This window comes from Helianthus annuus, chromosome 2 (assembly GCF_002127325.2).
Source record: "Helianthus annuus cultivar XRQ/B chromosome 2, HanXRQr2.0-SUNRISE, whole genome shotgun sequence".
Classification (NCBI taxonomy): Eukaryota; Viridiplantae; Streptophyta; class Magnoliopsida; order Asterales; family Asteraceae; genus Helianthus; species Helianthus annuus.
In genome coordinates, this window is record NC_035434.2 from 14,478,040 (window position 1) to 14,550,128 (window position 72,089).

A 72,089-nucleotide genomic window follows, 5' to 3' on the forward strand; every position below is an offset into this window, starting at 1 on the left:
ACAGATGAACAGTTATCAAGGTTGTTTGAGTTGGATGACGTTGCTGAATGTTTGATTGATGCTACTCCACTGGTACAGGATCAGACTGATTTCTCCTCAATTGATGAAATCTTCATCAGTTCTGATCCTGAACATCCTGTCTATGTTCGAGAGGACGATGCTGAAATGAATACTCTGGATGATAACTTTGTTGCTGAGAAGACAGCAGAGTTTGAAAATCTGTCTTCTGATTCGCCAATTGCTCAAGAAAGCCGTGAGAGAACTATTAATGAATGGCGAGCGGATTTCCTGGCTAGGAATCCTCCTCCGCTTGCCCCATTGGAACAGGCTAACTACATGTTGTTGGAGAAAAATCAGGCAAGGGGTCGTATCATCAGCTGGATGTTTGTGAAAGACTTACACTGCATGGTTGTGAAGAGAGAATCTGGTCTTCAATACTTCAGAACTCTCCTTAGTATTCTCACACTTCCATATTATGATGTGGCAGTGTTGGCGCAGCTTGATGTAATCAATCGAGCTAAAGAATCGATGGTAGATCTCTTTGCGAAGAAAATCAGGCTAGAAAGGCGTTTGGGTTGGAAGGATCCTCTATACAAACCTCAATTTCCAAGATACGAGCAGATCAAGTTCACTCTTGATCCAGAGACTAACACCGCTCGTTATCGTCTGGTATATGATCCTCCTAGGGTGATGAAGAAGATTCCGTTGTTGAAAATGAAGACCGACTTTCTTGGTAATTTCCGCTGCTGGGTTTATGATGCAGACACTGGTGAAGCTGTGATCTTGTTCAGAGACAATGCAGAGAACTTCAGGATAATCGATCCGATGTGGATTACAAACATGTCCAGATCGGATATCATTGTGTTGAAGGATCATGAAATCAATTACCTAGTTCAAGATCGAGATCAAGCCATGAAGTTTCAAAGGATGGCTCGATACTGCTTCAACTTGTTGATCAATGCAGGAAGTGCATGGTCGTCGCATCATTTAGCCGTGGAAAGGGCGTTAGAGACTTAAGACATGAAGACGAAGACAAAGCTACAGCCAAGGGGGAGTTTGTTGGTGCACTTTGTGTCTGTACTTTGTCTATATTTTGTAATGTATAAAACGATGTCTTTTGTCGGTTGTGTTTACGTCTTTTATGTGTTGTTTATGTATTGTAATGTGTTGTGATATGTGTTTGACCAAGTCAACCATCCTCCTGGTTTGACTTGGCCAAACTTCAACACTTAGTAGTTGAAAGATGACCTGTCTCGAAGGATGTCATCGAAGGATGTTTAGTATCCTTCGATGACTTCGAAAGATGTCTTTCGAAGTATCTTTGTGGACCTCGAAGGATATACCATCCTTCGAGGTATGCTTAGATCCTTCGAGATCTTTCGATAGTCTTTCTGGTCGACAGATGATCCTTCGACCAGGATCTCTATCCTTCGTGCATGGGAATCTGATATGGGTATATATATCCATGAGGGTTTCACTTCACAAGTAGTTCTGTCCAAAGTTTGTATTCACAGTAGAGAGCTTTTGTGTGTGAAACCCAGGTCTGTAATAGAGAGCATTTCAGTTTGGTCAAGGTCTGTAACCGTGTCCACTGAAATACAAGAGAAAACTTTGATATCTTGCGTGTCTATCTTTCTCTTTGTAATCTTTGCTTTCATCTAAACTCCGGTTGCACTCTAGCTTGGATTCCGCACTTGCTAGAGTGTTGAACATAACAAGGAATAGGTTAAACCTCAACCTCCGAGGGACCTACAATAGAATTTATCCAACAGTTGAAGGTTTCGAGGCATTTAAAGATGAAGATAAAAACAAAAAGCCAAAGAAGAAAACGGATACTGGTAAGAAACAGGGTATCTGTTATAATAAGTGTCCGCCTCCGATTTGGGAAGGGTACTCACCTAGAAAACCTAACGAGGAAGAACTAAAACAGGCAGTCAATATTAAGTTAGAATCCGAGATAACTGATGTTTTACCAGACAATATTGACGTCACGTTCACAGCGTCCGACACAGATCATGAGTCCGATTTGATAAAACGAGTGGTCGATCAGGTATTGGAAAAGGATGAGGAGTCTGAGTCAAAGTCCGAGTCCGAAAGTTCGTGTCAGTCAGTCAGGAGTTCAAGTTCGTCCGAAAAGAGTTCAAAATCGTCGGGAAAACGGGTTTATAGTATAGAATTTTTGTTATCAAAATCTAATTTGAATGATGAAACATTTGAAGTTGTGTATACTTTGAATGATTCTGACAAATTATATTTTGATAAAGAGTTTCCAATAAGAAGTGTTCGCTTTGACATGATCAAAAAGGTTTTCAAAATGACAGAAATCAATATTTCTGAAATAAAAGATTTAAATCTTACTGAAAAACCTAAAAAGTACACTTCAAGAGTTCAACAACGGTTAAACAAGAAAAAAGGTTACAATTCTGGTTCTGGTTTTCAAAAGAAACCAAACCAAAATCGTAGCTACAAAAAGAAAGGACTTGGTTTTACTCCACCAGAAAACTATAAAAATGAAAAATTTTCTAAAACAAATACAAAATTTGTTTCAGGTACAAGCTCGGAAGAGGAAGCAAAAAGCCCATTCTGGAAATAATCTAACCAAGAATTTCTTGCCGAGAAAAGAAAGAATGGAGCTTATGTGAAGAAAGAAACCAGAACCTGTTTCCGATGCAATGAAGCCGGTCACATTGCATGGAACTGTCCGAAAGCGACAAACACAAAACAAGGAGTTTCTGGAAAACTGAAAGAAGTTGTTGTTGATAAAACCGAACCACTGACTGAAAAATTTAAAGTTTTCAAAAATTCAACATTTGAAGTTGGTGAGTGTTCGAAGAGATTTTACAGGCGTAGTGTGAAACTTGACAACCAAAAATGGGTTGTTAAGAAATCTGAGGTAAAATCTGGTGATGAATCTGATTCCACAAAATCAGAGGAGCCACAGTATGATGAAAATGATGAAAACTCAGTTCTTTCAATGGATGATGAGAACTTTCCACCATTGAGGACTGAGAATTTTAAAAGGAAAGCTGGAAAGTCTGAAATCTCAAATCAGGATTATTCTGAAAAGGATAGTTTTGATGTTGAGAAAGCATTTAATGGGAAGGTTAAGAAGATTTTCGAAAAAATGGTTGATGTGAAGGTGAAAGGGGTAAAGGATTTCTACGCTAAAAAGAAAGCAACTTACACCCCAACAAAATTTGAATTGAAATCACTCAAGGCTGGTCAGGCTTGGGTGGACATTTTCTTTGTTTGAAAAACCTGACTTGCCGGAGATCCCAAGTTTGTAATCGTGGATCAGGAATCGGCATCTTTCATGTTTTAATAAGGTTGTTTTGAAAATGCTTGAAAATTGTTAAAATTTTACAGGTTGAGTGACTACGCCGGAGCTTCCAGGTTGGTAAGTGCGAAGCATGAATCGGCATTTTGAATATACATACAAGTGGTATTGTATGGTTATTTTACAAGTGGTACAGGTTGCTTAATTGCAAAATAGTAAATCAGGGACATTAAGTTGTACTTGATTTACTAACTCATGATAACACAAAGAACAAGATGATGAACCATATCCCCGATTTTAACAAAGTGATAAACCTACAAGTGGTTTTTATCTTAACAAATTCATTTTCCGGAAAAATCATTTTGATTGAAACAAACTTAAGTGTTTTGAAATCTAAATGAGAAAATGGTTTGTGAAAGGGGGAGTAGAAAATTTCAGAAAATCCAAAAACATTAGAAAATTTGAAAAAGCCAAAAACATGATAAAATTCAAAAATGAGTTTCGTTGTGAAAAGAGGAAATGATAGTACATCAGTAGGCTGTCACAACATGCTAAAGATTTGAATTGTTGAATGGAAGTTCTGACCTAGTCCTCGGATAATACTTGCTGCATTTACTTGAAACATAGCAAAAAGTCCTCAGCTGATTAGACAATAAAATTGATAATCTGCTGTTGAATACTAAAAGATCCTCTAAAGGGGACACACTGAAAAGTCGAAGCTGATATCTCTCTGCGCATACGGAAGTATCGACCTGAGATCCCTCGGCCCTCGCATACCCCTTAAATTATATACAGATATCATTTGTAGTATACTCACCTGTAAGACTGAATATTGGGATCTGGATACGGGAGTATATTCAAGCAGTGAGACACACGAATAAGTGAGTATCTAAGACATTAACATCGTATCTCGGATCAACTGAACTTTGTGTGAGAATTTCTGTGGACCGATATACTGATAATCTAGGTGAATTGTTTTGAACTGAAAATGTAATCAAGCTTAACGGTGTTAGTGATATGTCTCATAAACTGATATGATCCTCTTACACGAACTCACAAAATATTGTTTGTAAATATTTCTTTACTGCATTACATTTGTCTTTATTTCAAAATCCAAAAGATTTTCAGTGTGTTTTAGCATAAAGTTTTAAAAAAAAATCAAAAAGAGTTTTGACAACTGATATTGGAAAGCTGATTTTCAAAATTCCGAGTGCTAAACATGATGAGCAATATTTGAGGGGGAGTGTATGTTTGGAATTAAATATTTTCATAATATAATCTTTCAAGTGGTTCATCAAAATCTATGTTTGTTTTCTAGAAGAGTCTGAATTAGTGCAAGTTTATGTTTGAAATATGTATGTGAGAGAAATTTACTTTGAGGTAGAGCTTTTGCAGGATAAGATGAGAAGCTGTTAGACGGAAAGCCAGACAACGATCCTGAAGATGTTACTGAAGAACAAAGGAATGCCAGTAAATCGAGATGGGGAGTCTGAAGACAGCGAGAGAGAAAAGCCCAGAGACTGATCAAGACTGAAGATGTGAAGACACAGCATAGTCGTGACTCAATGAACGACTCCATCAACATCTGAGGGGGAGTCTGTTGGTGCACTACATCTGTTGATTTCGTCTTGGATCATGTTATTCATTGTATTGTATAGATTAGGGCGCGTTTTTCGAGAAAACTGGAGAGTATATGTGTTTTAGAGAGTAGGTCCGCTTATACGGACATAGGAGGTCCGCTTATGTGTCAGGTCCACTTATACGGACATAGGAGGTCCGCTTATGTGTCAGGTCTGCTTATACGGACATAGGAGGTCCGCTTATTTGTCAGGTCCGCTTATACGGACATGTCCGTATGTGGGGACCTACCTGCACTATAAATACCACATAAGTGGATCTCATTTGTAACCTTCTGGATTCCATACCGAGGTGCTGCCGGTGTGAGAACTGAATGTAAACGCTGTTATATCAATCAACAAAGTGATTTAAGATAATATCTAGCTATTTCTACGTCAGGTACTTGTTTTCCGCACCTATATCTGATCAAAACTCATCTGATAGACTCGTTTAGGTCAAAACACGATCCTACACGTATGATGAAAGAATGTTTAGGCGTCGTTTTCGTGTGAGTAAATATTTATTTTTAAGAATATCAAAGGATTTAGTGGATAATTATGATTTTTTCCGACAAAGACCCGATGCGCGTGGTAATTCAGGATTTACCACGTCGCAAAAAGTCATGGCCGCTCTAAGACAACTGGCTTACGGCAATAATTCTGACATAATGGACGACGTTTCCGATTCGTGTTTTTAATGGCTTAGATCAAATGCATGGCATTTTCGTAATATCTGAGTTATATAATTAGAGACTTTTAATATACAAAGGGTATTTTAGTAATTGAAAGTGTTTTAAATCAATCAAGAAACTTCCATATCAATAACCAATCCCTAAAATCATGGGATTTCCCCTCTTTCTCTCTCTCTCTCTCTCCCTAACCGCAACCAAAGAAGAACCGCAATCTGCTTGAAGACGAAGACACTGTCAAACAGAAGGCGTGCCGACGGTTGTCGTTCAAACAGTAGTCGGAATCGTTGGTCGGCCGGTGATGTTTCCCTATCGGTTGTTGTTTTTCATACTTGTTTCAATTTTTTTTATCTATCATTGAATCGGGTTCTTATTTTTAGTCAATGGACCTCAATGCTTGACATATTAGAGTGGGCTCTAGATGTACTTGGGGTTACCTACAGACATCTTGATGGCTGTACCTACAGATGTAATTGTGTTTTAAAATGACATGTGAATATGTTGATGATGGCAGTGTGTTTTAAGGTTTATGTGTTTTACCATTTTAATGTTGATGATGACAGCGTGTTGAAGACGAAGACACTGGGTTGTGTTGAAGATAAAGATAAGGTTTATGTGTTTTACCATTTTAATGTTGATGATGACAGCGTGTTGAAGACGAAGACACTGGGTTGTGTTGAAGACAAAGACACTGACAGTATGTCCAGCAATCTGCTTGTTGTTAAAACATAATGTCAAGAAATATGCTTGTTGTTAAAACACAGTGTCAAAAATCCTCCAACAATCTGCTTGCTGTTAAAACACAGTGTCAAGAATCCTCCAGCAATCTGCTTGCTGTTAAAACACAACGTCAAGAAATCTGCTTGCTGTTAAAACACAGTGTCAAGGAAATCTGCTTGCTGTTAAAACACAATGTCAAGAAATCTGCTTGCTGTTAAAACACAGTGTCAAGATTCCTCCAACAATCTGCTTGCTGTTAAAACACAGTGTCAAGAATCCTCCAGCAATCTGCTTGCTGTTAAAACACAGCGTCAAGAAATTTGCTTGCTGTTAAAACACAGCGTCAAGAAATCTGCTTGTTGTTAAAACACATTGTCAAGAAACACAGCGTCTTGTATGATTTAAATTGAAGCTGTCAATTTGATTTAAATGGAATATTTAGTTTCCATAATTTTCTGGTTAGTTAGTTATCCTAATAAAATAATCCATAATTAAAATAATACTCAAATTACACAATTGCCCTTTTAGTTAAAATCCTTCAATGCCACATGTCGCGTTCTTATTGCTTCCTAGACTTTCTAGGAAAAACACACTTTCCGCAGGAACCTTACTCTATATGTATATATATATATATATATGTATATATATGTGTGTGTATATATATATTGAGTTTGATAGTGGTTTTTCAATTTTTGGATGGTAAAAATAGTAAGAAACGAAAGGTAAATAGGAAAAAAATGAAAGAATTATTATTTTTTTTAAATAGCCGTTGGTCAACGACTATGCCTAACGGCTAGCCAAACGGTCATCAACATCTAGTCATGCATTGCTAGTCACGTCACCTCAGACCAGCGCCCCACACCAAGCAATATTGCCACGCCAAGCAGGCAACGCTGACCAAAACGGCAACCTTGGGTGGAGCAGCCGACATTAAACCCACCAGTCTCAGAGCATTCACATCCATTCCATCATATTTTCACCCTAAATTACACTAAAAACACTACATTTTCTCTCATTTTTTTCAATTAGATAATATTCTTTTGTACCTTTATCATTACTTTTTCTCTCTCCTCCACTCATAACCACTTTCAAAATATATTATCCACTTTCAAAATATATTATAAAATTATAGAAAGTGAACAGTGTCCTCCTAAATATAGATATAAATAATAACATTTTCTCTCTACTCCGCTCATAACCACTTTTTATACTATAAAAATTTCCAAACATAATTTGATGGCTCACATCTCATATAAAAAGTGGTGCGACATGAACTCTTGAAGCGAGTAATAACACCCCCCCATAAGCCGGAAAGCCACCACCACCGTAAGATGCCACCGTCAAACACCGAAACGCCTGCAACTATCGATCTCATCGGCGAAGACCTTCTTCACAACATTGTCGCTAGACTTCCGGCAACCTCTTTCGCCTCCGCCGCTTGCGTCAGCCGCTCCTGGAACCTCGTTTGCGAACGCGTCCTTTCTCGTCCGAAGCTCGCCTCCGCATGTTCCTTCAATCGTTCTTACCAGGTTACTTTATTCAAACCCTAACTTTTACATTTATCATAAATTACACTCGAAATCGTGTTGTTATACATTTTTATGCCCTAACTATGATTAGGCTGCTGTAGAAGAAGTGTTGGATAAAGTACTATCGGAGCCGATTCGTCCTCATTTTGCGATTGTTTCTATTGGTGGTTCATACGAATCGAACAACATCGATTCTGATGACGACTTGGAAATTCTGGAAGAGGCTCTTGAACTCGTATGTTATGTTTTTCTCATTCTTTAGGGTGTCTAGTTGGCACATGCCCAACCAATCATATTCTTTCTTTCACTTGCCCCTCTCACAAACACATTTTTTCTCTCTCTCCTCTCTCCTCACTACACTCACATAACTCACACTCATCCATTTTTTCTCATTTTTCCTCACAAACATCTTCACATCCTCTCTCCTCCACCTCACACCCTCTCTCCTCCACATCACTTTCTCTCTCCCTAAAAACACTTAAATAGTGCCTTATTGGAGCTCTCTCCCTAAAAACACTTAAATAGTGCCTTATTGGAGATGCTCTTATGTAGTTCCAACCGAATACGGTCATGTTGTGTTACAGCATCCACAATAAAGGAATATATTGGTGTTTTTAGGGAGAGAGAAAGTGACGTGAAGGAGAGAGGGTAGCATTCACATCCAATCCACTAAAAATATACATACATTCCACTAAAAAACAACTCCTATATCAATATATTTCCACTAAAAACAAATACTTTTTCTCTCTCCTTTTCAATATATATTACATTTTCTCTCTCCTCCACTCACAACCACTTTCAATACATATTAAAAAAGTATAGGGGGTGAACAGTGTCCCCTCAAATATACAGATGAACAGTAACATTTTCTCTCTCCTCCACTCACAACCACTTTTTATACTTCTTGTATTTTAAAAACTCCCTACACAGATTTTGGTGGTTTGGATGAGAATGCTCTGAGGTGGAGGAGAGAGGGTGTGAAGATGTTGGTGAGGAAAAACGAGAAAAAATGGATGGGTGTGAGTGTAGAGAGGAGAGAGAGAAAAAATGTGTTTGTGAGAGGGGCAAGTGAGAGAAATGCTCTCATTGGTTGGGCAGGTGCCACATTAGCACCAAAAAATACCACATAAAAACACCTCTATTGGTGATGCTCTTACACTAATCCATATCAACAATCAATTTTCTTTGTAATGTATAAGGGGTAATCATGTAGATGTTTTCTTTAAGAAAAAAAAAAAACTATAGCAATACCATACTGAAATTAAAGAGAATAAAATGCTTGCTTTTATATGCAACATAAAAAAAAAATATTAAGGTATGAAAAAGTTATGGCCGTTTAAAAAACATAGGGGACATTGGTTAAAATGTCTACGATATGTTTTAAACGATTGTAGCATGGTAAGTTGGTAACTCTTAAAGTTATATAAAAGAGTTAACTTTCGTTTTGCTCCCTGTGGTTTTGTCATTTTAACGGTTTTGCTCCAATAGTTTAAAAATAGCCATTTTCCTCCCTGGTCTTTCGAGTTTGTCACTAGTGTGCTCCCTGGCTCTAACTCAGTTAAACCGTTCAATTAAAAGTAGGGGTATTTTGGTAGTTTACTCCCTGGCTGTAACTCAATTAAAACGTTTAGTTAAAAGTCGCGGTAGTCGTGGTCGGCAGGTGGTAGTTGCAGGTGGTGGTGGATGGTTGTGGCTGGTAGAAAGAGTGGTTGGAAAGATGGGGGATCATAAAACAATTACTTATATACATGTAAATAAAAAAGTTATAGGTTTATTTAGGTGAAAAGACTTACATGCCCTTGCTTTTATCTATAAAATTACCAAAATACCCTTCTAGTTAATGGGTTTTTTTGGATGGAGTTAGAGGCGGGGAGCAAAATGACGATAAGTTAGAAAAATCAGGGAGGAAAGTGGCTATTTTTAAACAATTGGGGCAAAACCGTTAAAATGACCAAATCACAGGGAGCAAAATGGAAGTTAACTCTATGTAAAAATTACTTTTTTGTCCTCTTTTCTTATAAATATTATAATATAGTATAGATATGTATAATGTAGGCAGTTTACAGTTAGCATGCATAGTTAGTTAAAGTTGTTAGCTTTGACTGTTGAGTGTTAGTTATAGTTTGTTACACTTCTCTGTATGTAGTGATATTGATGGAATAGTAAGTTGCATTATTTTACTAATATCACGAATGACTTGCAGATTACTGCAGCACTAGGCTCCAACGTTCAAGTCATTACTAATCGTCCCAGTGGAATAATTGGAAGGGATGTATTTTCTAATGAATTCAAAGAGGTTTTGTATTCTCTCTTGCTTTGATTGCTAATTTACGCCTTGTTGTTCTTTGGTGTTAAGAAGTTAATGAATCAAATAATCTGCAGGTTGAGTTGGGTTTCGGTGAGGAGAATGATTCAATATTGTTGATTGTTGGATTCCTACCAGGGCTGAAAGTCACAACAATCCCACTTAGAAAGAAATATGACGTAATACATGTATATTTTTTTATTTATACATTGCTTTAGTTGTTTTTTTTTAATATTTATTCTTTATAAGTTTGTGTATTCATGCATCAGGAGCAAGAAACTTTCATGATTGACGAATTTGTAACAGACATCAGGGAGTTCTCAACTTCGGTTTCAGGGTGTAACTCTCCTGCTGCGATAATAATGTTCGGTGTAAGTCTTTCATCCTGTTACTTGTGCATAGGGCTGCAAACGAACCAAACAAACACGAACAAGACCTTGTTCGTGTTTGTTTGTTAAGAAATATATGTGTTCACGAACACTTATCGAACGAGATTCTATGTTTGTGTTCGTTTGTTAAGGAAATGAACTTGTTCGTGTTCGTTTGTTAATTTTAGACAACGGACGAAAACGAACGTTGACGAACACAAATGAGCACAAAACAATGTTCATGAACACAAATAGAAATAGACGAACACAAACAATCGTTCATAAACAGAATATATAGTACACCGACGCTTATTAGATATTTAATTTGTCGGAATTTTGAAGTATTTAAATAAATACAAAAGTTAAAACACTGATGAACTGTCGAACACAAACGAACACGTTACCGAACGAACACGACCTCTGTTCATGTTTGTTCATTTAACTAAACGAACCAAATTTATTGTTCGTGTTCGTTTGTTTAATAAACGAACGAACACAAACAAACTTCCCGCCGAGCAGTTCACGAACTGTTCGCCAAACGTTTGGTTCGTTTGCAGCCTACTTGTGCATATGGAAATCTTGCTTGTTTATTTTTTTTTTTTGAAAATATTGTATTCTTGTTGCATTATTGATGCTCATCAGAGTTTGTTTACAGGACGAGTTTCATGGAAGCATGATGACTGTTATGGAAAAGATGGGTTAGTGTTGCTTCAGAACAAATTTGCTTTGTTATCCTGCCTTAAATTTATGTATTTGTCTACATTATTGTAGATTATGCCATGTCACCAGAAACCGTCATTGTTGGTGATACTTTATCTCAGTTCCGATGTACCAATAAAGCTCAAGGTGGTATTTCTGTTGCTGTTGCCTTGGTATTTGCGGTGGATAGGAATAAACCTCCTGGTAACATCAAAATCTTCACTCATGGATACATATTTTATGTTTGAGTGAATTTCAAGGATTGTCCTTTATCTTTATACCCATTTTCAGGCGCTGTCCTTTATGTTCAAAATTGACGAGTTTTGTCCTTTATGTTTTCATATCATACACGTTTTGTCCTTTAAGCCTAACCTAGTTAGTTTTTTTAGTTAAATTTGGTCATGTGCTTTGCACATGAGGGCATTTTTGTCAATTTAAAGGTAAGTTCTACGGCAGATTTATAGCTCAAAGCTTATACAACCTTTGAATTGACAAATGACAAAAATGCCCTCATGTGCAAAGCACATGACCATATTTAACTGAAAAAACTAACTGGGTTAGGCCTAAAGGATAAAACGTGTATGATATGAAAACATAAAGGACAAAACTCGTCAATTTTGAACATAAAGGACAGCGCCTGAAAATGGATATAAAGATAAAGGACAATTCTTGAAATTTACTCTTTATGTTTTTATCATATTATTGTTTTTTCTTATTTTCCTTTCTCTATTGATCTGATACATTCTTTTTGTGTTTTATTTTCATGTTGATATTTGAGTCTATACTTTGGTAATATATTTTGAGCAGGTATAGGAGAAACTCAATTTCATGCTATATTATCAAGTGGATTGTCGCCAGTAGGCCCCACGTACAAGGCAACATCTGTTATCGAGAAAGATGATTATGAGACTTGGATTGCTGCAAGAAGAGAAGGGTCAGATGAGAATATTGATGGTGAAACTATTTTGAATCGAGTTTATGACGAAGTATGTATGCTACTCAGTGAATTTCAAGGATTGCCCTTTATATTTATACCCATTTTCAGGCGCTGTCCTTTATGTTCAAAATTGACGAGTTTTGTCCTTTATGTTTTCATATCATACACGTTTTGTCCTTTAGGCCTAACCCAGTTAGTTTTTTCAGTTAAATTTGGTCATGTGCTTTGCACATGAGGGCATTTTTGTCAATTCAAAGGTTGCAGAAGCTTTGAGCTGTAAATCTGTTGTTGAACTTACCTTTGAATTGACCAAAATGCCCTCATGTGCAAAGCATATGACCAAATTTAACTGAAAAAACTTACTGGGTTAGGCCTAAAGGACAAAACGTGTATGATATGAAAACATAAAGGACAAAACTTGTCAATTTTGAACATAAAGGACAGCGCCTGAAAATGGGTATAAAGATAAAGGATAATCCTTGAAATTCACTCTACTCTTTATCTTTAGTTAATACTCAAGCTACTTCATTATAACTAATATTTTAGGGACAATTTCATATAAATCCTTGTAGCAATTTGCCTTCTCTTTTCGCCAAAGTTTCTGCCTTCTAATTGTTCATTTATCATGGCAGATAGGAGATCGAATTCGGGATCGTCAACTCTGCATAGGGGTAACGAAAAAAAGAAAATGCTCCATTAATCAAGAAAAGGTTGGATGTATGACGTCTCTTGCACTCCATGGAGTTTGTGGGTAAGATACTACCTTGTATCTTGTATTATAAACTAGTATTAAGCCCCTGCGTTGCAGCGATTGTCATAAAACTGTATTAAGTAGTAGCAATACTATACCATTGTCAGCGACCACCAACACCGGAAAAGCTTGTAAAAACAAAATAAATAAAAACGGGAAAAAAATAACACCGAGCGAAAAACAGACGTAAAATCTTTGAATCACGCACGCTCGTTGCTGAGAAATTAAACCGAAACGTAAAACATAGAAAAAAACAACTAAGTCCATCCAGGACCCGCGTGTTGGACGAACTTGTTAAACGTAAAAAAATAGATGTGACGCGACGGCCTATTCAAAGGGGAAAAAAATATACGAAAAAATGTTGAACCACACACGCACGTTGCAGTGCGTTAACTCATAAAATTTAGAACGAAACGAAAAACTTGGAAAAGATGAAAAGTATGGTGGACCAAAATTGAAAATAAAAAAGAGTTGGGATTAAATTGCAAAAGATGAAAGACTTTGGGTTAAAAGTAAAAAAATAAAGGGTCTAAATTGCAAAATTGAAGTTATTTATTAATTTTAGATAAAGATAAGGATAAAAATAAGTGATATCTATATATTGGTTATTAATTAATATTAATATTAAAAGAAATTTATTAAACAAATATAAATAAAATTTATGAGGTTGAAGAAGAGAATGGCATGTGACATTATTTGGAGTCTTTTATTATAAGTTAGATTTATAATATCGTCTTTTTCTTTGAGGAATTAAATATATCCCTCTAAAATAATTCGATATTAATAATAATAATAATAATAATCAGATTATCTCTGATTTGAAAACCCAAAAGTTGGATAATTTGTTTTTAAAATTGATTCCCAAACGCCCCCTTAGAGGTGGTGGGTTGGGGACGGGTCAAAATAGGCATTTTTGGTATAATTTGGGTTGTGACCCGAAACACTACTTGTTATTTTATTTTTGTAAATAACCAGTAAATTTCCCCGCGCGATCTGGCGGGTCCAAATGTAAAGTAACTCGGATTTGTACAATAAGACTTGAATCGTTTCTGAACAAAAGTTACGTCAAAACGTATAGATAAACTGAAGATGTACATAAAAATAAGCACATAAACGTATTATATATGGCCCGACTTATTTGCGAAAGAAATTTACGTCAAACGTTAACCTGAACTTATACCGACACGTACATAAAAGTAAGTAAAAAATCATGTTTTTTTTAAGTTAAAAATGGTACCGCCCGTTGCGTTGGTGCCGAAACATAAAGTAAGGCGAATTTGTAAAGTCTAATGAAAACATAGTATATTTGACCCGACTTGTTGTAAAATAAAATTTATGCCAAAATGTAGATAAACTGAAAACGTACAAAAAAAGCAAAAAAACATATTATATATGAGCCTACCCATTTTCAAAGAAACGTAATCAACTTAAATTTATCCCGACACGTACATAAATATAAACACGTAAGAAATGATTATAAAGTTTTTAGAAAGTTGAAGGGTTGTAAGTGCAAATACTAAATGTTAAAGGGTAAATGCTAAAATAAACAAAAACTTACTAAGGGAGGACGGGTTACCGTGCGGGTTGCCTTGTCCGGCTTCCAAGCCGTGCCAGCACACCGTCGCTACCCTAGCGGGCTGACTTGGCCAGCGGAGAAAGCCGCGTGAGATGTGTTGATTTCGATGATTTTGACCGTTGTGCAACGGTCATGTGTTTAAAAAAAGCTATTTTTAAATACTATATATATATATATAGGGTTAGGTTAACGTATAATATCCCTAATCGTACAATATGTACGCGCTCATCTCAGCCGTCAGATCTTCATCCCACATTGAAATCGCATGTTGGTTTTTCGTAACAATTTCGCATGTTTTTTTAACATGCGAATTCATCAAAATTAACACATGCGAAATTGTTACAAAAAACCAACATGCGATTTCATCAAAATTATCACATGCGAAATTGTTACAAAAACCAACATGCGATTTCATCAAAATTATCACATGCGATTTCATCCATGCTATTTTATAACATGCGATTTCACATCGCGTACAAAACGTACGTTAAGGGATATTGTATAGTACACTTTCTCTCTCTCTCTCTCTCTCTCTCTATATATATATATATATATATATATATATATATATATATAGGGTGGAGTTATTGTAAAAAAGACCAAAAGTGTGAGAAAGGTAAGAAATAATCTCAACCATTAGATCTAAATTAATTGAAAAGGGTAAGATTGTAAATTAATTAACAAATTCAAATATGGTAATCCTTGATTTAAGGATTTGGAGAGAGAAAAACCTGGATTTTAGGAATTATAACCGTCCATAAATATAACACCATTCAGATCATGTTCATACATGGTGTTTTAAATATAACACAATTCAGAAAATATAACACCATTCAGCACAAAAAATAACACCATTCAGTACAAAAATAACACCATTCAGCAGTAAATAAAAAAAAAACACCATTCAGTACAAAGAATATAACACCATTCAGTACAAAAATAACACCATTCAGCAAACAAAATAACACCATTCAATAAACAAAATAACACCATTCAGAAAAAAATAACACCATTCAGAAAAATAAAATAAACACCGTTACTGAAAAGAAAAAACTAACACCATTCAGTACAAAAATAACACCATTCATCAGTAAAATAAAAATAAAAAAACTATTCAGTACAAAGAATGTAACACCATTCAGTACAAAAAAACACCATTCAGCAAACAAAATAACACCATTCAGTAAACAAAATAACACCATTCAGAAAATAAAATAAAACACCTCTGTATCATCTTCTTCACTTCCGGCACCACCACCGCTGCCGATCCAGCACCACCACAACCGCCGCCGCTCGAACCACCACCACCGCCGCTGCCGCTCGCATCCGTCATCCGAATCAACCGCTTCCGCGAAGTCAACCGCTTCCGACACCGATTGATGTTTAATCTTCCGCGAAGTCAACCGCTTCCGACACCGGCTTCCGACACCACTGCATCTCTAACGATCGTCTTTGAGATTGATGTTTAACAACCGCGAAGTCAACTGCTTCTGATACCGGCTTCCGACACCACTGCATCTCTAACGATCGTCTTCAATAACCGCTTCCGACACCGGCTTCCGATTGATGTTTAATCTTCCGATTCGTGGTGGTCTTGGAGTTGATAATGGAGAGAGAAATTCTGAACGTATGATAGAGAGAGATCTGGAGATAGAGAGAGAAATTGTAGGGATTTTGATTTAGAATATGGGGATAAAAAGACACAATTGCCCCTAGATATTTCAATTCAGTCCAAATTAATAAAAATATTTTACAATTTGGTCCCTATTATCTCAACCATTAGATCAAAGATCTAATGGCTGAGATTCTTTCTTACCTTTCTCACACTTTAGGCTTTTTTTACAGGATCCTCTACCTATATATATATATATATATATATATAGGATAATGCTTGGTAAAAAACCCCATTTTTTTAAGAAACTTAGCAAACTATATTTGTGGCTAGCATGTTGCCACGTTGATCTGATCTCATGAGTTTAACTTTTACATGAAGGTTATATTAGTAATTTTCTTTAACCCCTAAGAATTATGAGATGACCTCTTCATTAATTGCCCATCAGATCGTACATTCACAATCCCCCATATTTCTTTTTCATATTTCCCTTTTATCTCTTCTACATCTCTCATCAGAGAATCATCAATCTTCATATTTACACCACAGTAGCAAGCATCTCCATTAATATCAATGGAGACAAATCCACCAACCTCTGAATTAATGTCGCCGGTCCGTAGTTTCCCAAACCGGTTCTTTTGCAGCGACTTCCAAAACGATGAAGAATTTAATGCTCCAGGTTTGTCCATATATAGTTTACTAACTGTTCTAGAAGATCTGTTTTTCTTTTTTGTCTTTTACAACTTTTTAATCTAATAATCCAACCTATTATGCATGACCATGTTCACGTGTTGTATTCGAAGCATCTGCATACACTTATATGCATGTTGATTGTTCTCGGTCATCTGAAGCCCCTGTTAGATCCCCGGATGTTTTGGTATCCAACAATTTCATGAAAAACGCGGTTATTGATGACCAGGATATGGATATTGATGAAGGTTTGTTTTTTCTTACACTTTTCTTGTTTTATTTCTTCACTAGATATGTCATCTTTCAAACATTTTCTATAATGTTCACATGTAGCATCCCAAGATTCCCAGATGGAAGCCATGACTGTTGCTGTTTCTGGATCATCTCATGGTCCTTCTATGTTTGCTGAATCACCACGCGGCCAGTTAGACGGTTGTACAATGGACAATGGGATCCCACTTTATTTTCATATCACACATTTTATAACTTGTATTGTCATGCCATTTTATTGCAGATTCATAACTTTTTCCGTTTTATGGTACAGGTCCTTCGAATCCATACTTTGTTTTTGATACCCCCCAGGGAACCCGTTACTGGATTCCTAATGTTGCTGATAAGTTCATACCGGTGTGTGGCAAAACTTATCCAACCTTTCAGGATGTTCTTTCCATGTATGAACTTTATGCGCTCGAAGCAGGTTTTTCTGTTAAAAAAGGTCAAACTAAAGTCTGGAATGGAATTCCCACACACAAGTATCTCCGATGCTCAAAATATGGAAAACCCCAACCAAAGCGGACTTTTGACACCCTAGATGAATCTTCTGTTAAGCACCGGAGGACCACCTTCTCATGGTGTGACTGTAAGGCAAGCATACTAGTATCGATATCGAACGATTCATACACAGTCCTGACTTTCAATGATATTCATAATCATGAACTTGTTGAGAGTTACAACCGTGATCTTAGTAAGATATCACGGAAACTGTCATTCTCCACGAAACAATTCATTCATAACATGAGTCTAAACCGCATCGGACCAATGAGGTCTTATAGATGCCTTGTAGCTTTAAAAGGAGGGCATCACAATGTCAATGGGACACCGGTCGATTTTAAAAACTTTAGCCACCAGCTGCGAATTTTTATTGGTGAACGCGACGCACAAGTTTTCCTTGAACGCTTGCGTGAGCGTTATGACAACCTACCCAACTTCTTTTTTGATTACACCGTATCAAACGGAAAGTTGTCCTCTGTATTCTGGGCTGATGAGATTTCAAAGCTTAACTACAAAGCTTTTGGCGATGTCCTAGCGTTTGATGCAACTTACAGCACAAACAGGTTAGCCCCCCTCCCCTCTAACATATGTTAGGCCTGATCCCCAAGTATCCAATTTTAACCCCAAAAAAGTTGTTCATATTGTTAACATCAAATCAATTTTTTTGTTCATTCACGGGTGTGGATCATCATTTCCAATGTGTTACATTTGGAGCTGGTTTGATATCAACCGAGTCAATTGAATCTTACGTGTGGTTGCTTAAGGCTTTCTTGAAGGCACACGGTACTCAACCAACTCTCATGCTGAGTGATCAAGACCCATCCATGCTACAAGCTGTTCCTATGGTCTTTACAGAATCACGTCACCGTCTATGCATGTGGCATATAATGAAAAAACTACCCTCCAAGGTATACATAAGTTTGTTAACCTTTAACATGTGTTATCCAACATAACACTTTTTTACATGTCTTCTCAAACTGTTTTAATCTAACTCGTGTTATAACTATTAAAATTTTCAGATCTCAGCCGACGTGCTCGATAACACTGATCTTCGGTCCTGCATTCATCGGTTGGTTTGGAATGTTTATATCAAACCTGAAACGTTTGAGTCCCGCTGGAATGACCTCCTACAAACATTTGGGCTTCAAGAGCACAGCTGGTTGAACGACATGTACAACATGAGACATCTCTGGGTTCCAGCCTACTTTAGAGAACTGCCCATGTGTTGCTTGATGAAGACCACCTCCCGCTGCGAAAGCTCTAACGCTGCCTTCAAGGTTAACTCAACAAGCGCAAACACCCTTGTACAATTTATGATGTGCTTTGAAAATAGGGTAGACAGCCAACGATATCGTCAACGTGTTTCGGAGTTCAAAACCTCTTCTACCATGTTCACTGGCAATACTGAGTTAGCGATAGAACAACACGCGTTCGCCATTTACACAAACGCTGTTTTCGCCCAAGTTCAAAAAGAAATAATTAAAGGGAAGTTTTTATGCTACATCACAAACCAAAGCGAGACGAGCGATTGCAGTCTTCTGATAGACGTCACTCATTTGGATAAAAGGAACAACATCACAAACGTCTATCAGGTAACACATGTTAGGCACTTACATTATTCCACATACTCTAACATATTTTGCATCTAAAGGGCTTTTCCTTTTTTTGTCTATGTTCAAATCAGGTTACGTATAACAATGTTGATCAATCGGCCAATTGCTCATGCAGGAATTTCACACGTATCAGGTATCTGTGTCGCCATGTCTTTTGTGTCTATCGCTTGAAAAATGTTGAAAGGATTCCACCACAATACATAAACGACAGGTGGCGCCGAGATACCCTCCCCAAACATGTTTTTTCAATTTCCAGTCGATACGGAGTCAACCCACACGCACCGTCCATTATGCGGAATGAAATCCTCGACCTCGTTACTGAATGCGTAGATGTTGCTAGAACCGATGAGGATGCGTTGGCAAAATTGGTTGACCAACTCAGGGATTTCAAGATCAATATTCTTTCCAGGCAACCGTTGTCAACAACTGAAAATGAATCAAATGAGTCTCAAATGGAAGAAATAGTTGGGCAGCCAATCAACATTTCAGTCGAAGTTGCTAATCCAGAAGTTGCACGCAATAAAGGATGTGGTACTCATACTCGCATTTCTGGGCCCGGTGAGAAGGCCAAAGCAAAACCACCAAAACGTCCAAACCAGCTTCGCTTATGCAAGCGTTGTGGTCTGTATGTCGACGACCACGACTCACGCAACTGCCTTAAGGTGGCTGCAATGAAAGCAGCAAAGGCAGCTGCTGAACAACTAAGGCAGACCGCCACTGGCGACTGATCATCTGATTAAAATCTTTTTATGTAGTACTATGTAATGGGAGACTCTTCATTTTGGCCTTCTTACGCACATGTAACAGTCTTTTGTCATCATCCTGCTATTCTCTGTTACGTGTGTAAGAAGGTGTAACTATTTTCGTCCCAATAATCATAAGTAGGATTGCAAGAAACTCTATGGCCTTTGGCCACTTTTGTCATATTAGGCCCGAAGGTCATTCGTGGACCGCTGTGGTATATTAAGCGGAAGCAGTTTATCTTAACATTATCTGCATTTTGATATCTGTTTTTCTGTGTTTTATTTTTTTACCGATGGCGAAATAAAAAAAAAACATGCATATCACATGTTAATTCCCCATAATGATTTGCTCTTTTTAACTTCAAAGGATCAAAACAATCTTTTGTTAACCACACAGCTGGAGTAAAAAAAACAGCTTGGATCAAAAAAAAAAAATTAAATAAAACAGATGCATAACACATGTTACTTCCCCATAATGATTTGCTCTTTTTTAACTTCAAAGGATCAAAACAATCTTTGTTAACCACACATCTGGAATAAAAAAAACAGCTTGGGTCTGTGAACTTCAAAGCATCAAAACAATCTTTGCTAACCACTCAATCTGGAACAAAAACACTTGCTTAACACATGTTAGTTTACGTAATGGTTTGGGTCTTTAATCTTGAAAGTTTCAAAACACTATGTGTTAACCACATAACAAACAACATATATAAAAACACTTGGTTAACACATGTTAGTTTACGTAATGGTTTGGGTCTTTAACCTGGAAAGTTTCAAAACACTATGTGTTAACCACATAACAAACAACATGTATATTAAACCACGTCAGGTTATAGAAGTAGACTTCAAGCAACTTAAACAAACATTCTACTACTAGGTTACATAAAAAGAAAAAAAAAAACATAATAAAACACCAACAAGACGACATTCGTATGTCGTTTTGTTTCAACATAAGGTCATCAGGTTAACACATTTTCAACCACTTTCACCATACTAACTACCCATGGGTATCCTCCACTAGTAACAAGCTTTTAATCATGGTGTGGGGAATTCCTCATCATGAAAGTACACTGGAGACGGGCTGCGCTCACCCTCCCATGGGTCATGGTAACACCAGGACTGGATTGTTTCCGGTGAGTATGGACACAACGGGCAGCCACACATTTCATGGTCTGGATCCGTCAGCAACCTAACCAACTCATCTGGTAGCCCCTTCAACTTTTCATCATCTGGAACAACGTGCTGCCTTCGGCCTGGTTGATCTCGCGACACACCAGATACATCAGTGACGTTTTTGGTTCCGCTTTCTGAAGCATCCTCACTTGAAGTTACTCCAGTTTTCCGGTCCTCTCCATTTTGGTGAGACCCTTTTCTTTCGTTAACCTCCCTGCACCGGCCCTCACATGCTTCTTTCCCCTTTTGTTTGAGCTTCTCCATGCTTGGTTGGCTAGCCGTATCCTTACCTTCACACGGGTCCATCTCATTAAAAGACTTTTGGGACATCTTACACCTTATGGTTAACTGAATTGGTGAAGTAGGATGGTGAAGTATTACAGAATATTAATTTGCTTCTTCCCTCCAATACTTATAGAGGAGTTCCCTGTCTACATTTCATATAGTCTTTGTGACTTGACCTTTTTGATGTGACCTTGGTTTTAAAATGCGCGCATAATGCGTGATGCGCCCGATGCGCTAATGAGAGCGCATCGCAACAGCTGACGCGATGCGTTTACGTGATGCGATAATATTGCGCGCAATTCGCATAATGCGCTCATCGCATAATGCGCTCTGATGCGCGCAACATTGTTTTTTATGCTTTTTTCCAGATTTTATGAACTGTGTTCGGTTTTTTCCATAATTAACATCTTAGTATGCTTGATTTGAACCAAAAAACACAACTCTTACCTTCTAATTACGTCAGTTGTTTTACTTTAAGTATGTTTTTATAAGTTTTTATGTATAAATAATTTTTAACTATTTTTTTTATAAAGAACGCATCACATACGTGATGCGCTCGCATCACGCATCACGCATCGCACATCAGATTTTTGGACTAAACGCATCGGAGCGCATCACGCAATTTAAAACCAAGGATGTGACCAAAAGGTGATAAAAAAGCAAATATTCCTTTTTCCCAATAAAGTTGCTTTTATAGACCCCAACCCACATGCTTGTACTATTCTGCCAACAACTTTCCCCAATTCCCCATATTTGTACTACCTATTTAGAAAGCCTGTTCCCCTTGGAAGGAGCGTTTTTTTTTGTTTTTCTTTAATGTTACAAAACAATTTCTAATATAACATTATAAACTATGTCAATAAACTTGGTTAATACTACTCTACGCCATTTAACAACACATCAATATTTTTCAGAGTTTAGAATTACCAACTAACTAAACATCATATTCAATATATATAGTTTATCCCCAAAAAGACATCCTGACGATGCCATACCCAACAAAACACCTACCCCGCATTACGTTGGAAGCAAAATCCCCAAATCCATCAAAGTTCATTACATGGTTCCCAAAAAACATATCCGGCGAAATTAAGGCATAATTGTTCTGCAGTAACATGTGTTAGCCACCATAACATGTGTTACTCTATTCGGCAATCTTCCTTGATTTTGGGCAGCAGCACATTCACCTCCGAACATAATATGTGCGCCGCATACCTCTTTCTCAACTTTCTCACCTCCGCCATCTTCCTCGCCCCACTCGTGCTGAACCCACAGTTAAAACTTTGGTTTTTCCCCATATAGCACTCCATGTGCCGCATCAAGAAGACCCCACAATCAGTTGTGTTTGCGGTTGTCGCCCAAGGAACCGGCATACGCTGGATGTTGCAGTACTCTATGTCATCGGCTCGTGGATTCCCAACCTCCCGCAGATATTGCACAAACATATCTTTCTGCATACGCATACACAAGACATAGTTAGTAATTCTAAAAAAAAAAAAAAACAGTCTTGCCAGTGTTATCACACTTATTTTTAAATCAATTTTCAGTTTTGTAACTTACAATCTTATACGCTGTGTCCTTGTGTAGGTAGTAGACACTATCTTCTATCAACTGACCTTGACGGGCTTTGTCATTATCAATGACATAAATCCCGGGGTCGCGTAACTCAAACACTAGCAAGTAAAAGTGTTTGTGCTCCAATATAGGGAAGAAAACAATGTCTTGATTTCGGAAATCAGGAACGTAATCAACTCTGTTGACCGCACCCTTTATCCCAAGCCGAAACTTGTGCATCCGCGCCTCTACCCCGCCTTCGTCAGTTGTGAGCATCCATGGAAACTTCAAGCATAACAGAGAAATTAATAAGGTCAATAATCTGTAATTTATATATACATGGCACTTACCACAACTTTAGTCCCAAAGAATTGCCTACTGTAAGCCTCCCGTGATTTTCTTTTCTCCTGGAAGTTCAGCACCTCCGCCCAACAGTCAATAATGCCATCCGAGACCTCATTGCCAACATTTAAACTCTTGAACATAGACCGAGACGCTTGTACATGGGTAGGGCTTCTAAACAGCAACTCCCTGGTGTCAGGTGTACAAATCATAAATTAAATTTGCATACGTTAACATATGTAATTTATTGTTTTACTAATATTTCGTACGGTTACGCCCCTACTTACACAGACATGTGTATCGGACTATCTACATCAGCCACCGACGAACAACCCTGTTCCCTCCTGCGTTTAAATAAAAAAAAAAACAATTATCCAGTGTTGTACTGTTGTTTATCGTTTACCCTATTCCTATAAAACAATAAACCACGTTTGCAATTCTACTTACATGTTTGCCTCCATTGCCCGCTTCCTACGACAAAACCCACTTAAAAGGTGCATTGGGCTTTCATCGGCGTGTATGTAGTCCCACAGATTTGTCTCCTTCTTTGTAATTGGCTGGCCCATGTCAACAGTCCTTATATAGTAAGGTGATCTGTTTGGCTCCGCTGCCACCTTCTCTCGGAAGGGGAGTTTCCTTTTTTGTGCCCCCAACTCAGCCAACATGCGCACACGGTTTGCAAGCGGAATATTGTCCTCCACCTCATACATATCACCACCACAAGATCCCAGCCCAGTTTGACCTTTGTGGATTGCAATGGCCGGGTCATAGGAGCTAACTGGGTCTACCATTATAACCATGCTCAAGTCTGCGGTAGCCTCCCATCGCCTAACACATAAAAAATAAATAGCTGATGTAACGCGTAAACAATTACAACACATTTGATGCGATAAATGAAGGTGTTTTAGCTCACCAAAAGGTTCGGTTTCTGTCCGAGGGATGTCATCCATCTTCCCACTTGTGCAACCTGCACATTTAATGCAAATAAGTATATTATACATGACTCATACTAACCCATCCATACTAACTTGGCTTAATGCTATATCTTACCAATTTCGTGCGACACGTCCACTTGACCCCCAATTTGTGTCATCCCAAGGCTCCAATTCGGGCCATCTAAATTTCGTTCATCAAAAACGGGCTCGGGCCCGTTATCTGTATGCACACCTAACATGTGTTAACTCACTAAATGATAGACGGGGGAAACCATTTTAACACATGTTGGAGCATGAAAGTCCTTACCGTCATTCTCTGCAGAAGGGACCTCTTCAGCCGCTTTCCCTTTTCCATCGACATCATGTGCCCTCTCACTACCGTCGCCCGAAACTATGGAATCAACCACCGCGCTACTGCACCCTTGCATGTTTAGAATAGTCGCACGCATCCCATCATGCTCAATCTTACCTTCTGCAGCTGCATAACACAATGCTGTTACAAAGCATGCACAACTTACTACCAGGAAAACATTAAATACTTACTGTTTAAAACACGGTCAGTCTCATCAACAGCCCCATTGTCTTCGCCATCCGGAACCCCCTGTTCGTCCTTATCATCAACAGCCCCGTCCGCAGCTGAAAAAACGATGCCACCACTCTCTTCCTTTCTTCCATCTGACGGTGCGTTCTTAACTTCACTCTCGATTTTAGGATCTGCACTTGCATAAACATTTTTCGAGATATCACATAGCTAAGCCTTGCTAAACAAAAAAAAAACGGTTTCCGAAGCTTACCTTCCTTCCCACTCTGTTCATCATGTTTACTATCCTTGGCCTCCATCTCGACCATTTTGTCCATCTCTTGATCACAAACAAACCTTGCTTCGTAAATCTCATCCTTTTTGACGTCATCCGCTTTAAGATTGGTGTTCTGTTCATCATTGGGCTTCGCAGCCACTTTATTGTCTGTATCCACTCTACGCTCAGCACGTGTAACAAACTGCGTGTCCAGACCCCGGTAATCTGTGCACACAAGATGACCTACGTTAAAGAAAACAAAGTAACAAAGCACACTTTTAGAGTCAGTCATTATTAAAGGGGTACGAGAACTACCATGTGCACCGTGCACTTCGGCTGCTTTAATACGCAGTATTGCACGCATTAAACCCAGCGGTTTATGCACTTCTTCGGCATCATTTTCATCCACCCCTCCTGCGCCTTTATTTTTTTCGTCCCCACCAACACTACAGTCCCCGCGACTTGAATTACCAGCATCATGAACACTCTTATCACCTTCCCCGACTTCATTTGTATTTTGCCCAAGTTCACTAAACCTCAGTTCTCTCTCTTCCAACTGCTTCTTAGTCTTGATTAACCCTATAACATCACCTGAACATTAAATGCGTTTAAGTAACGTACCCATATTAGACGGTACTACAGGTTAACAGGCTAACACATGTTATACATTACCTGACTCGTCACCACCATCCGTTTTTTCACGGAGAATCTTTATTTTCGACTTCTGGCAATTCGGGGTCACAAAGCTAGCTTTTGTTTCCGAAGCATCCTTCAACAGATTCAGACGGGGATATCTCCTTACCCGCGCCGACATAACTGCTTCCAGCTCTCCGGTACACTCGTTTCCATCAGCAAATACGCATGATTCCTTCGCACCATCTGCTGCAACCACAAGGGAAGGTTATACTATATGATAATTAACACCTTGACGTGTGTTAAGGACTGTCATATCATTCCATAACATACAGTTAAGTAAAGGTACTTAAACTCCTTTTCGGTGTAAACGTATTCTTAAAAAGGGTATAACATGTAACAAACTACCTCTTTCTTTGCCACTTTCCGTGCCTTGTCCACCAATCTGCATACTTCTCTTTCTCCTTTTTGGCGTCACAAACATTTCTTCTGTTTCCCTAACATGCTTTAAGTTCTCAAGTCTTGCTGATCTCCGCACCTCAACCGACTTTCCACCATCTTCAATCTGTTCATCATAGTCTTCAACACCATCATTTGCGAATGATTGCACTTGAACATCAGCTGCACATTCAAAAAAAAAAAAAATAAATATTGTCAATAATTACAGGTTGAAGCATCGGCCAAATGTGTTTCAGTGATACAATTAATAATGATAACCAACACAAAATGTATAACATTTAACACGTGGTTCCGTGTTCATTTCATATACATCGTTAGCCCACCTTCTTGGTCATCGAAGTCTATCGCTGAAGATCCTACTGCTTTCAGCCTACTTTTACTGATTTTTTTGTTTTGCCGGATAAGCGACTTCCTGTACAAGCTCACTATTGGTGACCCATCCGAAAAATCATCATCGATGCCATCCCCTACGAAAACGTTCCCACAACGATCAATGGATTTCAAAAAAATTTAACTAAATAACACAGACAATAACAGGGCCCGACAATAACATTTACTAACCAGCGTTCTCTCCTTCATTGATGTGATTCTTTTCATCACTTCTCAAATCTTCCAAGACCGAATTGATCTTGTGTGACGCTAAATCTACCGCATCATCGTGATCCTCCCTTTCACTATCTTTCTTCTCAAACAAACTATCAAACGTTGACTTCAAATCTTGTACTTCTTCGTCTTCATGGCTCTCCACCAATAGCGAATCTAACATACCCTCAATTTTGACTTTGTTCTTCTTTGTCACGTATATTAACTGTCGTAATATCGTCAACCTCTCCTGTGGAGTATAGTTTTTAACATTTTTTTTTTTGCACACTATGAACATATACTAATTGCAAAAAACACATGTTAGAGCATCTAACTTTACCTCTTTAGTTGCCCATTGTTCCACGTTATAGTTTCTGGGACGTGTTAATCCTTTAAACCGTCCTGTTCCAAACCCACCCGCAAGGATTTCAAGCCTTTCTCTCTCTCTCAATCTTTTGAAGTTCCAAAAGGCTAAAGGACACACCGCACTGTCTACCTCCATACCCGTGCACTCAACGCTATCAACGTACAACAACTACAAGAAACAACGATACGTTCAGCAAGGGAATAAATCAACTATTCTAACACATGTTAATTATCTAAGTTATTTAAAGTTGCTTACCATCAGAATCGCTAGAGGACCAACAAAGAAACTCTGTGGGTCCAGCCGATTCCATGTATCCTTGCAAGTTCTCAGCTTTTCCACAACAAAGTCACACCAGTCTATTGTTGCAAAGTCCATCTCTTCATCCAGATACTCCAATATTTCTTCCCGTAAACAACTTTGTTTATGACAATCCACCAGCACTGCCACAAAACACATTATGAAATCCATCCTGAAATCGAAACTGTCTTCGCCATCGGAATCATCAATCATTTTCACCATCTTTGTCGGCGGCACCATTGCCCCCGGGTATCTCGCCCTCCATTCCGTAATGGCATCACTGACCATCGGCAGCTTACCAATAGAACTAAACTTTTGTCCACCAGTCGGAATCCCTAACAACTTGTGGATCACTTTCCTATTCACCTTGATATCACCGGCAGGCGTACATATCAACATTTTATCTGGATTGAAATTGTCCACAACAAAATAACCTAACTTCGCCGGCAAACCATCAACGCTGAAAGTTAGCATTCGTACAAAGCCCATTTCCCTGACTGCGTCACGTTGTTGTTCTGTCAATGCCCGTACACACTTATAAAACTGCAACGGTGCAGATCTTGTCCTTATGCCTGGAAATTCATCCTTTTTTGCGCGCTTCCGGGCTTTCTGAACCTTTTCCGGTTTCTTACGTTCTACCTTAGCTTTCCCTGCTCTACCTTTCCCTTTTTCATCAGAACCCTTGTTCTTTTTGGTCTTCAACGCTCCGCCCTTCGATGAAGCCGTCACGTCTGACCAACATTTTTATATGAAACAACAACATTACAAACAATTAGTCTAACTGGCAACATCCAATGATAAAATGTAAGAACTTTGCATTCATAACATCCAAATTTCTTAAGGGCTTAAAAATTAACTAACCACGGTTTTTTCGCATCACATTGCCATAATTAACATCGGCGCTGTTTACTTCACCTGTTGATTATCAAATGTTAGTCCGTTTTCAGGGTCAAGCACAACTAACACATGTTAACAGAAGCCAAGTATGTAACTAACCACGTTTTCTTTTATTTCCACTCCTGGAAATATCCCCGACATTGCTTTTCTTCCCTACAGTTTTCAAACATGTTAATGAGATTTATCTGGATACGCAACTAGCCTCTATTGCAACAAAAAGGAACTTACCCATCTGCTTTTTGTTATGCCCCTGTCTGCTTACACCACAACCTTTCATTTAGCACCGATACATTCGTAAGTTAGACGATTATCTGCAACAATACTTTATACAAATTATAAAAAATATTACTACTTAATCGTTACCTTTTTCCTGTCTCTTCCCATGGCTTGTTGACACAATATCGGCATCATCATACACTGTAAGGCATCAAACACAATTTAGTTACGCCCAATTTCATACCCAACACACTATCAACATACAGATCACCTTTGAACTATGTAAAGTGTTTAGTAACATAAAAATTCTAACCTAGCTCCCGTTGCGTTGGACCAAAGTCAGCTCGTTGTTTGGAAGGACCGGGCTTGGGTTCCTCCGATAAAATCACAACGCTAGGGCTACCAGAACTTTTTTGCCCTAAATTGTGTTTCGAAGTCCTACATATTTAAAAATAAAACAAACTCAGGTTGCCTTTTTCCAATAATCGGTTGAAGAAAACCTACTTCGACATGACGGATAACAACAAACTAACCTTTTGTTTGAAGTCTGAATCTTCCGTAAACGTTTCAGCTTCAACGACGACGACAATATTATGAACGACTTCCTCATCGGCTTCTATGTTAGGGTTTGTGGGTAGTAGCTTTTCAATGCTTCTTATCAATTGTAAAGAAGAAAACCTTTTGAATTGAGAAAGGATTAAGGACGAGAGAGAAATATGAACAGGAATGGAGAAATGAGTAAAATGGAAAAGAAGAGAGATTTTTGAATTTGGTTAAACCTCTTTGATTAGATTGCTACTGCATGGCAGTCGTTCCTGTCTTCCCAATGCTTTTGGATACCGAAAATGCCCTTCGATGGTACAAGTTGGCAGTGTTTTCTATTTCTTTTTATTTTTATTAACACAAAATAATCATGGCCCTTGATCAACTTAGATGTAAGCTAATCAATGGTTCAGAAAGGGTTTCCATAGTTTTCTCAAAAAGAAGGGGTTTACTATATAACCAAGCCCTATATATATATATATATATATATATATATATATATATATATATATATATATATATATATATATATATATATATATATATATATATATAACACTCTCAAAATCCTTCATTACCAAAACCCCCAAAAATCTCTACAATGGATTCACATAAAAAATCTGAAGGTGCCGATTCGAGGAACCGGTTCGAGCAAACGCGGTGCCGGTTCTAGCCGCGGTGCTCCTTTTGGTGGTGAAGGGGTAGGACACAAACGGAAACTAGCGGAAAAATGGGGTTGGCCGACGAGCCATTTACCGGATTTCTTGGATGTTAATTTTTAAAATTTGTCGTTTTTATTTTCATTTTAATGAAGTTTATTTTTTATGTTAACATTTGACATTATTTAAATTAAAAAAAAAAAGTTTGTGGCTAGGGTAGGCGCCGCCACCACTTACTAATAAATGCTTATGTCGTGATTATTTAGGCTTTAACTGTATATCATCTTCATGCAGGAATTATCAGGAGTATTTTGTTGTTCATGACATCGGCATCAAAACTGGTGATACATTTCGGTTTAACTTCTCAAATACTAACACCGCTCTATCTTCTGCCGCTGCTGTCTCCAGCCATCTGAGGTCTTTGAATCAAGGGAGCAATAACACCACTGGCGGTGATAAGCGGGAGGTGTTTGGCGGTCTTATATTCACTTCTCCTGATGCGTCATTCTTTGGCCAACCAGACGTTAACAGCTCGCCGTTTCTAGACAACTTCCCCGGTGTTGCATTTGGGGGGACATTTTGTAGCAGGGTGATTGGACGTAGTGTTTTAACCCCGTACATTAAAGAATTTCAAGAACCGAAGGCGGTGGGATGTTGCGTGCACGCGTACTGTGCTGTCTATTTAGTCATGTCCTACACTATGGTTTGATTAGAGATTTTCTAAGAATCCGTGAAATTAGTTAAAGTGGTTTTGTGTTGGGATTGGGACGGATAGAAAGGACAAACCTTTTGGTAGCGATCGTTTCACGGAATGGAATGGAATCTTGATGGATTTGAAATGTTGATTTCATTTCTTATTTTGTTGGTTTCAACAAAAAAAAAAATGAATTGGAATTGAATCAAAACATAAGTGTCAACTTGTAGTTTCTTCATAGTAAATGTTAAGAAATTCGTAAGGTAAACTAAATTACCAAATTGGTCTAAATAATCTGGCCTATTAATTTGGCTGGAGCAAATTGGCAACCCCAAAGGTCAATTTGTTCGTATGGCAGGCGGTTCTCAGGAAAATTCCCATGTTGGAAGCTTTGACGACCAGAGGTAAGATGTTCCCTTCGGTATCTTGCCAAGTTTGCAGTTTGTCGACTGGGTCCGTTAACCACATCCTGACCATTGCATGTTGGCAATGTTAGTTTGGTGGGAGATACATGCTAGGGAGCTTCTTGAAAGCTTGAATGGGTAAGGGGTGTCGAAACAGAGGAAAAAAATTGTATGGGGGGGGGGGTGCATTCCTCTTAACATGTGGTGGCGTTGATAGCTGAAGGACAAAAGGGTACATGCACTAATCGGTCTTTGTCCCGATTGCTGAGTGTTATGTGCCTTATGTCCAAGGCTTGATGCAAAACTACTACCGAGCCGGGGGTCTCACTGGAAGCATCCTCTCTATTCCTTCGGGGTAGAGGTAAGGCTGTCTACATCTTACCCTCCTCAGACCCTGCCTTTGCTTTGCTATTTGTGGGATTTCCTGAGTATGATGATGATGATGATGATGATGATGTTGAATCTGGCAATGCAGAAACGATAAAGCATTTAGAGTGGCTACTTCAGTTAGCAAGATGGTGAAGGAAGTAAAGGAAACATTGTATGCTTGGATCCAACTCATGTCAAAGATAAGGAGTATTTCGTGGAGCGATTGGCGTAACTTTAATTTAACATTTTATTTCACTGTTTTGTTTTGTATTCTGTTTGCGTTGTAACTCTGCTGGGCTATGTTTTGTTCTTGCTGTTCTGGTCTCCGTTAGCTCCTTGCTAAGGGGACTTTTTGGTTGGATTAATAAAGGTTTTCTTTTCTGTAAATATTAACTTCTAATGTCATTCTCCATTGTATTAGTTATTAATTACACATCCAAAAATTCTACTTGCGTTATTGTGGTAAAATAGATATTTAGTTATTATGTAATATTAGAGCTAACTAACCAAATATTCAACTATCGAGGGAGATTTGTTTATCTTAATTTAGAGTAATATGTCACGTTAGTCCAAATAGTTTTTTTTTCTCTTGAGTTTTCCATTTTTTTTTTTTTTGCCATTTTAGTCAAACCTACTAACTTCCTTAAAAAATGTAGTTAACTCACACTACAGTAGTGTTTGGTATGAAGGAATGAGAGGTGGAATAGAATGAATGATTACGAGGGAACGAAGAAAAGAGTGTTTGGTTGGTCAATGGAATGGAATCACCCATTCCAAAAGGCATTTCATTCACTCAAAATCATTCCTTCCACCCCCATGTTTTTTTTTCAATTCCATCCTCTCTTGCACCATTCATCAACAACACCACAACCCACGACCTTCGCCACAACCCACCACCGACGCCATCGCCACCACCGACGCCATCGCCACCACCTCACCCCGACAGCCACCGCCACCGCCGCCGCCGCCACCCACTCGCCACCGTTATCACCCACAGCTGCGACCAACCGCCAATGCCACTCGCCGCCGTCGCCCACCACCATCGTCGACGCCACCACCACTGCCACCACCAACCGCAGTCGCCGCCACCAACCGCCACCTTTGCTGCCACTCACCACCAACGGCCACCTTGTCGCCACCACCACTCGTCATCACCGCCGCACCGCCACTCGCCGCCGCCACCACCACCCATCGCCGCCGCCGACACCCACCACCGCCACCTATAACCCACAATCACTACCACCGACGACGACCACCACCACCACTCACCGCTAATTTTATTACTCTGTTTTTCTTGCCTACCGAACAATACACAATAATAATTCATTCCATTCACATGGTAACCAAACAAGACATGGAATAGTAATGGTTCATTCCATTACCTCATCCATTCCATTCCTTCGTCCATTCCATTACCCCATGCCAAACAGACACATAATTTGGTAGTTGGCATTTCCATCCAAAAACTATTTTTTTTTCTTTTATTCAGTTATATATATAAAAAACTTTAACTAAGGGACCCTTAAACTAAAATAAATAAAAATACAAATTAATATATATAAAAAAACCCTTTAATTTTTTTAAAACAAAATATTAATTAATATGTATTAGAAAACCCCTTTAATTAAAAAAAAACTATTTTTATATATAATAAAAATCCACCAATCCCAACTCACGCACCCTTTCTCTCTCTCTCACCACAGGTCCACAACCCCCACCTTCTCCGTCACCCATCAGTATCACCATCCATCTCCGCCACACACCACCACCAACCTCCACCACCCATCACCGCCCACCTCGCACGTATAAAATAATCGGGGATTTGTGGATTTTTATTATATATAAAAATAGTTTTTTTAACAATTAAAGGGTTTTTTAATATATATTAATTAATATTCTGTTTTTAAAAAAAATAAAGGTTTTTTTATATATTAATATGTATTTTTATTTTTTTTAGTTTAAGAGTTTTTTTATATATATAACTGAATAAAATAAAAAAATGGTTTTTGGATGAAAATGGAAACTAACAAACTATTTAGTGTGAGTTAATACACATTTTTTAACGAAGTTAATGGGTTGTACCAAAATGGCAAAAAAAAAAAAAAAAAAAAAACAAACTCAGGGACCCAGATTAAAAAAAAAACTATTTAGTCTAAAGTGGTAATTTGAGACAAAACTGAAGGACTAAAATGGCAATTTACTCTTTAATTTAATTTTATATAATAACAATTGATGTAGGTTCTTATGAACAGTAAAGCAAATGGACAAAATTTTTATGCTATTTACAATAGTGCCATGCAATTTTTTTGTCCGGTAGAGAGATCCACAACACTTTAAGCATTTCCTTTATGTGGCAAGTGGTTAGCTTATCTACTACGTGTCATCGCAGGAAATATCATACTGGAGAAAGATATGAGAGAGAGTAAAGCTTTACTTTTGACTTTTCTGATAAAAGCTGCTCTCTTTATCGGTCTTATCTCCATCGCTTCTCCCTGATCTCTCTCTTTCTTGCTTTCTCCGGCGACGGTCCTTTTCCGATGATGTGAAATGCTGAACGATTTTTAGTAGCCCCTTTTCTATTCTCTCCATAGAAGGAGAGCTTCAGGTGTTGCCACTTGCCCTGCCATCGCCGGTGGCTCCGGTTGTCTATGGCCGCGGCTGAAGTCCAGTTTGCGACGCCTCTGTTGTTCTCCGGTTATAGCTTTGAATCTTTTGGTTGGCGCATGGATGTTAATGAGATCGTGATGATGTGTTTCTGAGTCTCGATCTGGATTATGTTCCGCACACTGCCAAAGATTAGCACAATATTTCAGATCTGAGAGAAATCGTTGATGGTGAAGGGTGTGTGTGGTGGCGTCATAGACGCGTGCAACGACGTCGGTGCTGGTGGCTGTTTTGTTGTGGTGACGTGTTCGAAGAGGGCGATGGTTAGGTGGTGGTGAAGCTCTGATTGTGGTGATGAAGCGACGCTATCCGCTCTCTCACCAAGCTGCGATGATGATGGTGATGTTCTTCATCGTCGCCGACGGTGATGGTGGTGAGAGATCTCTCGCCGGGAAACAAAAGGTGGGGGACGGTGGTGCTCTAGAAATAATGAAACTTTAATTTACAATAACTATAATGAGAAAAAAACCCGTTAACTTGTGATCCTCTAAGAGGTTTTTGGATTTTGAGCAAATTATGTTCTCTTAGATTTTGATCAAATTATGTTTGTTTGGAAGCAGCAACAGCTTAAAAACAAGAATGGAAATAGGTAAAATAGGTGATAAAAATAAATGGTTTTATGAACACTTACCACAATTTTACAAAATTCATCCAAATTTACTGAATGCATGGTTGTTTTTATGTTTTTTTTTAGGTGAATGTTTCAATTTAGATTTTCTTCAAAACGTAGTTTTACTCATAATCAACTAAGTTTTTGGTATTGTATGCTATAGTGAGCGACGTTACAGTTGTGATACCGTAACGAATCTAACCGTTTATGAGCGAACATCGTTGCTGGTATTTTGCCAAAAGGGAAAAAGGTATCGGTGTTTGCCTTTACGTTTTTCGACAAGCCAAACCGATAATGGCGAAACTCCAACCGCTTGCATTGAGAAAAACGATCACACTCCCGCCGCGAAGCGCGGGGTAAATAACTAGTTATTATTAAAACATCAAATATAAACAAGGTTTTATTTAGTTTGGTTCAATGGATGAAGACAAACAAAATGTTTGTGAAAGCGTTCACTTGCATATCTGTTATGCATGTAAAAGAAAATGAATATACGTAGAAAGAATTACATGGATAGTATTCGTGGTAGGCACAGAAAAGAAAGTTAATAGAATGTATAGAAAGAGTTACACGAATAGTGTTCATGGTAGGCTTAGATTATGCATGTGTTCCGTAGGTTTGAAAAACTATACATATGAGCATTGTTGTTCTCTCACGAGTAATGTATTTGGTCCTTAAATCGAATGTTCTTTTGATGTTATGTTAAATTTTAGTAAAAAAAAAAAAACTATTTTACCCGATTAATATTAATAAAAAATATCCTAAAAACCAGTGGCGGATCTTGACCTAAAACTCAGCATGGGCCGATGTTTTTTGGAGATAAAATCAACCTGGGCCGAACCAATACACATTTAAAAAAATTCTCGAAAACCTGAAATTTAACACTACTGGACGAAAAAACCGCACAGGCCAAGGCCCGGTCCGGCCTCCTCTAAGTTGCGCCACTGCTAAAAACCCATGAGCCGACCCCTCATCCTTTTCATCCATTCCTACGGCCAACAAGTTTAGCGACACACGTCTTTTTTGTCCGGTAGCCAACCCACCACCACATGTTTCAACACCAAACTTTTCATATAGATTAGTGATCTCTGTTATAAAAAATAACCAAATAAAATAAACATTAGAACCTTTACAAAATGATTAGAGCTAACCAAGAGTTAGCAGACTTCTACTTGCTAGAAAAAAGAAAACATGACGAATATAACAAACATAAAATAAAGAAGCATACACGGCCTATGAGTTGAGCTATGGGCCCACAAGCATGCACGAAAAGTTCTCTACGTATCAAATCTTGTGGAAAATACCACATGGTGTTTGGATCAACGTATAGACCCGCGTTTCATCATTTAGCTCCGGTTTTAGGATTTTAGCACTAAAATTTTCTCACAATTTTAGTGATTCTAACGTATAAAACACGTAAATCACCGATTAAGTGAGTTTTTTTTCTTTGAACGGCAACTTTCATTCAAACAAAAGCGCACCTAGCAAATCGCTAGCGCCAGGGGCGAAGGATAAGAGGGGCGGGGAGGGGCGCCCCCCCTCCCCCCGAATTTTTCGCTCAGTAGTGTTATATACGTAGTTTTCGTATAGAAATTTGTGGGTATATACGTTTTCGCCCCCCGGTTCTATAGAAAATTTTGGGTATATACTTCTTCGCCCCTCCGGCCGAAAAATTCAAGCTTCGCCACTGGCTAGCGCCCACAACAAAACAAACATTATAAGGCAAAATTACACCATTCCTTCCATTTTAAATTTGAGCATGGGGATCGATTCTTAACCCAAAGATAGCCTAGCGCTTTAATGTTTTCATTCACCTTATTTATACCTATCACCTTGTTTTGAAAAACTGCCTTGTTTCTAGCGTTCTAGATACACCATGCAGCCTCTTATTCTTGCTAGCCTTCACATGGCTGTGAATATTGATCAAGTCTTTTGTTGACTAAGTGACTTGATTTACATGTTTCTTTACTTTTAATTTCAATAATTATATATCAATTATAGATTTAAAAGATGTGATGATAACTTAAGTTTAGAATTCCACTCAAAAATGACTTCTGAGTCCTAATGTAATGTTGGATGCATTCAATAATATATTACTTTTTTTTGTTAAGAATTATCGTTGTTATTTTCACTCTTACGTTAGTTAGTCTACAACCATTGATGACTAATGAAAAAAAAAAATTCAATTAAGTCTCACGACCAGCTTGTTGTGTCAACTTTGGTTAGAGATTTTTTTAATATTTTGAAGATGTCACATATTGGCTAGTGAATGGTTAGTTTTATAATTATGTTTTTCATTTTTATTTTATAACAATTAATTCTTTCTAAAACATGATTTTCTTTAATAACTTTTTAATATTTAATTATTAAAAAAATCTAAAAACAGTGTTGTTTAACTTTTTTTTTGTGAACATATCGATATAAATTTGATCAAAAACCGAGTTCTTTCAAAAAAAAATATTTTTTAATTAATTTTTTTTATAAAAAAATGCATTATCTTTGTTTGTTATTTTTATTAACTATGTTTGATAAATGTATGTGTTTTTTTATTAAAAGATTTCTTATATTATTGTTATTTATTTTGCTTTTAAAACAAATCGGTTTTAAATGAAAATATTAATTGTAATTATTTTAACACATTTATGGATAGATAATAAGCATAAAAATATATATTTAATAAAAAATGTTTTAAAGACTGGATTGTGAATGTGAGGAGAAGGTTGAGGTAAATTAGGTTGTGTAGGTGAAAGAGCGAGAAATTAGTTTTTTATTAAAAGGTTGGTTGAAAAAAGTTGTGGATGGATATAGCCTTAACAACTTAATACACGTGACAATGAATTTCAAAGACAATTTTATCTACTTTTGTAACATTCCATTTTATGTATAAGGGGACGGGGCATCATGCGGGTAAGCCCACTATGGTAGTTTGCCAGTAGGTAGTATTATTGTCATCGAGGGTTTCGGCTAGGGTAATTTAGATGGTAAACCTTTGCTGCTTAAGGGTGTGTGAGAGAGGAGGCGGGGTCCATCTCTTTAGGGTGTATGTCATTGGTTGGTGGAGTGAAATGATGGGGTCCATGATTCTAGGGTACTCGTGGGTAGACATCATCATTGTTTGATGATTCTAGAGTATTTGGGTATAAAATTGACATGATAGCATAGGATTAAATGGGGCTAGGGTAATACATTTGGATGTCGCTTACTCCCTAAGAACCAATAATCTTATTAAACTTGTAGCATTAGCTTAAATGTAAAATGAAAAAGGCGGTTATAAGTAGGGATGAGTGTCAACCTGTGCTGGTATCGAAAATTGTCAAAACTGGGTATGAGTATTGAAATGTTCGGTGTGGGACAGTACAGTACCAGTACATGACCCATATTTAAAGATAAAAATCAATATTTTACCCGTACCGTATTGAACACCGAAAATCCAAAAAATAAGTACGAGTATCGGTAAAAAAATCGATACCAAATGCTCATTTATAAAACAATAAGGGTAAATTACACTTTTCGTCTTTTATGTTTGTATCGGATTGCAGTGGATAGCCTTTAACTTTAATAATTACAGTCACAGTCCTTTTTTAGAAAAACCATTACACCTTACATCCTCTGCCCATAACCTTGTTAAAATTTGCAGTTAAATATGTCATGTGCAAGGCACATGAAGACATTTTTATAATTTTAACCATATAAATAAAACAAAATCTAACTAAAAAAAACATATATAAAATCAAAACACTCTCTCCTCTTTCATCTCCTTCTACACTGAAAGGCCCCAAACTCGGGAACCCGACTCGTTGGTAATACGATAAGCAAACATAGTTCTAGACCAAAATGTCATCAATACGCAGCGGAAAAATTTAGATGAAGTACGAACAAACTTCAAAGTACCAAAACGACTAAAGTGTTTTAGTTGTTCAAAACACGGGAAATGCCAAAACATTAAAAGATGCCGGGTAACCACTGTCAACACCAAAGAGCCGCCAACATTCAAACCTTCTTCTTACCTGAAATACATGCTAAAAATCGTCAACTACATTGAGTGAGTTCTATAGTAATAAGTTTCTATTATGAATTTTCTTTTAAACATTTTAGTTCAAAACCTTTGAACCTATTCCGGTTCTAATAAAATAGTTCGTAAATCGTCATTTCCTTTTTAAAGTACTGGTTTGGCATAAGTACAGTGACTACATGCCCAGGTCACATAATGCAACCTAACATAACCGTTGTAACCCCGAAGGTCACAACAACATCTCGTATAATCCGTCGTCACCCCGAAGGTCACAACAACATCCCACATAATCCGTCGCCACCCCGAAGGTAACGACAATTGGGTCACATCGACTCCACCACTTGGATTGATGTTTCCCATCCCGCATAACCGTCGCCGCCCCGAAAGCAACGACCGAGGACCCGAGGCCCTCAAATAAATAAATAAATAAAATAGTATACGTAGGCAAACAATTATTTCAAATCAAGCTCTCGCATAAAATACACGTACGCCTACTAAATTTAAAATCACTTAAGCATGTATTTCAGCCCAAAACAAATAAAATATGAAAAGATGGGCGATAGAACTCACCTTAACGCAAACGTTCGAATTATCAAAAGTGAACAAGCGAAAGAACACGCGAACCCTAAAGCAAGCTCAAGAACCTGAGAATGTTGGAGAGGATCGACCGAAACAGAGACCGCTTCACAAACCGTGTGTGATCACCAACCAGAGGAACCATACACCGTCAAGGACACGCGAAACCTTAGAGAATCATACAACCATCATTAATAGCTTCATAGCGAGCCTCGACCAACACATCAACGCTACTCATAAATTAAATCGAGATGTGTGCGTTACCTGAGAATCGGAGAAGAACCAAGAATCAGACCGTGTCCCTTCACCTTGTTCGTCACTGCTTACTGCACACCACGAATACCCTAACCGACAAGAACCTCGTACATAAGATATCATTCATGATCACACTAGCATCTACAAATCGGAGAATACAAGCGAGAATTACCTAAGTGTCGATGGAGTAGGCGAGTTATGTTCCTTCTTCTTCTTCGTTTGCGGCCGTAGGGTTTCAAGATTGTGAAAGTATCGCAGGCGGTTTGGCAAAAGTTGGTTATCTAAGGATGATGATTTAATTAGAGGTTTCAAAATAACCCTCCAAGTATTATGATGCGACGACTTGTTCCCAAAGATGATGCACCCCAAAGTTTCAACTAATTACAATACGAGTCTTTGTCATTTTCTTATACACACTATACAAATTGACGAAAAGTTCGGGCGTTACAAGTCTACCCCCCTTAAAGGGGTTTCGTCCCCAAAACCTTCTGTACTGGAAAACAATTGCGGATAGAGCTCTTGCATCTCTGCTTCAGGCTCCCAGGTAGCCTCAGACCCCTTCCTGTGCTTCCATTGTACTTTAACCAAAGGAATAACTTTGTTTCTTAATCGCCTTTCCTTCCGGTCCAATATTGCTACCGGTTGTTCGATGTAGTTCAATCTCTCATCAATTTCTATGTCATTCAGCGGTACATGTGCATTTTCATCCGCTAAACACTTGCGTAGGTGGGACACATGAAATGTGGGATGTATCCCTGCTAACTCATCTGGTAATTCCAATCGATAGGCAACCTCACCAATACGCGCCAAAATTCTAAACGGTCCAATATACCGCGGACTCAACTTGCCTCGCTTTCGAAACCTGATGATACCTTTCCATGGGGAGACTTTAAGCATAACCCGGTCCCCAACATTGAATTCTATAGGTCGACGCCGTTTGTCAGCATAAGACTTTTGTCTATCTTGTGCGGCTTTCATTCTAGCTTTAATCTGATCAAATTTTTTTGATGTGACCTTAACCACATCCAGACTCCCTAACTCTTTCTGACCAATTTCACCCCAACACACCGGGGTTCTACACCTCCGCCCATAAAGCATCTCGTAAGGCGGCATCCCAATCGTGGCATGATAGCTGTTGTTATAAGAAAATTCTGCCAACGGCAGATGGCTATCCCAACTACCACCAAAATCAATAACACAAGCCCTAAGCATATCTTCAAGTGTTTGTATAGTTCGTTCCGATTGTCCATCAGTCTGAGGATGATATGCGGTGCTAATATGCAAACGGGTCCCCATAGCTTGGTTGAACCTCTTCCAAAATTTAGACGTAAACCGTGTGTCTCTGTCCGACACGATCGACACCGGTACCCCATGTCGAGCAATAATTTCATTCACAAACACTTCCGATAACTGCTCAGACGAGAATGCTTCACGGATCGGCAGAAAATGAGCGCTCTTTGTTAGTCTATCCACAATCACCCATATAGTGTCGTGACGCTTAGATGTCTTTGGTAGCTTTGTGATAAAATCCATGGTAATGTGTTCCCATTTCCATTCGGGAATCTCTAACGGCTGAATCTTCCCATACGGTTTTTGATGCTCTACTTTCACCTGGAGACACGTCAAACACTTCCCTACATACTGGGTCACATCATACTTCATACCCGGCCACCAGTAATCCCTCTTCAAATCCTGATACATCTTGGTTGCCCCTGGATGAATCGAATATCTTGACTTATGAGCCTCGTCGAGTATCTTCTCTCTAAACCCACCGAAAACTGGCACCCACATGCGATTACCCATCGATCTAATACCTTGGTTATTTTCGGTCAACATCCCATGCTGGCCGAATACCCGTTCGCCCTTCAACCTATCCTCACGCAATGCCTCAGTCTGCGCTTCTTTCAACTGTACCAAGAAATCAGGAGTTACAATCAATTGGCATGACCTTACTCGAATGGGTGTGTGTCTCTCCTTACGACTCAACGCGTCAGCGACCACATTCGCTTTCCCAGGGTGATAAAGGATTTCGCAGTCGTAGTCCTTAATCAATTCGAGCCATCTCCGGTGTCTCATGTTCAACTCTTTCTGCTCAAAGAAATATTTCAAACTCTTGTGGTCCGTGTAGATAGTGCACTTTATGCCGTACAAATAATGTCTCCAAATCTTAAGGGCAAACACCACTGCCGCCAGCTCCAAATCGTGAGTAGGGTAGTTAACCTCATGAGTTTTCAACTGACGTGAAGCGTAGGCTATCACCCTCCCACGCTGCATCAAAACACAACCCAGTCCCTGATATGAAGCATCTGAATACACTACTAAGTCATCTGTTCCCTCCGGTAATGTCAAAACCGGAGCTTCGGTCAATCTCTTCTTTAGCACCTCGAATGCGGTTTCCTGCTCCGCACCCCACACAAATTTTGCCTCTTTCCTTGTCAACCGAGTCAATGGTGATGCTAGCTTGGAGAAATCCTGAATAAATCTCCTATAGTAGCCCGCGAGACCCAAAAAGCTGCGAATTTCTGATGGAGTCTTAGGAGGACTCCAATTCACTATTGCATCTATCTTAGCAGGATCCACCATAATTCCTTCTGAATTAATAACATGCCCCAAAAACTGAACCTCGCGTAACCAAAAAGCACACTTGGAGAACTTAGCATAAAGTTTCTCCTTCCGTAGCATCTCTAACACCTCTCGCAAGTGAACCGTGTGATCCTCTTCACTCTTAGAGTAAATCAAGATGTCATCAATAAACACAATCACTGACCGATCCAACATCGGGCGACACACCCGATTCATCAAATCCATAAATACCGCAGGGGCATTTGTTAACCCAAACGACATTACCAGAAACTCATAATGACCATAGCGCGTACGGAAAGCTGTCTTCAGAATGTCTTCCTCTCTTACCCGTAACTGATGATAACCTGACCTCAAATCAATTCGGGAAAACCACTTCGCTCCCTGTAGCTGATCAAATAAATCGTCGATGCGTGGCAAAGGATATTTGTTTTTCACCATGAGTTTATTCAACTCCCGATAGTCAAAGCACATACGCATGCTACCATCTTTTTTCTTTACAAACAACACCGGAGCACCCCACGGAGAGATGCTCGGTCGGATGAATCCTTTATCCAAAAGATCCTGAAGCTGCTCCATCAACTCTTTCATTTCGGTCGGAGCCAGACGGTAAGGCGCTCTGGCAACTGGCTGAGCTCCTGGCAGCAAGTCAATTTGGAACTCAATTTCCCGTTCCTGTGGCACTCCCGTCAAATCATCAGGAAAAACATCAGGGAAGTCACACACCACAGGCACATCAGCCAACTCCTTACGTTCCACATCGTTATCGATGACATATGCCAAGTAAGCTCCACACCCGCGCCTCAAGAATTTTACCGCCTTCATCATAGAAATGATTTTCGGCGAAGAGCACACCTTATCGCCATAAACTGTCACAGGACTCCCTTCTAATGACGTCAATCGTATCATTTTTTCCCGACAAACGATATCTGCATTAAACGCGGACAACCAATCCATTCCCAATACCACATCAAAACCACCCAACGTAATGATAAACAGTCTAGCAGGGAACCTATGACCTTCCAAATCAATAAAACAATCATCTAAAGCATCGGTCACACTAGTAGGTCGACCCACAGCAGTTTCAACACAAAATGGTTCCTCAATCTTCCTAGGCATTCTACGCAATTTACCACAAAAGGAATGGGCCACAAAACTCCTACTGGCCCCAGAGTCAAATAACACAGAAGCAGGAACATCATTAACAAGGAATGTACCTGAAACAACATTCGGATCAGTCTTCGCCTCAGCCTTAGTCATCGTGAAGGCCCGTGCATTTGCCTTCGGTTTCACATCCTCTTTCTTGACCTCAGCAGGACCCTGGCTTGACCCCTCGCCCTTTTTGCCCCTGCATTCTCTGGATATGTGCCCAAAACCCCCACATTTGTAACACTCAGGGCCAACCTTACAATCATTAGCAAAGTGTCCCGTTTGCCCACAACGGAAACATAGAATGGTCTTCATTGAGCAATCCCCAGAGTGCGTTTTTCCGCACTTCCTGCATGTACCCAAGTTCTCAGTTTTAACCCTCTTATCACTTGTATCCCCATGTTCACCCCTGAACCTCTTATTCGACCCAACCCACTTTTTCTTTTCTGGTTCCTCCACCTTTTCTTCAACTGCTAATACATCATCGTAAAGAGTCGCACTTAGCTCAACTGCTGCATCAAAATCAAGAGGAGCATGAGCCTTTACCAAGTGCCTAACCCTATCAGGCAACCCCTCAATGTAATGTTTCTTCCACCTTTCATCATTCCCAGACATGTACGGTATGAGACGTGCCATCTCAATGTATTTGGAAGTATACTCCCGGTGTGACAATTTCCCTGCTTTGAAAGTTAGGAACTCTTTCTCAATTTTCTCAATTTCGTTAGGAGCACAAAATTTCTTTTTTACCATCTGCTTCAAATCTTCCCATTTCATATCATCCAACTCTTGAGCACTCTTCCTTTCCCGAATAGTGTTCCACCAGTGTAGTGCCTCGGCGATGAACGAATGAGCAGCAAATTTCACCGCCTGATCAGCGCGACACTCACTAATAGAGATTATAGCCTCCATCTCAGACAGCCAATGACATGTTGCCACTGCGTCCTTTCGTCCATCAAAACGAGGTGGGTCACACCTCTTAAAAGCTGCATAATTACAACCCCCTTTTCCATTCTTGCCTGTACCATCCCCTTCACTATTGGTATCATCATTAGTTGCCTTCTTTTTCTTAGTCCCAATATCCTTCAACACGTCATCTTTCAATGATTCAAAAGCCCCTTTCACGATATCTGGCAGAAACTCCTGAATCATCCCAAGGATTTCATCCCTAACAGCTTCACGAACAGCGGGTTCCAACACAAACTTCTCAGTATGCTGTGAGGGCTCTGAGTGCTGAGAGGGCTCTGGGTGTTGAGAGTGAACCAACCCCTCATCAACATGGTCAACAGTAATCTTGTTCTTGCGGGTGTTCTTAGCACCTCCATCGTTAGTTGGTTTTCTTCCACGAGCCATCTACGAGTTACTGAAATGAAACACCAAATAGAGCAATTCAGGTACAATTTAAAACACTACAAGCAAAACAATTAGTTAATGACGGTGGCCAATCGCCATTTCCCTCTCGCCTTGCCTTTCGGGTTTTAAACCATCCCTGTCCTGCATCGTTGGCATTTCGCCCCTGTCCTAACCTACTAGACACAGATAAACAGTTGGCGATCTTGGCTTTAGGTTACCCGTTTTGGCATTTCCACTCATGGTCCCATTTTCAGTCCAAGTCTAGGCATCGGGGATGCCCAGATCTCTCAAACTACGGCTCTGATACCAACTTGAAAGGCCCCAAACTCGGGAACCCGACTCGTTGGTAATACGATAAGCAAACATAGTTCTAGACCAAAATGTCATCAATACGCAGCGGAAAAATTTAGATGAAGTACGAACAAACTTCAAAGTACCAAAACGACTAAAGTGCTTTAGTTGTTCAAAACACGGGAAATGCCAAAACATTAAAAGATGCCGGGTAACCACTGTCAACACCAAAGAGCCGCCAACATTCAAACCTTCTTCTTACCTGAAATACATGCTAAAAATCGTCAACTACATTGAGTGAGTTCTATAGTAATAAGTTTCTATTATGAATTTTCTTTTAAACATTTTAGTTCAAAACCTTTGAACCTATTCCGGTTCTAATAAAATAGTTCGTAAATCGTCATTTCCTTTTTAAAGTACTGGTTTGGCATAAGTACAGTGACTACATGCCCAGGTCACATAATGCAACCTAACATAACCGTTGTAACCCCGAAGGTCACAACAACATCTCGTATAATCCGTCGTCACCCCGAAGGTCACAACAACATCCCACATAATCCGTCGCCACCCCGAAGGTAACGACAATTGGGTCACATCGACTCCACCACTTGGATTGATGTTTCCCATCCCGCATAACCGTCGCCGCCCCGAAAGCAACGACCGAGGACCCGAGGCCCTCAAATAAATAAATAAATAAAATAGTATACGTAGGCAAACAATTATTTCAAATCAAGCTCTCGCACAAAATACACGTATGCCTACTAAATTTAAAATCACTTAAGCATGTATTTCAGCCCAAAACAAATAAAATATGAAAAGATGGGCGATAGAACTCACCTTAACGCAAACGTTCGAATTATCAAAAGTGAACAAGCGAAAGAACACGCGAACCCTAAAGCGAGCTCAAGAACCTGAGAATGTTGGAGAGGATCGACCGAAACAGAGACCGCTTCACAAACCGTGTGTGATCACCAACCAGAGGAACCATACACCGTCAAGGACACGCGAAACCTTAGAGAATCATACAACCATCATTAATAGCTTCATAGCGAGCCTCGACCAACACATCAACGCTACTCATAAATTAAATCGAGATGTGTGCGTTACCTGAGAATCGGAGAAGAACCAAGAATCAGACCGTGTCCCTTCACCTTGTTCGTCACTGCTTACTGCACACCACGAATACCCTAACCGACAAGAACCTCGTACATAAGATATCATTCATGATCACACTAGCATCTACAAATCGGAGAATACAAGCGAGAATTACCTAAGTGTCGATGGAGTAGGCGAGTTATGTTCCTTCTTCTTCTTCGTTTGCGGCCGTAGGGTTTCGAGATTGTGAAAGTATCGCAGGCGGTTTGGCAAAAGTTGGTTATCTAAGGATGATGATTTAATTAGAGGTTTCAAAATAACCCTCCAAGTATTATGATGCGACGACTTGTTCCCAAAGATGATGCACCCCAAAGTTTCAACTAATTACAATACGAGTCTTTGTCATTTTCTTATACACACTATACAAATTGACGGAAAGTTCGGGCGTTACATACACCTCTCCCCACCAGAGAACTACCAGCACCAACACCATCTGACCACCACCACCCCAGCCTCACGACCATGAGTACCCAGGTTCCTTGATAATATTAGTCGGTCCATTATTTTATTGTCAAGATTGTATTTCCATTTGTACATTACGTATATTAGGAAGCTCACACAATTCTAGGAGGTTAGGTAGGCACATGATCAGTATATATTGTAATCCTTTCTCTTTGTAATGCAATCACAATTCATACCATAATATGGTATCAGAGCTTTGAAACTCTAAACTCTAAACAGCCACTCGCAACCCTCATTCTCTTTCCCTTTTTTTTTTCTTTTTTTCATCCATGGATAACCAAGTGCAACCCCACGTCACCACCGATCCCAACCCGAAATCGCTTCACCTTGTTTACTCGGTAACCAACATCCAAAACAAGGTCCGCACATTTGATGGCGATAAGGTGACATATTCGGACTGGGTTAAGCTTTTCAAACTTCATGCCCACGGGTATGAAGTTCTCAAACACATCGACGGGTCCGGCCCTCCTGACAAATCTGACAAGTCTTACGAGGCTTGGTCAAAGATCGACTCTATTGTCCTTCAGTGGATATACGGTACCCTTTCGGATTCGTATCTGAAACGTGTCCTTGACACTAATTGTACCGCACAACAAGCCTGGGATCGGCTACACACTGTCTTCCTCAACAATAAGAATTCTCGTGCGGCCACACTTGAACATGCGTTCACTACTACGACCATGGCGTCTTGCTATTCTTTGAATGAGTATTTTCAGCGGATGAAAGATCTTGTGGAGCAACTCAATGATGTTGATCACCCGGTAAGTGCATCTAGGCTCGTTCTACAAATGGTTACGGGTCTTCCACAAGAATACGACACCGTAGCTTCATTTATCATTCAAGACGACAAATCTTGGGATGATGCTAGAGAGATGATAGAACGTGAACAACGGCGTCAAGCCGCTAGACAGTCTGTCCTTACCGCCCATGTTCCTCCACCAAACACTACCAACCCGCCTAATAACTCTAACCCACCCCCGCCTCAACCTTATCACCCTGCCCGAACTTATGACAATCGCACCCCAACCCGGGGTAGGGGCCGAGGCCGTAACTCTTACCGAGGACGCGGTCGCGGTCGCTACTCATACTACCAAAACAACTACCCCAATCACTCTCCTGCTCCCAATAACCAGACAAATTACCCATCCTCCTACAGCCCAAATAAGCAGCCTAATTACCCTTGGTGGGCTTCTCCACCCCCCCTGTCCTCACCCGGCCCAAGCCCCTTGGTCCGCCAACTGGTCACGGCCCAATCCACCTGCCCTACCTCAGCAGCCCACGAACAACTCACCTCCACCACCACCCGGCTTCGGCCTTACTGCCCCACCACCGCCATACCCATATCCCACCGGTTATCCAGCCGGTTACCCTCCTTCCCAACCCGTGGACCCGATGCAACCTACGGAACTTGGAGCCGCTCTCTCCACTTTGACTCTCAACCAAACCATTCCGCAGTGGAACATGGATACCGGGGCTTCCTCGCACATTACTTCGGACCAAGGTAAAATCAATTCCTTATTTTCAAAGTCTATTAATGCAAATATTTTAGTTGGTAATGGCCAGTCGTTGCCTATTTTGGGATCGGGTAAGGGCTACCACAAAACACCTAATACCACTTACCAACACAATAACATACTTTATGCACCTACAGTTGTTAAGGACCTAATTTCCGTCCGGAAATTTACCCGCGATAACCTTGTTTCTGTTGAATTTGACCCTTATGGTTTTACCTTGAAGGATCTCAAGACTGGACAACCTCTTTCACGCCATGATAGCACCGGTGATCTTTACCCATTCACTCGTCAAGTCCTTTTAGCAGCTGCAACCAATAAGTGGCATGATCGTCTCGGACATCCTGGCACACAAGTTTTAAAGTTTCTTTCTAGTCGATTTAATATTCCGTGTAATGAACAATTTTTTTGCGAGTCTTGCCATTTATCAAACAGTAAACGCCTTTCTTTTGTTACGTCCACTTCATTTACTTATGCTCCATTCGACATAATTCATTGCGATTTGTGGACATCACCCGTCCTTAGTAATGCATCTTATAAATATTACATGGTTTTAATCGACAATTTTTCAAGCTATGTCTGGGTATATCCACTAAAATTCAAATCCGAGACTTTTCCTACATTCGTTAAATTTCATAAATATATTCAAACCCAATTTCACAAAACCATTAAAACTTTTCAATGTGACTTAGGGGGAGAATTCGACAACCATGCATTCCATAATTTTGCATCAACAAATGGTTTTACCTTTCGTTTTTCATGCCCTCAAACCTCTCAGCAAAATGGTCGTTCCGAACGTATGATACGTCGCCTTAATGATATCATACGAGCCCTCCTAACCCATGCACACATACCTTCCACGTTTTGGGTCGAGGTCCTACATACAACTGCTTACCTTCAAAACATTCTCCCCACCACTCGTCTTAATTACAACACTCCAACATTCGCCTTGTACCTATGCCACCCCCTCTACGATCACCTACGAGTGTTCGGGTGTGCTTGTTATCCAAATTTCTCCGCCACTACATCCAACAAACTAAACCCGCGGTCCATTCGGTACATTTTTCTTGGCTATCCTCCCAATTTTAGAGGTTATCGCTGCCTAGATCCTTCAACGGGTAAAGTCCATATCTCTCGACATGTCGAGTTCGACGAAACATCCTATCCTTTTTCCACACTACAACAGCCTTCCACCTACACCTTTTTGGACGATGACCACCCTTCAAACCTTCCCTATCAATTCCCAACCAACCCAACACCACCTATCGTCCCACACTCAAACCCCCATCCACATACTCACAACCTACCCAGCCCATCTACCACCCACGGCCCATCCCCTACAAACCCACCACCCGATTACACACCACCCCAGCCCGCTAACACCCACACGACCACAAGCCCATCGTCTCCGCCCCACATCCCTCCACCACCACCACTTACCCATAACTCCCACCACATGACCACTAGGGGGTAAAGACGGCATCCATAAACCAAACCCCAAATACAACCTTACGGCCCCATCCCTTGACACTATTTCTCCTGTCTGAACATCCCACCATAAAGCTCTAACGGACCCTAATTGGCAACGGGCTATGCAACTTGAATTTAATGCATTAATAGATATGAAACTTGGGAATTGGTTCCTCGTCCTACTACGCATCCTGTTATTCGATGTCATTGGCTATTTCGTCACAAATTTAAACAGGATGGTAGTCTTGAAAGGTACAAAGCGAGACTTGTAGTGAATGGAAAATCACAAACCGTTGGAATTGACTGTCACGATACCTTTAGCCCGGTGGTCAAGCCTGCGACTATTCGCACGGTTTTATCGGTTGCCCTTAATTGTCACACCCCAACCAATGGCGGAAACATCGGGATGAGACGAAGTGTGAAGATTGCTCGAGACATCATAACGCTAATAACTGTGACAAGTATTTAAATAATCGTTTCATTTCATTTCTAAAGAATCAAGTACAAGGTTTTGCAACAAAGTACAACAACATGAATAATAAAATGATACAATACAAATACAATTCTTTCTAAGTGTGTATCTAAGCATCCTACTAGATTCCATGCATCATCAACATCCACCTGTAACATGTTAAAATAAAGTTCAATGCAAAAGCAAAGGCGAGTATACAAGTTTGATACGTACGTAGCAAAAGATAAGTTTGAACAATTCCTCATAGCAAGCATGTGATTCAAGATGAACATTTAAATATGGTATGTGTCTAACATATCAAACCAAGGAAACGCAATATGCTCATGACATTACCGAAGATAAAGAGGCGGGTCGTTAATCCTATAGCGCTACATATGTCACGGTTTGGCTCGTACGAAGTTAATGATAAATTCAACACATAAGATTAATCCAAGTTTAAAGCATCAAGCCATCACGTATACAAGCAATTTATAGGAATGTTCATGTGTTTAAGCAAAATGTTCATGTGTAAGTTTGTTGATAGATAAACATGTTACACCCCAAAAGTGGTAAAAGTAAAAAGGGGGAATACGAGTATACTCACGGTTTACAAGTTGTGACTTGAGAATCCGGGAGCAAGTTGGTGGTTGAATTAGCTAGTTGGAGCACCTTGTTTCTCTACACAAGGAAACAAAGCGTATGAGTTTGGGGAATTCGGAAGATTCGGAATTAAAGTGACACGAAAATGTTATAAAATATTATATCAAAATACTCATCTTCCCATATAACACTTGCATGACACTTGGTAACCACGAGGGTTATAATGATTTCATGAGTTGAACACTCATAAGAATCATAGCAAGGTTTAGGTCCTTAGATGATTATCAAAGATTTGAGTATACATAGGCATTATTTAGTTTGTAGAATATATATATTATTGGATTCGGATGTTTAAGTATTCAAGTAAGAGGTAGAAGATTTTATCCTTCATTTAGGTACCTCAAGTTGAGTCATAGGTGTCATGGATGGGGTAGGAAGACAAGGCTTCCATTTAGGTACCCCTTTGATGTTCACCACTACACTTGATGTAAAAACAACCAAGGAGGGTCATGAACTAAGGTCATTACAAGTATGTAAAGTAAACTAACTAATAGAAATCATCAAATCACGTGAGGATTGTATGTTTGGGACAACCCAAGTTGTTCCATACTCACTCATGTATCAAAGGCTATGTTTGACATGATTTGTGGGTTGAAACCCTAGACAAAACACCAAGTTTATGAGGTTTAATCCTCTGATTTTAAATGTCTCAACCTTGTTTTTAAGCTTAACCAACCATGGGATAAGTTGTAAGCATTAGGACATAGGTATGAGATGTGTTGAACACAAGTTACATAGGTTTAAACAAGTTTTTGATGAACATAAAAACAAACAGAAAGTTTATGGACTATTTCGGGGCATTTCCAGGTCTGATTTCTCCAAGGAGAAGTCTAGGAATCGAACCCCATGATTATCCAAGCAAGTAGGAAAAAGAATCAAGTGAATCGGATAAGAATTGAGTGAGTTATGCTCATTTTCGTGAAGGGGTGTCAATCTGCTCGAACCTTTGCTTTCAGCTACGGTTTGGAGGATGTTTTGAGAGTTTTTAGTGTTGCAAAAGTGGTAGGGAGGCTGGTTATAAGTGGTATTTATAGGGGGAAGGATTAGGGTTTCAATGGGTTGGGCTTTGGAAGTGTTTAGAAGGGGTTACACCTTGAAACTAGCCCACAAAACCCAACTATATGGGGCTGAATTTTGCTGAATTGGGGCTGCCATATTTCTTTATTTTTTTATTTTTTTAAAACATTATAATGAGTAATTTTGTTAGTTAGGTTGTGTAATAATATGCAACAATGTTTCCCCTAACTTGTAACAAGGTGAAATATGAAATAAAACATGATTTAACTAGGTAAAAAGTGTAATGTACAAGTATGTAACATGTTTGTAAGTGACAAGTATATGTCACATTTTAGATGATTAACCGTTGTATAAATAAGCATAGTATAAGGTGTAGTTAAGCATGATGATCACAATCAAAGTATATTTAAGCGTATAAACGTCATAACCAAGTATCATCCTCGTCCAGAACGCGTTCAAGGCATAAGTTTTAGTTTAATTACAAGTTTCACACATAGTTTCCAAGAGTGATGATTAAACATCAATTGTTTCACGAAGTTGAACATACGAGCATAATTAGAGTGCGTATGACATATACGTAATAAAATACCAGTTTCATTAATGATCCAAGTCTCGATTTGATAAAGATTACAAAGAAAGGAAAATGATACAAGAATACAAGGTTTCCAAAAATAGATTACGAACAAAACCTTCTATAAATGGAAAGTACAAAATAGCCGGGCGTTACAGTCTCCCCTCCTTTAGGAAATTTCGTCCCGAAATTTAGGAAGACGTAGGAAAAGATGAGGATATTTCGACTTCATTTCGCTTTCGAGCTCCCAAGTGAATTCAGCGCCACGTTTTCCTTCCCATCGAACCTTGACAATAGGAATTCGACTGCGCCTCAATTGCTTGGTTCCTTGGTCCATGATCTCGACCGGTTTTTCCACAAAGTGAAGCGTTTCGTTGACTTGCATGTCTTCGAGAGGAACGTGGAGTCCTTCGTCAGCTAGACATTTCTTTAAGTTGGACACGTGGAAGACAGGGTGTACATTGCTGAGTTCTTCGGGCAGGTCCAGTCTATACGCAACCTCGCCAATCCTCTCGAGAATTTTGAAAGGACCAACTTAGCGAGGTGCGAGTTTCCCTTTCTTGCCAAATCGAACCACGCCCTTCCAAGGGGATACCTTGAGAAGCACGAAGTCACCTATCTCGAATTCCATAGGTTTGCGTCCTTTGTCAGCGTAACTCTTTTGTCGGCTCCTGGCTTTCAATAAGTTGTCTCGAACCTGTAAAATCTTGTCCGTCGTCTCTTGTATAAGCTCAGGACCGGTGATTTGGGCTTGACCAATCTCGTGCCAACAAATAGGCGAACGACACTTGCGACCATACAATGCTTCGAAAGGTGCCATTTGAATACTCGCGTGATAACTGTTATTGTACGAGAATTCGACCAAGGGCAAGTGTGAATCCCAGTTGCCACCAAAATCTATTACGCATGAACGAAGCATATCCTCTAAGGTTTGGATAGTACGCTCGGTTTGACCGTCAGTCTGAGGATGGAAGGCAGTGCTAAGGTTGAGTTTAGTACCCATAGCAGATTGAAAAGTTTGCCAGAGACGAGACGTAAAACGAGCATCACGATCAGAAATGATGTCAATAGGAATACCATGACGACAGATTATTTCCTTCATGTAGACCTTAGCCAATTTCTCGACTTTGAAATCTTCACGAATAGGGAGGAAGTGAACTGACTTGGTCAATCGATCAATGATTACCCAAATGCTGTCATGACCAGCAGTAGTGCGAGGAAGCTTAGTGATAAAATCCATGGCAATGCTCTCCCATTTCCAGGTAGGAATCCTTGGTTGTTTGAGTAAGCCAGAGGGACGTTGATGTTCAGCTTTCACTTTGGAACATGTGAGACATTTTGAGACGAAAATGGCTATATCCTTCTTCATTCCAGGCCACCAATAGGATGTACGCATATCATGGTACATCTTGTCGGCACCAGGGTGAATAGAATACTTCGTGTTATGGGCCTCCTTCATCAGGAATTTGCGAAGATCATCACGGTTGGGAATCCAGATACGATTGAGATAGTATAAAATGACATTAGATTTGGACACGAGACTATTTTCAGCACCACATTGCATCTCGTTGTAGAGGTTACCCTCATTAACGGATGCATACTGAGCGTTACGTATGCGATTTTGAAGATCGTGGACGAGTTGGAAACAACGGATACTTTTGACATGAGTTTTACGACTAAGAGCGTCGGCTACTACATTCGCTTTACCTGGGTGGTATTTTATTTCGCAATCGTAGTCGTTTAACAATTCCACCCAACGACGTTGATGCATGTTTAGTTCCTTTTGGTTGAAGATGTGTTGAAGGCTCTTATGGTCGGTGACGACCACACATTTAGTACCATAAAGGTAGTGTCGCCAAATCTTCAATGCAAAAACGACTGCACCAAGTTCAAGGTCGTGGGTAGTATAGTTTTTCTCATGAATTTTGAGTTGTCTCGATGCGTAAGCGATAACCTTGTCACGTTGCATAAGGACACAACCAAGGCCGAGGTTTGAAGCGTCGCAATACACGACAAAATCATTGTTACCATCAGGAAGCGTTAGGATAGGAGCATTGCAAAGCATATCCTTGAGCGTTTGAAAAGATTCCTCTTGTTCGGGACCCCAAACAAAAGGTCTCTCTTTTTGAGTTAAGGAGGTCAAAGGAACAGCGATTTTTGAAAAGTTGGAGATAAAACGACGATAGTAACCAGCAAGACCAAGAAACGAGCGAATTTCAGACGAAGATTTAGGTGCGATCCAATTTTTCACAGCTTCGATTTTAGCGGGGTCAACGTGAATTCCAAGTTCGTTGACAGTATGACCAAGGAATTGAACCTCTTTTAGCCAAAATTCACACTTGGAGAATTTGGCGTATAGACGTTCAGCACGAAGGAGTTCAAGGATAAGGTGCAAGTGTCGCTTATGCTCTTCTTGCGTCTTGGAATAGATGAGAATATCGTCGATGAAGACAATCACAAAACGGTCCAAGTATGCTTTGCACACGCGGTTCATTAAATCCATGAAAACAGCAGGTGCGTTTGTCAAACCGAAGGGCATGACCACGAACTCGTAATGACCATAACGTGTACGGAAAGCGGTTTTAGGTACATCTTCTTCGAGTACTCGAAGTTGATGATACCCAGAACGAAGATCGATCTTTGAAAAGCAGGTTGCGCCTTGCAATTGATCGAAGAGGTCATCAATGCGAGGAAGAGGGTATCGGTTTTTGATGGTAAGCTTGTTGAGCTCACGATAGTCAATACACATACGAAATGACCCATCTTTCTTTTTGACAAACAAAACGGGAGCGCCCCAAGGAGAAGTACTAGGGCGTATAAAGCCTTTGTCAAGAAGCTCTTGAAGTTGACTCGAGAGCTCTTGCATCTCAGAGGGTGCTAAACGATAGGGAGACTTAGCGACAGGCGTAGCGCCAGGCACTAAGTCGATGCGAAAATCGACAGAACGAGCAGGAGGCGGACCAGGAAGGTCGTCGGGAAATACATCCGGAAAGTCGCATACAACAGGAACGTCGCTTATGCTTGGGCCTTTGTCCTTCTTTTCCACAATGTGGGCGAGAAAGGCAAAGGTACCCTTGCGTAAGCATTTGTTTGCTTTGATACACGACATAAGCTTAAGGCCTTGAGAAGGCTTTTCACCATAGACGTGTAGAGAGTCACCGTTTGGAAGAGGTAAGCGAATAAACTTTTCGGAACAGACAACTTCAGCACGAACTTGCCTAAGCCAGTCCATACCTACTATGACGTCGAAACTACCCATTTGCATAGGTATGAGATCGATTGAAAACGTATGATCGTTTAGGATCAACGAGCAGTTGGAGAGAACAGATTTGACAATGACGGTTTTACCATTTGCGACTTCGGCAGCGAAAGATTTTGGCAACTTAGAGCGTTTACACTTGAGCAAGGACTCGAATTCTAATGACACAAAACTTTTATCGGCACCAGTATCAAATAAGCATGAAGCATAGACATGGTTAAAGAGAAACATACCAGTAATGACGTCGTTCGCGTTTTGAGCCTGAGCAGTGGTGAGAAGGAAAGCTCGACCTCTAGCGGGTTCTTGGACCTGTTGCTGTTGTTGTTGAGGCTGCGGTTGCTGCTGTCGAGGTTGTTGTGGCTGGTATCGTTGAGGGCACACGTTGGCCATATGGTTGGTATCACCACACGTGTAGCATGCTCGCACAGGGGCGACTTGATTTGGAGCTAAAAGGGCTTGGTTTTGGTAGGCATGAGGTGGGAAGCGGCAGTATGGAGCAGTATGCCCACCTCGGCCACACTTGTCGCACTTTCGACATTGAGCGTTTGGAGGGTGATGATACTGGCATTTGCCACACTTCGGTTGCGTTCCAGTATAAACCTTGCTTTCATTGTTGGCAAAAGTAGGCACGGTTTGAAGGGGTTGTGGGTTTGGCGGAGTGACGACCGCACAATTTTGGCTCGAAGCCTTCCGCTTCTTGCCTTGGTTTTTCTTAGACGGTTGGGAGGGTTTGGCTCATCAGAAGAGTCAATTGTAGCTTGGCGTGCACTCTTTGTTGAAACCTTGTCAAAGGTTCCATGAAGAACGCAGTTGTTGTTAAGTTCGGTGGCTATACGAAAAGCATCTTCAATGGTTTGGGGATTGGCAGAGGCAAGGTGGTTTGTCAGGGAAGGTGCAACACAACGGACGAATTTGGCTACGGTTTTGGGAACAGTTTCAACTTGCCCAGGGCAGAGAACACTGAGTTGTTTAAAGCGCGTAATCAGGCCATCCATGTCACTCCCCTTCTGAGTAAGGTTCCAAAATTCGTTCTCCAATTTTTGGAGTTCATGAGGAGGACAGAAGTGGTTTTTCATAAGCTGTTTGAGATCGTCCCAAGGCATAGCATGTGCAACCTCGTTTCCTCTTTTGTTGCGTCCAGTCGTCCACCACTCGAGTGCCTTTTCACGAAACACCCCAGTTGCATTCAAGGTTCTTAGTTCGTCAGGGCAACCACTTTGCAAGAAGGTAAGCTCGATGGCATCAAACCAGTTCATCATGGCGGTAGCGCCATTCTTGCCAGTAAATTCTAAGGGTTTACAAGCCATGAAGTGCTTAAATTGGAAGGTCGATTTGGGCTTTTCTGCCTTTGAGTCAACAGAGCCATGCGGTGAATCGGTTTGAATCTTGCTAACGATGTCGGGTAGGACCTTAGCAAATTGTTTGGCCATAAATTTCATGCAATCTTTTTGAGACATGGCGGTGGAAGTCGAACCCTTCCTTGACTTGAGTCTCTTGGAGGAACTAGACGACATCTAAAAGGTTGAAAGAGAAGGAAAGGATGAGACTTTGATCATTAATTGAAAATAAGGTTTGTGTATGTAAAAGCAAGTAAATGTTCATGTACCAAGTAAAGTTCACATAGAGCATAAGTTTCCAACATACATTCAACAAGTATAACACATAAGTTGTGTAAAGGGGTATAAATTTAGTTTGTTCACGAGGATTATTATTGTTTGTGATTGCGGTAACGTGCGAAATGATTAAAACGACATTTCGAAACGAATGAACGTTCAAGTATAAAATCACATATAAATTGAGATACATAAAAGAGAGGCTCAATAAAACATAGGAATGTTTCGGGTAGAGAAACGTCGACAATTCCAAAGCGGGTCGAAAGTCCTTTCGATTTAGAGATATTGTGCTTTGGCCTATAAGTAAGATACTCTCGTCGAGAAGCGATTAACGGTATCTTACCCTTCCGGTTACTACACATCTCTAAATGATTGGAACATTCGGGACTTTGGCGAGAATAAAAATCAAGGAATGGGACTTAATCAACAAGATGCGGGTTTCACCCCTAACTTGACGATCTCGTACCCTAAATGTGGTTGGTACTTGTCGGCCAAAAATAAAATTTTGACATTTTGACAAGGGTCCACTAGAGTTGAAATGGAAATTACCATTAAGTTGTGGATGTCACTCCTAGCTTAATGGTGAAATTTCGTGCAAAAATCGATTAAAGGTAGAGTGAGAGTCGTTTACCAAATTGTGGGTTTCACGCCTATTTTGGTAAAGTTGTCTCGTTGATGTTACAAGAGTATAAAATAGCATAAGTGTATTCGTGTTAGCCTTAGGAAAGGCGCATAAATTTAATAACAAGAAGTGTAGCTAGGAAGCATGCATGGTAGAGTACAAAAGTTTTAAACAACAAATAAGAGACAAAGTTCCTAAAACTATAGACTAAGGCAAAAGCATAGCAATTTTCCTAATTCCCTATAGTTATGGCTCTGATACCAATCTGTCACACCCCAACCAAGGGCGGAAACATCGGGATGAGACGAAGTGTGAAGATTGCTCGAGACATCATAACGCTAATAATTGTGACAAGTATTTAAATAATCGTTTCATTTCATTTCTAAAGAATCAAGTACAAGGTTTTGAAACAAAGTACAATAACATGAATAATAAAATGATACAATACAAATACAATTCTTTCTAAGTGTGTATCTAAGCATCCTACTAGATTCCATGCATCATCAACATCCACCTGTAACATGTTAAAATAAAGTTCAATGCAAAAGCAAAGGCGAGTATACAAGTTTGATACGTACGTAGCAAAAGATAAGTTTGAACAATTCCTCATAGCAAGCATGTGATTCAAGATGAACATTTAAATATGGTATGTGTCTAACATATCAAACCAAGGAAATGCAATATGCTCATGACATTACCGAAGATAAAGAGGCGGGTCGTTAATCCTATAGCACTACATATGTCACGGTTTGGCTCGTACGAAGTTAATGATAAATTCAACACATAAGATTAATCCAAGTTTAAAGCATCAAGCCATCACGTATACAAGCATGTTATAGGAATGTTCATGTGTTTAAGCAAAATGTTCATGTGTAAGTTTGTTGATAGATAAACATGTTACACCCCAAAAGTGGTAAAAGTAAAAAGGGGGAATACGAGTATACTCACGGTTTACAAGTTGTGACTTGAGAATCCGGGAGCAAGTTGGTGGTTGAATTAGCTAGTTGGAGCACCTTGTTTCTCTACACAAGGAAACAAAGCGTATGAGTTTGGGGAATTCGGAAGATTCGGAATTAAAGTGACACGAAAATGTTATAAAATATTATATCAAAATACTCATCTTCGCATATAACACTTGCATGACACTTGGTAACCACGAGGGTTATAATGATTTCATGAGTTGAACACTCATAAGAATCATAGCAAGGTTTAGGTCCTTAGATGATTATCAAAGATTTGAGTATACATAGGCATTATTTAGTTTGTAGAATATATATATTATTGGATTCGGATGTTTAAGTATTCAAGTAAGAGGTAGAAGATTTTATCCTTCATTTAGGTACCTCAAGTTGAGTCATAGGTGTCATGGATGGGGTAGGAAGACAAGGCTTCCATTTAGGTACCCCTTTGATGTTCACCACTACACTTGATGTAAAAACAACCAAGGAGGGTCATGAACTAAGGTCATTACAAGTATGTAAAGTAAACTAACTAATAGAAATCATCAAATCACGTGAGGATTGTATGTTTGGGACAACCCAAGTTGTTCCATAATCACTCATGTATCAAAGACTATGTTTGACATGATTTGTGGGTTGAAACCCTAGACAAAACACCAAGTTTATGAGGTTTAATCCTCTGATTTTAAATGTCTCAACCTTGTTTTTAAGCTTAACCAACCATGGGATAAGTTGTAAGCATTAGGACATAGGTATGAGATGTGTTGAACACAAGTTACATAGGTTTAAACAAGTTTTTGATGAACATAAAAACAAACAGAAAGTTTATGGACTATTTCGGGGCATTTCCAGGTCTGATTTCTCCAAGGAGAAGTCTAGGAATCGAACCCCATGATTATCCAAGCAAGTAGGAAAAAGAATCAAGTGAATCGGATAAGAATTGAGTGAGTTATGCTCATTTTCGTGAAGGGGTGTCAATCTGCTCGAACCTTTGCTTTCAGCTACGGTTTGGAGGATGTTTTGAGAGTTTTTAGTGTTGCAAAAGTGGTAGGGAGGCTGGTTATAAGTGGTATTTATAGGGGGAAGGATTAGGGTTTCAATGGGTTGGGCTTTGGAAGTGTTTAGAAGGGGTTACACCTTGAAACTAGCCCACAAAACCCAACTATATGGGGCTGAATTTTGCTGAATTGGGGCTGCCATATTTCTTTATTTTTTTATTTTTTTAAAACATTATAATGAGTAATTTTGTTAGTTAGGTTGTGTAATAATATGCAACAATGTTTCCCCTAACTTGTAACAAGGTGAAATATGAAATAAAACATGATTTAACTAGGTAAAAAGTGTAATGTACAAGTATGTAACATGTTTGTAAGTGACAAGTATATGTCACATTTTAGATGATTAACCGTTGTATAAATAAGCATAGTATAAGGTGTAGTTAAGCATGATGATCACAATCAAAGTATATTTAAGCGTATAAACGTCATAACCAAGTATCATCCTCGTCCAGAACGCGTTCAAGGCATAAGTTTTAGTTTAATTACAAGTTTCACACATAGTTTCCAAGAGTGATGATTAAACATCAATTGTTTCACGAAGTTGAACATACGAGCATAATTAGAGTGCGTATGACATATACGTAATAAAATACCAGTTTCATTAATGATCCAAGTCTCGATTTGATAAAGATTACAAAGAAAGGAAAATGATTACAAGAATACAAGGTTTCCAAAAATAGATTACGAACAAAACCTTCTATAAATGGAAAGTACAAAATAGCCGGGCGTTACAGTCTCCCCTCCTTTAGGAAATTTCGTCCCGAAATTTAGGAAGACGTAGGGAAAAGATGAGGATATTTCGACTTCATTTCGCTTTCGAGCTCCCAAGTGAATTCAGCGCCACGTTTTCCTTCCCATCGAACCTTGACAATAGGAATTCGACTGCGCCTCAATTGCTTGGTTCCTTGGTCCATGATCTCGACCGGTTTTTCCACAAAGTGAAGCGTTTCGTTGACTTGCATGTCTTCGAGAGGAACGTGGAGTCCTTCGTCAGCTAGACATTTCTTTAAGTTGGACACGTGGAAGACAGGGTGTACATTGCTGAGTTCTTCGGGCAGGTCCAGTCTATAAATTACCCCTACAAATTAAAAAACAACAAAGAATTATTTAATCTTTTAATTTATCTATGAACCCACCCAACACCTACTTCACCTTCAACATCCTGCTCCTCCTCCACTACCACCATCACCATCTACTTTATTTTCAACCTCCACCCACCACAATCAACATCCTCCACCCTTAATTCCCATCTAAACTCACTCATCACGTGCAGATCTATATCGGAATGGATCCGGAGATCTGGTTTTTTGACCGATTTAGTGAAGCAGAACTGTATCGGAATGGGTGCATCATCTCCGGCAGTGAAGGATTACGGTGGCGAAAACATCCGGTGCTTCGTTACCTAGCAGAAGAAGAGTTGTTCTGGCGAACCTTAAGAACTACAGTTCATTATCTTGGGTTCACATCCTTCTGATCTACACAGATTTATCCAGTATATAGCCTAGCAACATTTCAACCATTGACATCAAATGATTATCAATACCAATGCAATAATTATCAACACCAGTGCAATACTCTGTTACTAACATCTAACCTTTAAAGTTCTTTTAAAATTGTTGCTTAGTATATAAAATCAGACATCAATTTCAGCATCACAAACCTAAACCTAAATGAAAATTCAATTAAAACAATAGCATAAACCTAACCTCAAAATACAACTATTTAGCACAAAGATTTGAACTTTTATCCAACTAACCTTCTAAATTATTTTCAAACAAACCAACACAATTTTCCAAAGAGGTTGCTACTTCTCCACAACACATTAAACCTGGTGGTTCACTGGTGCATCGGTGGTGTTTTCGGCACATCATCGGAACCGTTTGCTGGTGTTTTCGGCGATGGTGGTTCACTGGTGCATCAGTGGGGATGAATGGTTGCCGGTGGTTTGGTGACTGCTGTTACAACTTACAAGTGGACGAGAGTTTAGGCGGTGAAAAGAGTTGCAGAGATGTGAGGAAGAAGATGGGATGAGGAAGATATAATGAGGAAGTTATTGTTTTTAATGGTAAGGGTATTTTAGTCAATTCACACCAACTTAACGCCATAAACTAACCTTCATCCACTCTAGGGACTATCCGAGTAACAACCGAACAAACCACAGGGAGCATGAGTGTAATTTTCAAAAGTTGGGGACTAAAGATGTTATTTTAACAAACCACAGGGACTATCCATGCATTTTACTCTTATTACTATATGTCGATGATATTATTTTGACTGCATCATCAAACGACTTGCTTAAACATATCATCAGCCTTCTCTCTCAAGAGTTCGCCAAGACCGATTTAGGCACTTTGCACCATTTTCTGGGCATCTCTGTGACACGCGATAATCAAGGCTTATTTATGTCTCAATCTCAGTATGCTCGCGACTGTCACACCCCGATTTCCACGTGTCTCACCGGTGGGCCCGGTGGGGGATTATCGTGACGTAGTTGGCAACAATATAGTCAAACCACACAATTATATGAATGCACAGCAGAAGCAAAAGGTAAAATATATTACAATCCAAATATAAGTAATATCCAGTATTACAACGGAGAGTAAAAAGATCCACAGGCGGATCGATAATAAAACAGAAACAATAGTTCAACAGACTTTGACATCTAGAGCTTGCGAGACTTGAGTAATGATGTCTGGAGTAGCCAGCCTATTACGTCTAGCACCTGCACTTAACCTTTTTGGAAAATACGTCAGTTTACACTGGTAAATACAACTCAACTGACTCGTTTTGAAAAGAGTTGTAAATTGATTTGAATGCACTTCGGCAAAAAAATCTTTATAACTTGGGACAATTATTTGTATATAATCTTGTATACAGATTTACTTATTTGCCGTCCATTAGTACCGGTTAGAAGAGCCTGTTTAAGTTATCTGACACGCCACTGGTATAATGCCCACAAGGTAGATTCCTTTAGTGGATTACCAGTTTTTACATAATGCATCTGTCAGGTGTACGCCTACACCCCGTGCTTAGGTCGTGGCCATTTCGTAAAATGATGCCAAGGATATCCGGGACATGGTCATTTAACCCCAAGGGCCATACATCAAATAATACAGAACAAAGCGGGTTATGTAAATACATTAATCACAATCCGATTTAAATGACTACATACCCGACCAAGCGGTACTTTTATAGTACCGTATCCCAAGCCCGTATAGGGAAATAAGTTAAGAGTATTTACCTGAGCAAAGTATCAATCAAATACAGCAAATGCAAGTACTTTTACTGGGCTCCTAATCTGGAACGAAGGTTTATAATAACCTATTAAAATCCTAACGGGTCTTTAATTTAGCCTTAGCTTAGACCGGTCAGTTTCAAAGGATAACTATGGTTTAATCGCGTGAAAGGCGAAAATCGGGAATGGAATGCGATTTGGACCCAACAAGTTTGAAGACTTGTTTTATATGGGTAATATAACCACACTCTGGATTTTGAGGTCAAAACAATAAGGTTTGACCCGTGTCGGCTAATTTATGTAAACTAGTTACATAAGCCGAACCGTGCGCGCAAAAGGCGTAACGGTTAACCGTAAGAGTCCTACACAAGATTCCTAAGTCAATATGCCTTAAAGAGGTTGTGGTATCCGTAGGATACCTTCCATAATGCCCGTAACGAGTTTAAATCCTTTTTATGCCCCGTAGGGGTATTTCGGTCATTTTAAAGATTATAAGAAAGGTTTCTGAGTTCTACAGGAAATATGAGTTTCCCGAACCGTTTATAAAGTCCAAAATACTTTATTTATTATTTAAAATCAGTAGTAACTGGAATCGGGTCAAAAGACCTTGTAGAACTCAAGTTACGTCTGAAAAGGGTATATTCGGTATTTACCGAACCGTTGCCATAACCGCAGGTTATGAGCAGGTTAAAAATTAATTAAAATCTTTAAAAATCCCAAAATATTATTTTACATTAGTGTGAAAAGGTTTGGTGTCGAAATCTGGGTTTAGATAGGCGTTATGCTAATTGCGCTATTTAATTACTAAAGTTTCCGTAATTTGCGCTATTTAGCATAACTCCTATTCTGGACTTCAGATTGACGTGAAATTTTAGGGACATGCTTAGAAATCAGAACTAAGGTTATGGTCCTTTCACATGTCCGAAATTCTCGTTTTAAATAAAAAAAAGGCGTTACGGTCAACTTTTAAACATTTAACGGAAAGGTGTAAAAGACTCGGACAAACAACGAACCGGTCACAGAGGGTTATACCATCATGTAACCTGGTCCTAAGAGAGTCCTAAGGTATGTCTAAATCATACTTTAACGGGTCAGAACTGAAGTCAAAGCAAAAGTCAAAGTTTTGCGACTTTCGGCTCCGAACCGGGTCAAAACAGTAAATGGTCGGATCAAACAAGCTTAGACTAATTAATATACTTGTTATCATGTTATATGAGTGTTAAAACAAGTTACACGCCATCTATATTACTGATTATGCATTAAATCGCCAAATAGCATTTCTGTTGACTTTTTCTATGCACGTTTGACTCGACATTCGGACTAGTTAGAGTGGGAATCAGAGGGTGCCCTTTTAGGGGTTTAAAGCCCACATGATTACCAACTTATAACTACCATCGATTCGATAAACCACTGGACCATTTGTGATTTATCGTGAAGTCAATCGTTAGTTACGACGGTATGACTTCTAAGCTAAAACTAAGTGATAACTCAAATAAGAAAGGAGTAGAACACTTACTGAAGTCCTATGCACGAAATGTGATCACTTGAGAGAAGGTTTGAGCTCCAGAAGTGATCCAAGAATGCAGATGAAGGTATGAACAATGGGTTGCACATCATGGCCTTTATATAGTCCATTTCTCACCATAAGAAGTTGACACACAACTCTACCACTGACCACAACTCATCAACATGTGTCCCTAATGCTTAGGGATTGTTTAGGGGTCACTTGGAAGGTTTTAAATGCATTTCATGACGTTTAGAAGGCTGAACAGGCAAGTTAAACATTTTCTGCATCTGTGACTTTCACGCGGCCCGCATTAAGGATCAGGCAACATGGACGCGGGCCGCCTGAATCCTAATGTCAGGAACCGTATCTACAGATGGCTCACGGCCCGCATTAAGTTACCCAGATCTTTAATGCGGCCCGCCTCAGGCCTGTAAATCAAGATTTCCAAATCTTTTGTCATGATTAGCCTGACCTTTCGGTTTCGAAGGGGTAACTTTGCGATTTGGCCCTCGATTTATTACAAATACGGCCTCGTGACTTTTACCCGCATTGTTAAGTCTTAACTTTTATTGTTGACGCTTTTAACCCCTCGCATACGAATTTGATCATAACTTTCTCGTTTTAAAACGGAACTTCGCGAAATTTATATCGTATATTCTAGTGAGCGTATCTTACTGTTACAAGGCCTCGGGTTGGTCAAGGGGTCACTCAAAGGTATAAATTAAACATGTTGACACATTTAACCCCTGTAGTTTGTAATCTCTCACTTTCTTCCGCATTTCGCTCCGTACGATCCATGATTTATTCGTTTGAAGGTACGAGCATCAATTAGGGTTACTATACAGTATATTTACCCCAAGTTGACATTTTTAACCCCCGAATTTACATACTTTCAAGGTTTGTCAACTTTAGTCCTTTATTTAGTATTTAATACCACGTGTATACTCATGACACGTGTCAACACATTATTGGACACAAAATTTCGAGGTGTTACAGCGACATTTTACATCGGGCGAATATGACTGACTGTAAGCCATGCACTACCCCCGTTGACACCGCTTCCAAATTGAACGCCAATGATGGCCCATTATTAACCGATGATTTCCTTTACCAAAGCCTGGTGGGTGCTCTTCAATACTTAACTTTTACTCGCCCGGACATCTCCTATGCGGTTCAGCAAGTCTGCTTGTTCATGCACTCTCCTCGTGAACCACATTTTACGTTTTTGAAGCGTATTCTTCGGTACATCAAAGGGACTTTGGATCATGGATTGCGTCTCACAGTATCTCCTCCATCTTCGCTTATTGCTTATTCCGATGCAGACTGGGCGGGCTGCCCCGACTCTCGGCGTTCTACATCCGGGTATTGTGTCTTTCTAGGAAACAATCTCATTTCATGGTCTTCTAAACGGCAGCCTACGGTTTCAAGATCGAGTGCTGAAGCTGAATATCGTGGTGTTGCGAATGCAGTCGCAGAGACTAGTTGGTTACGTAACCTATTATTCGAACTTCATGTTCCTATCACTCGTGCCACTATTGTTTATTGTGATAACATATCTGTTGTTTACTTATCGGACAACCCCGTTCAACATCAACGCACAAAACACGTTGAGCTTGATATTCATTTTGTTCGTGAAAAGGTTCAACTGGGTCAAGTCCGTGTCCTACATGTACCAGCCTCCTATCAGTATGCAGACATTTTTACGAAGGGTCTCTCGAGACAACTGTTTGAAAGCTTCCGTTCTAGTTTGACCGTTTGCTCACACTCCCGGTCCAACTAAGGGGGAGTATTAGTCGGTCCATTATTTTATTGTCAAGATTGTATTTCCATTTGTACATTACGTATATTAGACGTATAACACAATTCTAGGAGGTTAGGTAGGCACATGATCAGTATATATTGTAATCCTTTCTCTTTGTAATGCAATCACAATTCATACCATAATAGATAATACATCGGATATTGTTACTGTCTTGGCTATCATGCTCTCCGGCCGACAACTATAACCAACGCCGCTACCATCACTATAAGCCATCTCCGCCACCATCACGATAAACCATCTCCGCCGTCATCACCATAAACTAATCTCCACCGTCATCACCACAAGCCATCCACCGTCACCATCTGAACATAAGGTTTTTAGGTACTGTTTTTTGAAGAAAGCATGTGATTTGTGGTAATTTTGGGAACGGAAATTGGGGGGTTTTTGGTGTTTTTTTTTCTCAAAGATTGGAGAACAAAAACATTTTGAAGGATTTAAGGGTTTAATTTTTGAGTTAAAGATTATAAAAATCGGATCTTTGGGGAAACTAAAGCAGGGTTTCTCGTGGTTTTGGGGGTTTTTTTTTTTTCTAGGTTTGGTCATCAAATAAGGAAGATTGTCAATGATGAAATACCTCCTCGCAGGCAGACCCTAATGTATAGTGCCACCTGGCCGAAAGAAGTGAGGAAAATAACTGGTGATCTTTTGGTCAATCCTGTTCAGGTCAACATTGGCAATGCAAACGAGCTTGCTGCAAATATGTCTATTACGCATGGAGCACATGGTTGTGTATGTTCTAGTAAAATGGCTAAAAAGCCTTTTCTCTTTTACTCGTAGGCCCTAGCTAAGGCCGTGGGGTATGGTGGGGCAGGGGTTAGGCTTGGGTTGGGGCATTGGTTGACATGTGGAACCGGGTGGCAGACATGGGAAACCCACTACAACACACGGTATGGTGGGCGGGGGTTTGGGGGCGTTGGTTTGGTGGGCTTGTGGGCTGACCCGCTGGGCAGACCCAATAACACAAATTTAAATTTTTTTAATAATTTTAAATAAAGAAAATTACAAAAAAAAATTCCTAACTTTTATATTTGTTTTTTTATCCCTTCTCTCAACGCCAAGACTATTTCTAACTCGTCACCCTGTATGTGATCAATCGGCTGGGATAGAATTTTCAAATCATCAAGTCTTTGTTTCAGGGCATCTCTAGCGGCATCTCTAGCTTCTTTGCTCCTACGTATTTCGGTCCTTTGTTGTTGGAATACGTTGAATGTATCCAACTTGCATGAAATGTCATCCAACTGGTCGCTGTATATTCCCCTACGCGAGCCAGAACTCCCAGCTGAAGGCGACGCCGTTTGTTTTTGAGCACGCCTTCTTGAGGCATTTCTTCCATGCTCAGGCCGGTTTGGGCTTGGCGAATCATCCAAAAGGTCCTCAAACTCTTGATCTCGTGCATCAGATTGGGCTTGGGATGAGGCCTTGACCTTTTGGAAGACGAGTTAGTTTCGCTACCAATGGGGACAGTCGACCACTTTGGATGGAATTTACAAATCTCCCAACAATGCATGAAATGGAAGTTGGCCTTCATATTTGACTTGTATCCGACCAGTGCATTTGTCAAAATGTCGGCTTCGGTTTCACCACTTTTAGGGTTTTGCTTTGCTTTATTTAAACACCCACTAAATTTTGTAAGTTGGGTGCTTATTTCGGTCCACTTTGAGGATAAGCTATCGTTTTCACGATAAGTCTCCCTACCCATTTCTTCATGGAATTTCCTACTAACGCATTCCCACAAGGCGGTTCGATGTTGCGAATTTCCTATTTTAATAAAAAAAATATTAATATATTACAAACTCATATAAAAATAATCATTCCATTAATATAAACTAAGGTTAAGAATACCTAAAGTTGAATGTTGAGATTGTCACCTTGCTCCCCCGCCCCACGCTCGGCTTGAAACCCAAGCCCCAAGGGGCCACGCCAAAACTTCCGCCCACCCGGGGTGGTGACTTGAGCGTTTTACCCCAACCCACGCCAAAACTCCCACCCCATACCCCACGGTCTAACAACTTGATATGTGATGTTGGGAAGTGGTCCCTTGAATGGAGATTAATTATGATTTTCCGCACGGATTGTGATGGTGTTTTTGGTAATGATTGAGGTGAGGGAGTAATAGATTGATGCTGATGATGGTTGACGGGTTATGGTGTAGATGGCTGATGATGATGGTTGTAGAAGAGGGATATAGAGAGAAAGTATAGGGGATAGTGTGGGTTCTAGAAGAGAGATGTAGAGTGAGAGAGAGAAACGAGTTTTATGGATTTTTATTTAAGTTTTTCTTTTATTTTGAAATTCTTATTATGTTTGTATATTAAATGACTGTTTTGCCTTTACGTGCAAAGCACATGTCATAGTTAACTAAAATTTTTAACTTGGTTAGTGGTAAAGAACGAAAGGTGTAATGATTTTTCTGAAAAAAAAAAAGAATGTGATTATAATTATTAAAGTTAAAGGCTGCAATTAGATACAAAGATAAAGGACGAAAACAATAATAATCAACAGTCAACACCCCCTACAGAGTAAGGGACTGTTTGGTAGCCTCTTAATGACCATTCATTCAGATGTTACCTCTTAATGGTTTAAAACCTCTGAATGAATAAGAGGTAACCTCTGAATAGTAAATCATCACATGTCACATTTTTCTACCTTCTCAATGGTAAAATTCTTAATAGTTCCATTACCAAACAGCCCCAAGTGTAAACACCACAACTGTAAGATACCACCGAAATGACGTCACAAACACTCCGGCAGTGTGGAATCGCTGCACCTATTGACGTCATCAGCGAAGACCTTCTACAGAACATCGTGGCTAGACTTCCGGCAACCTCCTTCGCCTCCGCCGCTTGCGTCAGCCGTTCATGGAAGGTCGTCTGCGACCGCGTTCTTTCTCGTCCGAAGTTCGCCTCTGCATGTTCCCTCAATCGTTCACTCGAGGTTACTTTTTCAAACCCTAAACTTTTACATTAATCATAAATTATACTCAAAATCGTAATATCCTACCAATTTTAGCCCTAATTTTGATCAGAATGCTGTAGAAGAGGTGGTGAATAAAGTACTATCGAAGCCGATTCGTCCTCACTTTGCCATTGCTTCTATTGGTGGCTATTATGGCGACGTTTTGAGAGAGGCTCACCATCTCGTATGTTATTTCTACTTCAAAATTGATATATACAACTTTATAATTAACGAATAATGTCATGTTGAGTGTAACACTAGTAATCAGTATATCAGTAATGGATGGAATATTAATAAGTTGCATCTATTAGTTGCTAGGCGGTCCCTAGTCGGCCAACTGGGGAGTTAGGAGTAATCGGAGTGTTCGGAGAGTACGCGGACATGGTAAATAAAAAGAAAATTAATTATTATATATTATATTTAGAGTTAACTGCCATTTTCGTCCCCGTGGTTTGGTCACTTTGGCCATTTCAGTCCATTTTTCAAAAATACGTCATTTTCCTCCCCGACGTTCTGGAAAGGTGTCATTTCAGTCCAAAAATCATAACTCAGTTAAGTCGGTTTGTAAATAAGGACTGATTGTGTAACTTTGTAACATAAAGGACCATTTAAGTAAAATGTATATATAAATAAAATAATTAAAATTTCAAATAATCATTTAAAACAAGTAGGCCCCAGCCGCCCCACTTATATATATACATTTAAAATTAAAAACTTATCCCCCACCCCACTTATATCTTCTCCGGTGATTCTTTAACACCGGTCACCACCGCCACGTTTTTTCCGGCCATGCCCGCGACCACACACACCTTCACCACCGTTTAAACACAACCTGTCACCTTCTCACCACCGCAAACAACCAATCACATCCGACACACGTCACCGCCTTCCATTACCTTCACCTCTGCAATAAAAAACCTCAAATCACTCTCCCCTTTCACCTCCGACACACCTCACCACCCGACCACCGAAAGCCCCCACCTTTTTACCACCTTCATGAGGATCATTATGTTACATAAACCGACTTCATCTTATCAATTCCCCTAACAACGTTACATGGCACAGAGAATCATCTTAACAAGGTTACCAACACTAAGAATCATTCTTATTTATAAACATCATCCTAACAATATCACAAACATGCATGACCAGGTTGTACATTCAAATGAAAACACAGCATCCTACTATCACATGGTTCTATCATTAATCAAAACATGAACAGAAGCATTTATGTGCACAGGACAACTCCAAATATCATTTCATCACAACCATGGCATCATACTATCACATTAGTGGATTATTTAAGTAAATAGATTATTGTTTTTAAATCACTCTCTTGTTCAACTCACATTGCCAAGACATCGACATGAATCATTATTACCATTAAAACTAGTTTTCTGGAATCATCAACAACATCACGACATCATTCAACATCACTTGGAATCGCAGTGTTTTAGGGTTCTTACTAACCTGAAGAGTGATGGTTTAAGATGTGAGAAGATGGGAGGAAAGATCTTCGAGAACGGCGAGCGGAAAGATAAGAATGAAGGTTACCGTAGACTTTTCCGGTGTACGAGTGATGTTAAGCAGAGAAAGAGAAATGGTTCATAGGCCGTTAACGAGCTTAACGGGAGCTATCGGAGAGGAGCGGAGGTCGCCGGAGATTGGTCGGCTGAGGTGAGGTTTTTGTGTTGCAGGTTCAATGGAAGAAGAGAGAGTTTTAAGGAAGAAGAAGAAGTTTTAGAGGAAAAAGGGGTATAGGGATTGTTGCACCCTTGTTAAGATTATAATTATATACATATATTTATACATTTTACTTAAATGGTCCTTTTATTAACAAATTTACACAATCAGTCCTTATTTACAAACTGACTTAACTGGGTTATGATTTTTGGACTGAAATGGCACCTTTCCAGAACGTCGGGGAGGAAAATGGCGCATTTTTGAAAAATGGACTGAAATGGCCAAAGTGACCAAACCACAGGGACGAAAATGGCAGTTAACTCTTATATTTATATAAGAATAAGCATAATTCATGTCAGCATGAGTATAATTTAAAATGAAACATGTTTGAAGTTTAAACCTCACCAAGTACAAGGCCAAGTATGCCGAACACAAGTCCGAGTAGTCTGAATACAAGTCCGACTAGTCCGAGTACAAGGTCGAGCAAGCCTAGTACAAGGCCGAGGAGGCCGATTTTGACCGTCGTCGAGTAGTCAAGTCCGACTAGGGTAAACTCCCCTCGGAGGTGGTCCGAGGACCGAGTACTCACCAAGTACAAGGCCGAGTAGGCCGACTTTTACAACACTTATTGTACGAATGACTTGCAGATTACTGCAGCACTAGGTACTAATATTCCAGTCATTACTAATCATACCTGCGGAATAATTGAAAGGAATGCAACTTCTCATAGATCCTATGACGTTAATTTTGTTATTTTGATTACTTGTTATTCTTTGGTGTTTGTTAAGAAAGTAACGAATCGAATAATCTGCTGCAGGTTGAGTGGTATTTTCGAGACCACGAGATTGATGCAATAATGTTGATTGTTGGATTTCTACCAGGGTTAAAAGTCACAATACTCCCACTTTTAAACCAAATTCAGGTAAGAAATGTCGTCTTTCTTTTTCTATATTTTGATTTTATTGTTTTTTTATAAGTTTGTGTATTCATGTATTAGGAACCAGAAGCGCTAATGATTGACGAATTCGTAACAGACATTAGGGAGTTCTCAACTTCGGTTTCTGGATGTAACTCCCCTGCTGCCATCATAGTGTTTGGTGTAAGTCGTCCCTCATGTTATTTGGTCACATATTTTACTACTAACAGTAACCTTTCTTGTTGCGTTTCTAATGCTCACTGGAGTTTGTTTACAGGACCATTATTATTCATGCATGAGAGATGTTATAGAGAAATTAGGTTAGTGTTACTTCAAAAACATATCGCTTTGCTGACTTATATGAATTTTATAAATATATATTTTTCATTATTTTAGATTATGCCATGTCACCAGAAACCGTCATTGTTGGTGATGCTTTATCTAAGTTCCGATGTACCAGTGATGCTGAATTTGGTACTTCCGCTGCTGTTGCCTTGGTATTTGCGGTGGACAGGAATAAACCTCCTGGTAACATCAAAATCCACACCGGTGGATATATAGTTTTATGTTTTTA

General features: G+C 39.6%; 3 protein-coding genes across 4 annotated transcripts in view; all 3 read left to right on the forward strand.

Moving 5' to 3' along the window:
* Positions 1-7,577: 7,577 nt before the first annotated feature.
* On the forward strand, positions 7,578-30,474 carry LOC110898946 (F-box/LRR-repeat protein At5g63520). Of its 2 annotated transcripts, XM_035979420.1 has the most exons (10): positions 7,578-7,831; positions 7,923-8,066; positions 10,035-10,127; positions 10,214-10,315; positions 10,406-10,507; positions 11,160-11,202; positions 11,276-11,407; positions 12,011-12,189; positions 12,773-12,891; positions 29,930-30,474. In XM_035979420.1, the coding sequence occupies exons 1-10, from the start codon at positions 7,634-7,636 to the stop codon at positions 30,342-30,344; spliced, it is 1,527 nt and encodes a 508-aa protein (XP_035835313.1). In that variant the 5' UTR covers positions 7,578-7,633; the 3' UTR covers positions 30,345-30,474. The 2 variants fall into 2 exon arrangements, with proteins under 2 accessions (XP_035835313.1, XP_035835315.1); XM_035979422.1 differs by lacking the exons at positions 7,578-7,831; positions 7,923-8,066; positions 10,035-10,127; ... (4 more) ...; positions 12,011-12,189; positions 12,773-12,891 and adding exons at positions 16,536-16,758; positions 16,883-17,017; positions 17,103-17,201; ... (1 more) ...; positions 18,560-19,132; positions 19,225-19,286.
* A 34,683-nt stretch (positions 30,475-65,157) lies between these two features.
* Positions 65,158-68,149, forward strand: LOC110941149 (uncharacterized mitochondrial protein AtMg00810-like). The gene is made up of 3 exons (XM_022182771.1): positions 65,158-65,825; positions 66,495-66,690; positions 68,114-68,149. Exons 1-3 carry the CDS (start codon positions 65,158-65,160, stop codon positions 68,147-68,149), a joined length of 900 nt encoding a protein of 299 aa, XP_022038463.1.
* A 326-nt stretch (positions 68,150-68,475) lies between these two features.
* The window catches only part of LOC110941141 (F-box/LRR-repeat protein At5g63520-like), a 3,898-nt gene continuing 284 nt past the window's right edge, over positions 68,476-72,089 (forward strand). Inside the window, exons 1-7 of the mRNA XM_022182764.2 lie at positions 68,476-68,895; positions 68,987-69,100; positions 71,247-71,339; positions 71,417-71,521; positions 71,597-71,698; positions 71,793-71,835; positions 71,912-72,043. Of these exons, the coding sequence (XP_022038456.2) occupies positions 68,689-68,895; positions 68,987-69,100; positions 71,247-71,339; positions 71,417-71,521; positions 71,597-71,698; positions 71,793-71,835; positions 71,912-72,043 (796 nt within the window). The 5' untranslated portion in view covers positions 68,476-68,688. The remainder of the gene's footprint in view (positions 68,896-68,986; positions 69,101-71,246; positions 71,340-71,416; positions 71,522-71,596; positions 71,699-71,792; positions 71,836-71,911; positions 72,044-72,089) is intronic.

Coding starts and splice junctions, on each gene's coding strand:
- LOC110898946 (XM_035979420.1), top strand. CDS start 7,634: ATGCCACCGTCAAACACCGAAACGCCTGCAACTATCGATCTCATCGGC. Junction 12,190..12,772: donor TGAATCGAGTTTATGACGAA/GTATGTATGCTA, acceptor TTATCATGGCAG/ATAGGAGATCGAATTCGGGA. Junction 12,892..29,929: donor GCACTCCATGGAGTTTGTGG/GTAAGATACTAC, acceptor ATCTTCATGCAG/GAATTATCAGGAGTATTTTG.
- LOC110941149 (XM_022182771.1), top strand. CDS start 65,158: ATGACTGACTGTAAGCCATGCACTACCCCCGTTGACACCGCTTCCAAA. Junction 65,826..66,494: donor CATGTACCAGCCTCCTATCA/GTATGCAGACAT, acceptor TTTTTTTTCTAG/GTTTGGTCATCAAATAAGGA. Junction 66,691..68,113: donor CGCATGGAGCACATGGTTGT/GTATGTTCTAGT, acceptor GTTATGGTGTAG/ATGGCTGATGATGATGGTTG.